The 72,089-nt window shown below is 33.4% G+C and overlaps 1 protein-coding gene and 1 long non-coding RNA gene across 2 annotated transcripts; both read left to right on the top strand.

Moving 5' to 3' along the window:
• The first annotated feature begins 18,965 nt into the window (after positions 1–18,965).
• LOC127861041 (uncharacterized) lies at positions 18,966–23,884 on the top strand. The gene is made up of 3 exons (XR_008040051.1): positions 18,966–19,051; positions 23,114–23,245; positions 23,845–23,884. It is a non-coding gene; the product is annotated as an uncharacterized LOC127861041 (long non-coding RNA).
• Positions 23,885–25,149: 1,265 nt separating this feature from the next.
• On the top strand, positions 25,150–69,758 carry LOC127859725 (transient receptor potential cation channel subfamily M member 8-like). Its single transcript, XM_052397232.1, has 11 exons — positions 25,150–25,158; positions 25,514–25,580; positions 40,466–40,626; positions 54,911–55,011; positions 56,329–56,548; positions 57,319–57,408; positions 62,300–62,428; positions 65,474–65,758; positions 67,012–67,186; positions 67,497–67,653; positions 69,395–69,758. Exons 1-11 carry the CDS (start codon positions 25,150–25,152, stop codon positions 69,756–69,758), a joined length of 1,758 nt encoding a protein of 585 aa, XP_052253192.1.
• Positions 69,759–72,089: the final 2,331 nt, after the last annotated feature.

The following is a 72,089-nucleotide window of genomic DNA, read 5'->3' as shown; positions in this document are numbered from 1 at the left end:
GCACATCCACTTCGAGCCTGGGTTGGCACCCAAACATCACGAAGTAAGGTGAGTACCCAGAACTATTGTGCATACTCGAGTTATATGCGTGCACTAATGTACTAAACATTTTTATTACGGTTTGGTTAAATCTCTCGACCATTCCATTACCCATGGCATGATGCGAAGAAGTCCGGGATCGATATACGCCTGCAAGTTGACAAATCTCTTGAGTGAAGCTGGACATAAAATTGGCTCCTTTATCACTATGAATCCTTGCCGTAAATCCGTAGTGAACGAAAAAAAATTCAAAAATGACACGGGCGGTGGTATAAGCCGTCGTCTGGTTGTTGGTAGGAAAAGCTTGGGCATATCTGCCTAAATGGTCAAGGATAACGAGAATATTCACCTTTGGATTTATCGAGACGGAGAAAATGTAAACACACAATTTTCATAGAAGCTGATTTCTGAATACTGACAAATGGGGCTGCTTCTGCATGTTTCTTTAGCCGAATGCACCTAGAACAACTGACTGATGACAGTGTCCATACCAGGCCAGTAATATCTCTGTTTAACTAACTAATGGCGTAGTGCTGTCCCGAGTCTGATTGTTGAGATCATCGTGAAGAGCACGGAACACTTCATTCCGTAAATGTTCCGGTAGTATACGTTGTTAATACAACTGGTTCCCATTATTGGCTATCAGATAATAAACGCCGTCTCTCAGTACCAATGTGCTCAGTATCTTTTGTACTTATGTACAGCTGAAATATTCTCGATGCTCGCGGAGCTGTCGTCCTGGTGATTTGCTTGATATAGTTAATGAGTTCGTCAATAACTTTATCAGACAGTTAAGATCGTCGCCAATCCTTTGAACTTAAAGCATGTGTTTGCATGACGGCATCTGGAACAATTGTTTCTTGTTTAAGTTCGGCTATCTTTGAGGGATCAGGGTCCGTGTACATACCGTCTTATCGTTTTTTCTTTTTGCATTCGACAACACGAAACACGAAAATAAACGCATATTAGTTCATATTCTGATTTTCTTATAACCGAAACAAAAACAAAAAACAAAGAAGAAATCGACTTATTTATATCGTTTTTCGTTTTACTAATTTCAAAACAAAACACGAAACGTGTATGTCTGTTCCTATTTCGTTTCAATTTAAATTAAAAAAAACAACAACAATATTTGAAAATTGAAACAAAGCGCCTGCTCTCATTTATCGTTCTTGATTTGATAAAACGATACACGGAAAACGGAAAACGAGGGGCGCTGCGCAGCTTTATTTGGATGATAACTCATGATTAATCTTAGTGCGCAGTTTCCTCCCTTTGAAACTATTATTTTGAATAATAAAATGTTCACTATTACATGTATTATAGAGGAATAATAGACAAGTCTTGACACAGCTCTTTTTGCCTAGTCTAATGGAATAATGAATAAATCAACAGTAAAGTTATATACCAATATACATGCCTGCTTTTGTTTCAAGTTATTGGATTTGATTTAATGTATAACATGCATTACAATAATCATTGCACATAAAAATATCTTTGTTCGGCGTAGCCTGTCCCTTCAAGTAATAAACAAAAATTGAATTATTTACTACACTGTATTCATATCTGTTTAAGAAATGAAATAAAAATCCACATTATTGCTAAACATATACACATGTACATTCAATTAGTATGGTGAATTATTCCTATGAGCATGCACGGCCTCATAAAGCCCTGTTATGGCACGTCGTGTGCCGTCCTGGGGACCGTTTCAATAAGCTCTCGTAAGTATGTTACGACTCGTAAACCAGTTGCGATTATCGCAACTTGCCATTTTGCGTTTCAATAAACTTTCGCAACTTACGATATCGTAGAATTCTCTCGTAAGTCTACGAGACGTAAGTAGCAGTCGTAGTTACGTCGAAACCAAAATGGACGCCGCGTATGTTGTGCATATAGACGCCGAATAAGAAGCTTTTGGCTCCGTCTTTTTTATCGACGACAATACAGAGGAAGTAAACATGTTGTTTTTTATCCCTTGATTACTTTCTGCAAAATATTTAACGTTGGAATCAATATGTCAGTTACTGCCCTTTGTTTATTTTCTATAAGAATAAATAAATCAAAATAAATTGTAATTTATCATACGTGAAAACCCTTAAGTGTATATTACGTGTGTGATTCAATTATATTGTTCAACAGCAGTTGAGGTATATGCGCTTTCCGCCGCTCGAATTATTGTGCAATGAATAATTTTGCTGTAAGCTTTTATCTCCATTGCAATGTGCATGTGATTTCGGAAGTTTTTTTGTTCGGATAAGTACTCAATGGAGCCTTGTTTTTTATTGGTTAATGTTTGTTATCAACGCTATACAACTCGTTACAATTTATTCCTTTTCTTTGTATTATGTTTATTTAATATTCTGTCAGAACGATACATGTATTGCTAAATTATGTTGGATTAGAAAATGTGCCGAGTTAGGCAACTGTAAGCCTACATGTGTATCAAACCTACAACCACAGAACACCAAAGTGATGATCATCATGAAATAACAAATCAGTTACTGAGTTATCAAAATATCTTGTTGTTCTTGAACACACATACACAACAGTAACATATTATAGTATTTTCATTACATTAGAATTATTATTCACTTTTTCATTTTGTACTACACCAACAGGTACTCATCACTGACATAAAATAAAGATTTTTGGCCAAAGGAAACATCTATTCCAAGCTGGCAGATCTTCATGGAATCAGCAGACAATCTTTCGTTATTTGACATGCCTTCACGAGTTCAATCAGAAAACATCTGATCGGTAAATGTCTGTATTTCTATAATCAATTACTCAATCATGATTTTAAACTGTTGTAGAAAATATGTTATTTATTTAAATACATCATGTCTTACATATAGGATCTGGCACGAGTTGTCTCATCGTACCATATTTTATTAAACGAGTTAAGGAATTTTGTAAGTAAGCCTTTTGCGAGCTTACTGATGAATTTCTAGACGAGTTTAATAAAATATGGTACATGTATGATATGACAACGTGTGTGAGATCTTTTTTATCACATGCTTTTAAATGAGCAAATTAAATAAATATTTACGCAAACATAATGATAAATCCCAAATGTTTACATTTCGTGGAATCATTTGACGTTGCAACGCCATTTCGGTGAAATAACAAAAGAAAATGCTTAAAAGGTATATTACACATGTGTAACAGGGTATAGCATGTGATAAAATCTTATATAGATATTGGGTCAAATAACTAAAGTTTAAATCATTTTTCATTTTACAGGGATGGTACAATCATAATTTATTTACTTTTCATCTTTATTTATTCCTCATTTGTTTTTTTATTTGATACATGTACATAAACAATATGTGAATAAAAATCAATAGATGATAAAAACTTGAGCACAGTAAATAAATGAAAATTTAAACACAGTTAATTAAATCATGTATATAAATGCTGTATCATGTACTGTTAATTTTAAACGCATGATACATTCAATAGGTTTCCAGTCCGTGTACAACAACAAACTTGCGTGAAGGTTGGATTCTGCCACAAGGCCTGGGAGCAGTGGATGGGACTCTCATACCCATAATACTGAATACGTTATATTACACACATGCAGTTGAACACAGCAGGAACTCTTGAAGAAAAAAATGTGTATTTTTTTATTTGAACTTAAATGTAAAATATATATTTAATTTTAGCTCGACTATACCTTGAATGATAAGCTGTGTATAAAATTATAGCAACATCCTTATATCACTGTTTCTATTACATATTTTCATTAAAAGCACTTATGTATTCAGGGTCATTATGTCATTGTGAGGTCACTGACGCGTCATTGGTCATCGTCGGCTTGGGTACTACTTACATGTCGTAACGCGCTACCAATTATCTTAAACAAACTTCTCTTTATAAAACAACTGTATCAACATGCATTTTGAGTATGAGTTTCGTTAATTTAGAGGCCATTTTATAGAAAATTGACATAAAAAAAATAGCCGGCAACGACCGATTTAGTGTTAAATTTCCCTGGTACGTTTTAGTATATTTACCGTTCCCGGGGTACATGTAAGCAAACTTAAGAGTACCCGGGGTAAGTAGTGCCCGATCCGACAATGACCAATCGAGCTTCACTGACCAAGTTGCTTATCTCTGACCTGCATTTAGCTTAATAATGCCCCTTTTGTACTTAAAATGTTCCACTTAAATTGTGGGTACAGCTACTCCATATCCCTATATTTTCCACAGATATTGAAATAATCCTTCACATATGTAGTCAGATTTTTTTTAAATCATATAAATAATATTTCCTTGGGTCATTGTTATAACCACTACAAATATTTACTGTTGTTGCGAATAAAGTTGTTAAAACTGTTTAAACTGGATGTTGTGTTAGTGAATCTTTAAGAGAAGAAGCTTCTTGAATCATGTCACTTTAGCTTCTTACTTCACAAACTTTTTGTTCAACATGTAATTAAATACACTTTAGGTTATAAAGTGGATTGCAATACAGAAGTACTTAAAAAGAATGATGTTTGAAGTTGTCAGCATTATAATGGTGAACATTTTGATTGTATGGCCCCAATGGAAAAAATACTTTGTTACTAATTTAATATTTAGCAAACACCTAATAATGCTTTAAAGAATGAGTTATTTTGTTTCTAAAGTAAAAATATGTCCTAACCTAGAAAAGATACACTTTAAACATTTTATATATTAAAAAGATGTACTTGAAACTCCACTGTCTAAGAAAAAGTGGATTATTTATAAAAAAAAGAAAAATACACTTCCGCATTTAAAGAACATGAAAAAAGCTTCATCTGATTCTAATTAATAAATGCAATAAAATGTATTCTTTAGAAAATGAAGACAATTTGCTTAAACAAGTGCAGAAAAAATGCAATTTTTTAAGTGCATTTTGGTAAAAAGCACATTTCATTTTCTGAAGGGTTACTGCTGATGCAGATATTAGAAACAATGATATGACACAATTTGAGATTCCAGTATTTCTTCATTATTCTAGGAACACACTGTTATGTGAAGTTGGAATAAGACATCACTTTGGGAATAAACAGTTTTTTTTTCAACACTGCAGTATATGCAGTTTAACCTGTTATTAATTTGTACAAAATATAAGTAAAATAGACACGATTGCATATATAATTGTATCATTTTAATTGATTTCACTGGGTGTTTAATTTGATTTTTTCTTAAATCCTAAAAAATGAAACCCTGTGGATGTGTGCCTGCACACAGTTTAAAAATTCAATGAAAATAATAAAAATACCATCACTGTTAAACATTAGAAAAGTACTAATAATACAAAAAGTATACACAGAATTAAAAAAAATTACATTCAGAGCATGAAATGAATTTATATATGCAAGTATCTATTTTACTTATAATTTTGTCAAATAAATAAACACAATAGGAAAAAAAGCACATTATAATTGTTGAAAATATGTTATATTATAACTTCACATAGTGTCACTGTGTATAATTTAACATTACAGTTGTATATTGAACTGGATGGGTAGCTATATTTTGAAATAATAGCAATAATAAATGCATTTTTTCAACCATAAGTAAACCATTTTAGGACTACTGTTCATAAATAGGCTTTGGTAAATGTATGTATATGAAAATGTAATTAATGCAAATTTAATACACTTGTGTGTACTTTTTCAGTTTTGTTTATTCCAAAAAGTTAATTAAATTATTTGAAAATAAACTAAAAACACAATTAAAATGCACTTATGGTTACCTACTTATTTTCTGATGATGTGCATTTTTCACAAGGAAAATAATTTTTTTAATACACAAAAATGAATGTATGCAGGAAACAAGCAGGAAAAACAAGAAATGTGTTTGTCGGAAACTCTATGTCCCCTTCTGCGCCACTTTGATTTTTTATGCTCCCCCAACAAATTTTTGGGGGAGCATATAGTCGCCGCTTCGTCTGTCCATCCGTTCGTCAGTCCGTCCGTCTGTCCGTCCGACGAGCTGGCTATGACAATACCTCGGGTAAAAAGGTTGCCCTGGAATATTACATAATTATAATGTCTGTCTAGCTACTTTTGTCAGAAGGTCCCACTTTGATCCTCACTGGCAATGAGGGAATTAGAGAGAGTCCTCAAGATCATCTCTGATGACACAAAGTATTGGTTCTACTCGGGAAATAGACTCCAGTGTCTTGATAAGCATCATACTTTTTCAGGAATCAAGCTTTAATACAAAGAGTTAAATAGATATTTATATGTGATAGTGTATGATATTAATGTGAAAATACTGATCAAAAGCCGGGAATTGAACCCGCGACCTCCAGAGTGGTAGTCAGACGCTAACCGCGTCGCTAAAGAGCTAGCCCAACAGCCTTAGTGACCTTATTTCACTACACTCCTCCCCCTTTTAATGTTTCAAGGCCCAGACACGCTCGCTACAGCATGTCTTGCATCCACATGGCCCTCCCAGAAACCATTAAACAGCTCAGACCCATTCCCGCATTTACAGTTCGTTTTTTGCCTCGTCGCAATTAATGTGAAAATACTGAGCTCAAGCCGGGCATTGAACCCATGACCTCCAGAGTGTTAGTCAGACACTTTAACTGCGTCGCTAAAGAGCTAGCCCAACAGCAAGGCTGTTGGAAGTGACCTTATTTCGCTACAATATGTTAGTAAAATAAACACTGCACAATTATTTATTTTACCTGTATACAAGTACCATTCCAATCTTGGCAGATAGTGAACTATTTTAAAAGCACCATAACTATGAAACACTTATATAAGGCATATCGCAGTGTTCCACAGAAATGATGCTTTTGATAATTCAGCATGATGATTAGACATTTCTAAATTCCATTTCCACTAACGACGTTAGTAACAATTCCAGTGAGTTCATGGACACAGTGAAACACAACACTATTTCACTGTAACACGGTACGAAAGATTGATTAATGCAATAAATCGTCTATTGATCCCGTGTGAACCATCTCGCTCTCTGTTCAATGTTTGTTATATGTGCTTTTTCTCAAATTTCCGCAACACATTACGAAAACAACACGGTGTAAACAACCTACCGGATGTTGACAGTTTTAATATAACCCCAAAGAAAACCGAATGTACAATAAAGAAATCGTAGATTGCGAGAGCGATTTACGAGGACATTTACGAGGGGGTTATTGAAACGGTTTACGAGAATCGTAAATCCAATCGCAACTACCCGAGTTACGATATCGTTATATTTACGATACGATATCTTATTGAAACGGTCCCCAGGCTCATACACTTCGGGTAACTGGCTGGCGGTGGGCTCTCATACCAGGTGTCCATGCAGTTCTTGCATCCAACCAGTGATTTGCAAATGTAGGCTGCGACACTAGTCCTAAATGTATTAATTTATGTTGTTATAAAACTATCGGTTCACGCACTGAGTTCTTTTTAAATTTTATCAGCATGATTATATTTGGTGCTCCCTTTATAGAATTAAGAAAATTTGCTTATAACAATTATAAAATTATTGGAAACTCTTTGCGAGAACACATAATTCAAATAACAGAAAAATCAACGCTAAGTATAGTACATTACTTCAATGGATTTTATTTTATAAGTTACAACTCTGACGTTGTTACAAATTTATTGATTTGTTTTTAATAACGTTTCTGTTTGGTGTACAGATTTTGTCCAATTTTTGAAGGACTGTTAAAATGAACTGGATGGGTATGAAACGAATAAAATAATACCCTTTTCGACTAATAAATGTACTTAAACAGATCATGCAAGCGAACGCTTGATGGCGCGCTCCTCATATATATCATTGACTCAGCAAATCATACACGTATTGTTACAAATGTAAACACTTTTCTATAATGGCATTCGAGTTTCATTTTAGGAGACAACCGAGGTCTTAAACGGAACATTACAACGAGTGCAAGTAGATTCTATAGGCGTGACGCATGATATTCGCCTTCTTTAAGTAACGTAACGTTTATAGGAAAAAATATTAAGCGGCGTTATAATATCATTGGAATGTGTATATTTTGTTAGCATTAACTATACTTTAGGCGCTCTTTCAGGAACATTAAATATGTTGTTTAATAAGTTATTGAAATTGGCACATTTATTAATTATATTTAAGTTAATTTCATTTTCTTCAAGTGCAAAGCGGTTTCATATAAGGTGTTTGGTTATAACTCTTGTTTTAGAGCTAAAATCCCAAGACATATCACAACTCAGTTGTTAAATGCAACATGTATTTGTTATTAATCGAACGAATTGGGAATTATATATAAGACACCTTCCACTTTACCGTTCCATAAGATTAAAACATTTTTTTATTTATTCTATTATGCAAGGTGACGTTATAAGTAAAACATAGGGACATTTTAGCAGCCGCCGCCGATTATTGTGTCCTTAAATTGTCATGCGGGCCTAACGGGTAATACAAGTAAGAATACGGGACTCAGTGGATGGGGTATTGCAGCTCTTAAAATGTAAGGAACTCCCCAATGATAATAGGATTAAAACATATTGGTTTTTTTTTTTAAATAATTTGTGCGAACAATAAAATATGTACTGAATTTACATAGCATAGGGGCAAAGAACAAGAAGTGTCATAAGAGGCTAATTATAGCCCTATCTAATCGGCTGGATCGGCATGGAATACAGGTACGTTAGAAAACCGTACGATGTCAAGATTATGATCATTTCAAATTGGAAAAATACAATACCTGGAAAAACAACTGAAAATATTCACGTCTCTGCCCCTTACGGGCGTGTCTTTACCTCCACGAAAGAAGCACGTAGAAGTCATGCTGATGGAAATAAGTTATTAACTCTTATGTAAGGGAGAAAAATACGCGCAAAAAGCCACTAAAGAGTTACCTCCCCAAGACAGCAGCACATCCCGAAAACGCCACTCGTTTTTCGTATACCGTTTTTTTCAAACCAAGAACGGTAAACAAGATCAAACAATCCGTTCCAATTTTCAAACATTTATTTTTGTCATATGAATTGAAACAAAATATGAACAGGGCAATCAATTTCGTTTTTTGTTTTGTAATAAGTACAACGAAAAACGATATAAAAAAGTTAATTTTGTTTTCGTATGTTGTTTAAGTTTCGGTTATTAGAAAATCGGAATATGAACTTATATGCGTTGATTTTCGTGTTTCGTTGTTTCGAATGTTAAATGAAAAAGGAAAAGACGGTATATACACGGACCGATCAGCTATACTAAAACATAGAGGTTCTTCTTCGACGGTAGCCATCAGGACTGTAGTGAACGCAGTTACAGTATTGTCATCCACGGTTATTCTGTTGAGTCCATCTGCATCAGAATTCTGACGTCCGAAGGGAAAGCATTGTTCATTCATAATTAGCTAATACGGACATCCAACGCGTCTAATGTGGCTGTAGTTGTGACATTAGTGAGAGGGTTAACGTCTGTCACCACTTCTAACTTAGTTCCATGCGTGTAATCGTAAAATGTTTACAATATCGCCCACTTTAACTCGAGGAATTCTCGTTATCAAAAGCCAATTGTTGCGTATCAGTCCACACAAACGGAACTTTCTTGGACAAGGCATATGGTTTTTGTTTCTCCTAATGTTTGTTAGTGTGACTTATGATCAGGTTGTTGAAAGGTCTTGAGAAAAGTGTGTAATGCAACTCCTGTGATATCCAACAAACCCTATGAATTTCCGGGCTTTCTTCATATTACAAGAAACGGGCTGTACTTATTCCCTCCTCGGACAGAACATGACCGAGATAAGTTATTTTCATTTTTAAAATTGCACATTTTGATGGCTTAGTTGTAAGATTGTAGGATGCAAATCTGGAGAAAACCAGTCGTCTAAGTAGATGAGGCAGTCTTTGAAATCGAAGCAAAAGCAAATTGTACCTTTTTTCTGACAATTACACAGTTGGCAGACCAAGGACTTGTTGATTCTTTAATTGCTGCCATATCCAGCATGTCTTTCATTTGTTCTCTTACTTCATTAAAAACTTCAGATGATATTGGTCGATAAGGTTCTTTAAACGGTTCTTTATTGTGTAGTTTGATATAGTGCTTTACTTTAGAAGTGTGTCCAAGATCCAGGGGATGTTTTGGAAAGATTGCATGATATTTTGGGAACAAATTTAAGACTTGTTTTTTTCTCGTCATATGTCAGATCGGTCTGTTATAGAACGACTCCATATTGTTACTTAATTGTTTAACATTAGCTTTTCTCTTCTTTTCATGCGCTGTTTCAGCCTGTATCGCTGCAGTCAATGGTTCGAGAACGGGTGCTTCTCGTAAAACTTCCACTTCGCTTAATTTGCATAGGCTTTGTCTTGCCTTGATCTTGATTGGACTTGCTGTCACATTATAGATTATTACAGGTATTGTTGCGTTTCGATCTGCGTAATTTACAGTGACGACGGTTGGACGAACAAAAGCGTTATGAAACTGTTCATCATCCAATGTTTCTGTTATTGCTGCATCGTTAGTTTTCATCTTCCTTACAAATCCAGTAAGAGTTCTCGTTCCCAATTGATATAAAGTTATGGGTTAGATTGCTGTAACACTACAGATACAATGATTGATGGACATAAAGGCTGCTTCCCACTCAGCAGGAAAGATATATGTATTTCTACGTTGTTGTTTATTACGAATTACATTCGTTCCTATAAGGACTGGAGCTACACCATGATACTGTGAAACCGGGATAACTAATAAATTGGTAAGTATATGTGAAGATGTAATTTCTGTTTTTATAGATGCTTGGATGTATCCGGTTTATGGGACCTTAATGCCATTTGCCCCTTTGAGATCTACTTAAAAATCATCCATATAATTTAATTCAGGATTGTGATCCAATTTCGTATAAAAGTATTAAGTTATTGAGCTGTTCTGTGAGCCCCTGTCAACCAAAGCTTTCATAGGAATTCCATTGATGTTGATGTCTGTCATATTAGGTTCTCCGATCATCCTATGCAGTATTGCTTCTTAATCATGATGTTTATCTTGATATTTGTCGGTAAATTGTTACTCCTGACGTTCTCATCAGCCGCAGCGATCAGTGCGTTTGTTGGTTAAAATGTTGTGTGTTAGGTGGTCCAGATCGTTGTTCTGTTGTATCTTGTCATAGTACCCACGATTTGGATATTGACCTCTATAACTTCTATATCCTCGTCCTCTCATCATGTTCACATAACGGCCTATATGACCTCTTCTGTAGTTTGGTTGGTCGGATGTTCGATGTTCCCTACGTGATTCGGTTGCATCTAGTAATGGTTTCTCTTTTAACATTTAATTCAACTTCTTCTCCGTCAGATTCATTTTTTTCTGTGAGATTTTTTTTAAATTTTGTATATGTTCATAAATGAAATGTACGTTACTTTTTTTAGACTGTTCCGGACCCTTATAAATAGTAATCTCATGATATTCTCTTTTGACGTTCACTTTCAACTCTTCGAACTTTAAGACCGTTTCAAAGAAAAGCCTGGTTGCTTTTCGCAATTTAGTATCTTTCTCCATGCCTCCAGAATCTCGTTCTCAGGATTGCGATGAATCTTGATAAGTGTCTCTAACCGTATTGCCCATGTCGATATATTCTTGTCCTTTTCTTTTATTGGCATTATAAAATTGTTCCATTACACTTTGGCCTGTCTTGATATCACCATAATATGTATACAATATTTTGAGTATTTCTTGCAGGCATGCATTAGGCTTTAAAGTTTTAAGTACTTTTCTTAGCTGAACACAACGCAAACGGTTTAAAATACGCGATGTAAACAACGCGCGACCTTGCAAGTATTTTTTCGCAAAATTCGCTAATTTAAAGTTAAACATGTGTTGCATTTATCATTGAAACAGGTGGATCAGACCTCAATCAATGCTTAATAATTAATTCAACGTTCAGCACAACCCTTTTAAGATTACGCATGAATTACACAAAGTCACAAGTATCTCATTTTTAATCATTCAAGTACCCTTCACTGGAATTATTATGATTATAATTTCACGAAAGTTCACCTGTACAATGCCACTAGAATTCAAGTGTACATAACTTCGCTACCTGAACGATACTCTATTGTATACGGATTAGTTTATCATTGAAACACAGTTAAAGGAAACGTTAGTAGCCATGTCGTGCAGTGACCAATTTTCACGTACAGTTAAACAATTCTAATAAATAATAAAAACATATATAATATCATACACTGGAATGATAATAATATGCATGTAATTAAGGAAAATAGTACTAGATTGAAGCTAATTACACAAACGAGTTTATAAAATATAATTCACAAATGGGTGTCAAATCTCTTAAAGCAGTAATATTACACTGTCCGGTCTTCAATCCATCGACGAAAAGCGTGATCCTCGGGCTAGTATACTATAGCGTAGTGGTATCGATAATCAGCGATAATTATATGTATTGAGCTCAATTTTAAAGCATGTTATTTGTTTACGTAATCTATTCACAGCCCGGTGTTTAATTTAATGGTGGGTCCATGGACAATTCAAACGTGGCCATATAGAATGCCGCCTTCATCGTAGAAGTCTATATTTTTTCTTAGAGTGCCCTGAAAACGCTCGCTGTCATGTTGCTCGGGGAACTCACGTTGAATACACGTTGGGCGCCATTGTTGCCGGCCTCGGCAGCCGCATTGGGTGGAGAATAACTACCAACAACGGTTGAGGTTTATGTGTGTTATTATCCGTGCAGACAATATATATGAAATTAATCTTTAACAATAGCATTACATTATTTAATACAGATACATGGATTAATGTTAAGGAATAGATGACAAAGCATTTCAATAACAAACATATAACAATACAAACAATGCAACCGCAACGACATGTTTAACAAGACAATAGTGTTCCAATATAATAATAATAATATTTATAATAACAATAATAATAATAATAATGAAACATGAAAAACCTGCAGATATATGTATATATAGCTGATAAATGCTGAGCAAATAGAAATTGCGTCTAGCTATCTGACTGCGGCTGTCGTGTTTGAAAAGTTGCGCGATTGATTAACAATCACGTGCTTGTGCGCATAAAACAGTGTTAGGATGAACTATAACAATCATGGTTAATCACTACCAATACTACAACTACAATACTAATACGATTTGACTATGCATAATTAAAGATATAGGCTTGGTACTTAGACGAATTATAAGAAAGCACTTAAAATATATAATTGTTTTTATTCATCCTATAACATTTTACTTTGTTTAGATCGCTGATTAAAATTCATAAGCTTTTGTTTGAATGTCAAAACATCCGTACTATTTGTAATGTTTAGTCAATCAATTAAAAAACACTTACATTTTTTGGCATTTCTTTTTTAGTCAGAAAAATATCTAAACTTAATTTTACATTCCATTCAATAACAAAGAAATGCTTTTGTAAAACAAAAAAATCAACAACTTTAATAGGAGCTAATTTGGTTCCTCCTATATCAAATTCTAAATACATTCATCTGTTGATCAATGTTGTTGTTGTTGTAGATTCAACTTTCAGTAGTACGTGAAGTACAAGAGTTTGTTTTGCATTAAAAAAGACGTAAATAAAACTTGCCGATAAATGACTTGAATTGCTACAATGCAATTATACAGTATTAATAGCTGTTGGATTGCGGAGAACTAATTTATGAAAATTGTTACCGTACCTTTAGGCATTTACGCCTCTCCTATCCATATAGTTCTGCTTTACATAGATTCCCAAATGTTTTCATTAAGTCCAATAAATGTTGCCGCCGCCACCACTACCACAACCATATCCACCACAACCACCACCATCATCATCACCACCACCACCGCCACCACCACCGCCACCGCAATCGCCGCCATCGCCTCGGCCTCGGCCTCCGCCACCACTACCACAACCACCACAACCACCACTGCCTCCGCCGCCACCGCCGCCACAGCCGACACCACCACCACCACCATCACCGCCACAATGACGATGATATGCCGATGTAGCATGTATGTCGGCAATCATTTTCATTTTTGAGGTCTTGTCGAATTGCTGAACCGTTTTAATTTATATCTGGAGAGTTTTCTGCTGAAAAGAGCGTTTGACAAATAGACACAAAACATCTTCAACTCCAAGCTTGTTGTCTCCACATTAGTCTTCACTGGGCGTTTACATTCTCGGAGTAGGGACTACGATACGTCAAATACAAATAGTATAAAGTTAAAAAAATCATTTTAAACCATAATTAAACAATTTATACGCCTAAATTAATCACACAACACTCAACGAGACGTGTACAAAAACAAAGTGTTAAGGTTTCACAAATTTCGCCTGAGTAATGCAAATGTGCCTGCGTTTAAATGTTTCTGGATATTTTGGGCCGAATGATCCATATTTTTTAACGATATATTTGTGAACTTGATAATTGTGACAAAGTTGTGCGATTAATTTGTATATTTATTGTATCGCTGATAGAGGTCTGGTATAGTCGTTCTATGCTTGACTTTTTTGTTTTAACTTTTTAACATGTCATTTCAATAAAACAAATGAATTATATGATATATAAAGTTACTGAAAATGGTTTTTCTTTTCGCGTACGTAGATAAATTACACTTATTTTGTGAAGCTTACTAGATCAAGAACATGGTTTTGAAAATATGGTATTAATATTAGTATATTGCCTGCGTTTAAATGCTTCTGGATATTTTGGGCCGAATGATCCATATTTTTTAACGATTAACTTGTGAACTTGATAATCGTGGAAAAGTTGTGCAATTAATGTGTACATTTATTGTATCGCTGATAGAGGTCTATTATCGTCGTTTTATGCTTGACTTTTTCGTTTTAATTTTTTTTAAATTTCATTTCAATAAAACAAATAAATTACATGATATATAAAGTTACTGAAAATGGTTTTTCTTTTCGCGTACGTAGATAAATTACACTTATTTTGTGAAGCTTACTAGATCAAGAACATGGTTTTGAAAATATGGTATTAATATTAGTAGATCGCAAACGAACAACTTCACACTATAATTTGCGATATAATGACGCGTTCCCGTCAACTACACTATCATACAACACTATGTTAACACAAGTATAAGTACAATGACACAAACATACACATTTTACAATAGTTGTATCAATTTTATCAGGTTACAAAATTAACATAAAGTAAATGTTTACCGCTAATACGGTCTTTGTTTCCTTCTTAGATTATGGCCGTGAGCAGCCATATCGCAATTTCAACATGGACATTTCACAAATCTAGCAAGGCAACAATACTTGACAAACAACTGCTATATTTAACTGTGAAATCGGACTTTTGGTGCTTAAAACTGTCCAAAATGGCCATTTCACAGTTCAAAATTACAATTTGATTGAATGTTTGACATAAACGAAACAACATATTAACACGGGTTAGGCTTTTCTATGGTTTTAAATAGAATTTACCAATCAGAATATTTTGTATCTAAATGTAAGTAGTTATTTGGTGAAAGAAAGTGTCAAGACAATGCAAATATGATTTTTCTGCATTATGTGAAGACATGTTAATATCATGCAAGTACTAAACATGCTATTTTGTACTTATTCTTAACCAACTGAATTTCACAAGCTCGCGACTCGTTTTTTCACAATTTTCAGAAGTTCGCGACTTTTTTTTCACAATTTGTTAAAATTCGCGCCTCATCTTTTTACAAAGTGAGGAAACCAGGGCACCTTTTACAAAATCAGGAAGAAAAGCCCCGCTAATATCAAACAGTATTATGAACATGTTTAAACCCATGTTTTTTAATTAACATTTATAAGCGAAAGTTTCTTTTTCTACACGTGTGTAGTCCATACAACATCAATCGCTGGAGAGCGTCACCAATAAATGATATAATTTATAAAAGCACCGCTACATAATTATATTTGGTATATTCAACAAGAAATAACGTCAAAAGAACACAAGCAACTCTTCAAAAGTAGTCCAACCAATTTGCCTTTGTACATTTAGATCATCACTGACGTGTGTAACTTTCAGGGGAAATATACCACGACCAATCAGTTATACAAGTCCCACACGTCAAACTCGTTCTGAACAATGACCAATACACATTGGAAACTGTAAAATCTGCTATGGAAAAAGGCATACCTTCCGTGGTGGTAATCACTACCGACTCGGATACTCACAAACGGTAATATTTCTTGAAATATCAACATTATGTGAACTCGATTTAAACATGTACACAGCAAATGGTAAGTATGCTTTATGAAATCTCATTAACACAGTTCTTGTTGGTTATTAGACAAGAAAGTGCCATTGTGGACAGCAAGAATGAAATCAAAATGAAAATGCTTCGAAACAGTAATATTCCAAATGACGCAATCAACAGATTTCAAGAAACTTACCAGGAAAAGCTAAACCTTTTGACGGTCATAAATCTAAGCGACATGCCCAAACTGCTTGCGGAGATGACATTGGATGTTTGTTGGGAAGGTGCGTAATAGCTCGTATTGAACATTTTCTTCGAACGTCGCTATGTATTGAACATTGATTTAGTCTTCCCTAAAACGAAAATAATATTATCTTTGTTTTTACTTTTTAATGATTATAATGATTTTTTTTATAATTTATAGCGTTTGTTCACCTCCGTACAATACACAATCTATTGTTAGTTTGCATGTTAATATGTTAATATACAATAGCGTTTTTTTAACAATTCAAATAGGTTGATACTTTTTAATGATACTTTCGGTCGTTAATAGACGGTTACATCTGGTGTCAAAAATGTCTGATTAAAATACATATAAATGTATTTTATCTAATGGTGTTAAACGTGTACATGTGTAATAGTGTATCTGCAGTTCTTTAGAATGTACTCGCTATTAGCATAGTCTATGAATAATATCAAATATGACGATTGCCTTTATTGTTGTTAAACGATACAATAGACAATTGTCCATGAGTATACAGCATACAAATGTTTTGTATTCAACAAACGAATGATCAAGTTACTAGTAAGTTGTATACAAGTATAGTACATTTTCATATACAAACATACACCTCTGACGCATTATGCAAAATGGGCAATGGGAGCCTATTAAATAAGTCAAGTTTACATTTATCAGATATTGTAGGGTTTTTTCACATACAAGCGTTTATATTATAAGTGCGCTTTGATGTCTGACTTGACAGAATTTCAAAGGTTGATTTCATCGATCCTCAGGTTGTAAAAACAAGACCCACATAACTGAGTTACTGACAATCTGAATTACTGTGAATTTCCGATAGTTCATCTAAAGGAATTGTATTTTTTTCTTAATTAACCACCTTTCTTAAAAATCATTATTTTCGTCTTCGATGATCTTGCATTTAGTTGCCATCTATCACAGTATTGTTCTAAAAACAAACCCTTTTTTCAACTTATCTTCAATTTCTGCCATTATACCAATATCATCCGCATAAAGTATTAAAATAATTTCAGCATACCTAAATATATGCCATTAAAGCCGTGCATCATATATTGCCCATATTTACCCTTAATTTTCCATTTCTATACAAAGCTTTAATTATGTTAAGCATGTGTCCTCTTAACCCAAGGTTGATTAGTTTCTACAAAATGATATCTCTTATCAACAAAATCGAACGCTTAAGTGTAGTCCACATATTCAACATATTACGTTTTATAATTCTGTGACAAATGGTTAATTACAAAATGGTGGATACAATTAGTGTCTACAGTACCCATGTTTTTCTCAAACCAGCATGATCTTCAATAAATACATAATATGTATCAGTCCAAATATCTAATCAACTATTTATCAGTTTTGTCAACAAAAGTACTAAGCAGCGTAATGTCCTTATAATAATTGACATAGTCTTTTTCTACATTTTTATGTAAAGGAACAATCTATCCATCCGATCAATAATCAGGAAAGTGCTCCTTCAAAAGGAGACTGTTAAACAAGTCATATACCGCTCTTAAAACGTATCAGAGTAAGTTCCATACTAAAACAAATACTGAACTTATACATAAGTCCCGCTGCCTTACCTTTGTTTAATGGTGTACATGTAAATGGCAAATTTAAATTTTCAAACATACGATCTATATCCCCTTTCATTTATCTGTCATTAAAATCCAAAATGTATTTGTCTTGCTTATAATAATGCAAATCAGGGTATTTAACAGATTTAAAATAATCTAAAAAATCTTTGCACGATTGATAATTTTCACTGTTGTTGACAGCATTTCCCTTTTACATTTTTCGATATAGAACTAACTAGCATTTGACAACCTCGCACTTTCTAAATTGAGACATTATTAATCATCATATAAACTTTTTTTTTCTTTACAAGTCCTTTGTAAAAACTGTTTGGTGTTTTAAATGTTTATTTTCATTGGAATCACATTAATCAAATTTTATTTCTTTAACATAGCACATAACACATATCGGTCACCGCTTTAGGATACGCTGTTTAATGCCGAATAAGTGATAAGTGCTCCAGAACCATGAAAATGACCCATACTCATTCAGAATTACCAATGTGTAGCTGCAAAATAACCTCACAATTTATAACCTATAAAACATGTCATAAGTTTAACTGTATGTATTCAATGGTATAAAATTATAGTGACAGTTTTCACAAGTTTTTTGCTTATTAATGAACATGTGCGCACTGAAGCCATTAAACCCGTATTGTTTATAAAGATCCCTGTGAGTTACCAGTATACAACGATATCCCACACATAATATTCATGTACCTAACTCAATAATCATTAGCATTTCTAAATTATTATTGAATTTCTAGAATGAAGCGAACACATTTTTATAAACATAATCAATGTCTAGTAAGCATGTACATATCCAATATCCCGATGCATTTGCTATGTTTTATTTGGAAATGTTCGCAATTTTGAGTGAAATGATGTAACGAATGTTAATCGAATTATGTGATTCTTTATTGATAGCTAGTTCAGTTAAAGTTAAAACGAATATCTTGGAATGGGCTATTTACGATCATGAAGAAGCTGTCATTCTCAAGCGACTGGTCTGTGCAGATGGAAATCGAATGGATGTAAGTATAATATTTACGGATGCTAGTATAATGTACCCTTGTGAAAAGGATATACAGGTTTAAGATATAATTTTACGCTTTAAGTTTAAAACAATGCGTTGAAGAAACCGTCCAAACACACGAGAGAAAATTCACTGAATGCACTGATTCTGAGGATATATAACCGATCGAAATACAAACACGATTATGTAAAAATGTAACTGATAATGAAGTTTGGCGAGTGTGACTAATAATGTTTCTATACATACGTTAGCTCATGATTCCTTGGGAATAAATTGACTAGGTACCCACGTATATTCGCAATTTCAATCCATTCTTATTTTATTCCAAACAATTCCTGTCTTACATAGACATCATTTGTCAACAAGATAGTGTTCACTTAAATTGAATATTTTTCTTTCATTAGAACTGATGCTATGTGAGCATATATTAATTGTTTTCGTCAAAGACAGAGACTTTAATAATGCATTTCTTGTAACTTGCACGGGTACGTTAGCATTTATGATACATAAAAAGATAAACATTTTATAATAATCAAGTTCTATTGGATGAAGAATATTCATAAATCAAAGTGAATATTTAAATGGAATACATTATATTGACAATAGCTAGTAACGCCGCTTAAAACTATATGATGATTTCTCCCATCAGATGGGTAGATAATATCCATATGCCATATATGTCCGTAGGTAAGTCCGCAGTTACACTTAGTTTTTATCAGAATATTCATACCTTGTCATTGTTAAGCTTTCATTTTTGATTTGTTCAGACCCATTTTGACTTTAGGTTTAGTATGTTAAAGGTCACTTTTACAAAGATAACTTATGCAACTCGATTCTTGATGTTAATAGTCAGTTTGAGAATTACAAGTACTAATTTTTAATCTTTATATACCTACGTGTTTTGAACTTTTACTTTGGGTTAACGCTGTCTGAAAATTGCATTATGAGTAGTAACGTAAAATGTCGCACCGACTTTTAATGTCGCATGGTTAAAGCTAAATGTCGGTAGCAATACTCAATGTCGCATAACCTTCGTACGCTGTATGTCGCATCTTTAACGCAATAAATTGAAGTGGCGCTTTATTTTGCAACAACAACGGTTAATAACGCACGCGTTCACAACCCCAATGTTGTAGTATAGTTTCATTGTGATATCTAGAGGAATCGAAAACTTGAAATTCGAAACGAAGTTATTGTCAACCGCAGTTTTACAATTACCTTTAGTAATATTAACTTCTCCTGCGATTGAATGTTCCGCGAGCATAAAGCATACACACGTTTTACTTTGTAAATCGAGTTTGAGTATAATAGTCATTATTATTAAATTTAACAGATTTCATAAGCTCTTTTCATTTGATATATACTAATACAAATGAACTGCGTAGTGTATTGTTACATTCAGCATTGAACGTGAGTATCTACGTTCGAAAATCCCCAAAAAGTTTGTATATTACTCTTCGTTTATAGCTGAATGACCTTACTTTCTACATGAATGAATAGAAATACATTGTGTATGCGACCATCGTTGGTACAATTATGGCCCTTTTTCATTACATGAAATTTAGTTGTAGAAAGTATTGTTTTCAATTCAGCTTCAAATATTGTGTAAATGTTGTTCAAACAATACGTGCTGTATAACTTTGGTAAGAAGGTTGTCGCAAATAAAATAGTTTTGAAAAACTATGGCCCTTTGTCAATTTTGTTATACGATACATTATTACAAAATGTTTGTGTACTCGTCTGTTATTTGCAAATTTCGATCAAAACGTCATTGAACCCGGATGTGAAGATGATTATTATAGTGAGAAGTATTAACTGCGACAAGCTTTGGCATAATCCTAGACATGACAGGTTAAATGTAGGCTTCAAGCGTCCGATTTCGATCATTTTAACAGCCGGTGGTATCTTATGTACGTGTCCAATTCTGGTAATGCATCATTTACTATATGCCCGTCATGTATTAATTTCGCCGGATACACTATTTGAACCTATGATCTTGGATTTTGCTCTTTCATAAATTTATATTTAGACCAAAGATGCCATCTAGTATCTTGAATTTCAGGGGAAAATCGATTGATAAATTGGTGTTCCTAAGACTTTTATCAGTGTTCATGATTGCTTCAACGGTACCGTTATTATTAAAATACACTTAATTTTGTCTGTTGAGATGGGTATGGCGCGGATGTTTGTGACAGTGTTCAGTGCACGAGCAAAGTTAACATAACTAGGGTCAATACAATGGGTTATTCAATAAGTCTGAAATTGTAATTATCATTTTTCTTCAAAAAGTCTAAGCTTATTTAGGCGCAGTTTTCTCCATAGTCCTAAATAAACCCCCTTAATAATATATTTTTTTCCGTCTTGATCTGGCTTTGATATCGATCGATGTATATGCAAGAGTCTATAAAATCAGACTGAGCATTTGTGGTAAATGCATCTTCAGTAAGCTGTTCATTGATGTTGACGCGTGCTTTTTGCAATTTGCATATGTACAACAATTAAACTGTTATTCACTTTCTCGTCCCGGATGAAGCTCAGTTCATAAAATTTGTGGTTCAATATATCATATAATGCACTTTTATTAAAATCTTGCTTTAACATGCTCTGATCTGACGAACCGCTTTGTTGTTTGTTTTCCCGGCCCTCAGTGGCGCTAAACCGGTTTTCCGCGGGCATAGACAATCGTCCATTTATATGTTTCTTTCCTGTTTGGTCAACTACACACACATATGCAATACAGTTACCGCTTAGGTCCATAAACATTCATCATTAAGGTGTGGTTTTTAATCTCAGAATAGAAATAAATAATTAATTGACGTGCGTGACTTTGTATTGCTATTATATATAAATATTATTTACAGGGGTAATACACACTGTTATAAAGATAACTCTGGATGTTGGTGAAACTACCGAAGATATACCCGTCTGAGCACAGACTTAAAAAACACCACATTTTTAATCCACTTACATGCATACATAACCAGTATACATACTACATTGGAGTTGAGTCCATTAAACGTCAATTTAATGATGGTATTAATATCGGTCATCTTCAGCAACAACGTTATGTTATGAATAAACATGAATACAGCTAGTTCCCATATTTCACATTGGATAACGAACTTAGAAGACAAAGCTACCTTATCTACGTACATGAGAATTAAACTTTATAATTATTATTTCGTGGAAAAATAATAGGTATCCAATGTTAGATATCAATTATATGGATATGTTTTTCATATCTTAGTTGGTAATAGTTAAGTTACATGACACTTGTTATTGCAAAAAAAACACGGAGTGAGAAGCAATGCGTTAATGAGATAAATTATATCTCAGCTGTGTAGAGGAATTTATGTGCGCACATCTAACAGCTATGTATTGATATCAATATTTATTATGAAATATTTTAAAAGCCTATTGTTCAGTATATTAGTCATTATAGATGTTAAGGTCATTGATAAAACATCAACTCAATTTGCAACAATACATATCGGTGTCATACCAATGCATAGTTGAATCGTTAGTTAACAAATAAACACAACAATCGATATAACCTGTGAAGGGATGACACTTGCACACAAGGTATGACTAAATAGGTTGAAAACGAGTAAATACACAAAAACCTACACAAATTGAAGCTCTTGCAGCATCAGAATATACAGCTTTATACTTCATGCGACGTATTTTTATGCCTAGTAACATTTGTTTCTAAAAACAATACAAAACATAAACTTAAATACCGATCCGGTGAACCATCGTGATTCTCACCCTTGACACAGTTACATTTTTCTGTACTCATAGACCCATTCTGCTCAATCCAAATAATAGTCAGTTATTTGATAGGAATCACATACCTTTATATATAGTTTACAGTAAAAGTATAATTGCTCAGAACATTAATAAAGTTTTAATCCTAAAATGACAACATCACACATTAATTGGATGTGTGTAACAAAATATCTACGTTTGCTTTGAGTTGATTGACTGGAAACTCAGGAACATATATTTGTACGTTTTGGTTACAAAACTTAAACACTCGTTTTTATTTTGTGTTTTACAGAGTTATGATATCGCATTCACCTTAAATTATTTTTTGAGTCGCAATGATGTAGAAGTTGTCGAAGCGTTAGTTCAACTGAATGTCGACATGGATTCAGCCTGGATAGATGCTCGGCAATACGAAACATTCTGTGTAAGTTGAACTTAAATTCAATGGCTGATAGTTATGCGTACTTTTTATTTTTAATTTATTTTATATTCGCTTTCGTGATACTTTATTATACTACAACAAACGTATGCATCAATTGAAATTAGCCTGTATTGTTTATCAATGCCATACATTCACCACTAAATAAGGAATACAATTTTATGGCAGACCAATATATGTTGTATATTATTTAAAATTTGCCAGTGCTAAGTGAACACGTGTTTTTTTTTTCTTGCGTCTGACACTTTAATTCTCTTGTTAGAACCTGGAAAAGCAAAAACGAACTAGAACACATAAAATCGAATTTTTATACTTAAGATTCTGGTAGTGAAACAGCATTAGCCAAATGTAAAAACTTATATCCAATCTATGTGCAGGTCACGTGAATGTAGAATCTCTACTATCATGACATTGTGAACATCGCCGGTTGCCTATTCAAATTCCAACTTCTATATCGCACTTTCTAAACATCTCATCTTTATCCAGCAAAACTTAAGGTTTAAGAAGGCTAAAGTTATATAAAAGCCAGTGAAACAATATTAAATCTTGAAAAGGTTATGTACGTTTTTATTTTGCTATTTCAGAATGCTAGTGATGGGTTGCCGAAACTTTTTGAGTCAAAGGTAAAGTTATTTATATGTGTAATTTTTACTCGTCCATGCTAAACAAAGATTCATTTCCGCAGTACACATTTTAAAATACCGTATTATTGCCAGTGAATTTCAAATCATGATGTTCTGTTTGCATTTTTCAGTCATTACGTTATTTCGCAAACAATGGACGAACAAATAGAGTACATTATATTAATTTTCGTAGAAGAAGAAAATATGAATTTTCGGAGTTGTTCATCATACACACACTTACCGATTAATTACTATTGCTATTTTACTCGCTTAAAAGTGCACCACTAACAACTACTAAAACTGTTTTCGCTCGACATCAACTCTAACTTCAATATCAATACAAATAAAGCATAGCATTATAGCATTATACACACGTGCTACATCAAGCTGAACTGCGTACTGTGATATAGAAACATACATGAAATTTAACTAGATCGCATGTGATTGTTGTGATGCACGATACTTCTATAAGTATTTCGTGTCTTTTCGATATTCTACCAAATTAGTATACGTGTTTTCCGTTAAAGTATTAGGCCATAACATAAAATGATACATACGATTTTAAGTCAGGTTTTGTTTCGAATGTACATATAGGTAAATCACCAGCGCTGGCGAATCACGAAGAGTTCTATTTTATACATGCATCCATTCTATTTTCTTACATATAACCTTTTAAAATCGTCGCAGGCGTTATTTCTTCTTGAATATTTTACGTTTAATATCAGAAAATCAGCCTATACAATTGAACGATACTTGCATAATTTCTATTGGCCTAAAACACGGGTCGATGGTACCCGTATCTAGATGCTAGAAATAAAGTTTGCACAAAAGCAGCAGGAAGCCATTAATTGACGTAGCGTAGTGCATCTGATATTGATATATTTCATTGACATTTGTTAACAGTAATGTTAGCTTGGGTCATGTTTGTAACAATACCATGTATGTTTCTTCGCGCGACCTAATGTGCAGTGTGTGTGTGGATGAGGGCAATATATCAAACCAAAACCACCAAACATTACAAAATACTGCCCATTTGTTTTAACAAAGTGCTTAAGTTGGTAACACAAATTTATACAGTAAATTAGGTTATGACTGATCATTATCAATAATTATTGTGGTTTAGTATTTTGTTGTTTTCTTTTTGGATCTATAAATGTTAACAATTGTTACACATCATTTTCAACTATTCAATACTATAAACCGTTGTTGCTAGTAGCGTTTGATGTTTCAATATGAAGCTAGTGATTGAAATTATTGTTTATGGCAATGATAACGGTTGGTCGGCTGCTGTATTAATCACCTTGCTAGTATAATTATCAATATAGATCGGCAGCAGTAAGAGGCTCCTTTTTCATTTAATATATTGATACAAATATATAGTTTGTATTCATCATAGTGCGTTAGTCGTTTATATAAATTATTTAAATATCAAACAGAAAAGAAAAGTAGGAAACATATTATAGTTCAACTATTGAAAGGTCAGTCAAAGTTAATAATACAGTAATTGTGGTAAGTCGTTAATCATGTAAGAAGCTCTAGGTTATACTACGTACCGTTTGCTTTTGATGTCGTACCATATCATGACACAGTAAACCCATTATCATTGGCCTCAATCAAATTGTATTTGCAGGCCAAACACACGGTTTTGTGGGTCATGCAGAGAGTGAAGGAGCGCCCAGTGCGAGGCACATACAATGGTAATATGATATTGAAAATATTAAACCCAATTTGTATCATTCCACTAAGATGATATCCTCCTGGTATAAAACTGCCTCTTGTTTTTATTTTTTATATCACGTCAACACGGTCTATAACAGTCAATGTTGGAAGGTAGGCCAAACTGTTCGGAATCAACAATTAAGTCATACGTTAGGTTAACTAAAATCAGATTCAGCAAAACAAACAGGTCGAAACCAGTATGTTATATTTGTGAGGAAAAAATCAACATTAACAGAAAAATATGTCTAAACAATATTTAGCACAAGTGCACATAACGTCATGATTCTCACCTCAAACGTCATACATCAGATTAATTCCCGATAAAATTTAAGAGTCGTGTCGATAATATTATATTATTCCTTTTAACATATTTACGTAGAGGCCTGATAAACATTAAATAGAATACCACCCCATAGTTTCGCAATATATTAGGCTCCGTTTTAATACAACAACGGCTCGGCAAACGGTAAACGCCTAAGCTCCAATTATGACTAACCTAGAAACAGTAAAGACACGTGCAAGTGTCTTCACTGAAAACATTACCTGGGAGAGAGTCCTTGTGGAGTTAGCCACTGCAACAGAACTAGTCTTATTTGGCTTCAGACATGCACTGATCATGAGCTGCTGTTATAAAACACGATCGTCCGCCTACCTCCCCGTAACCGAACGTCATGGATGTATCCTCGCTCAAATCACTTTTATCTTGACTTTGTTTTCGTAAGAAAAAGGGACAAGCAGGGTGTACGAGTGACCAAGTCCATGCCGAATGATTAGATGATCGCCGCCTAATCATCACCAAGCTAACTATGCACATTCAGCCAAAAACGACGCCCACAAGGGAAGAAGGCCCCAAACGCTTGAACATTTCCAAGCTTTAGAAAGAGCGCCATCTGTAAGCAGACCAACGTGAAGTCAGATTGTGGAGGCAGATATGGCATCTGTCAGAGAGCTGATTTATAGTATAACCACGAACAACATTGAGCCCCAAACAACTAAAGATAAGGATTGGTTTGAGGACAACTTCGAAGAACCTCGAGGAAATAATGCATTTATTTGATGAGGCACACCAAGTTCACCAAGCTTACCTCAGTTACCCCAAGTTCAAAGCAATGAAACATACGTTCAAAAGCATACACATGTTTTTCAATACAAACTTTGTCAGATGATGGTTGCTTTGCTCAGCAAAAAAGCCGACGTTGCCCAAAGTTATAACAAGAAGCGCGATTATTCAAAATTCTAAAACGAACTGAAAGAAGTGTACGGCCGCAGATCTTCAGGATGAAACCCACCTCCTTAGTTCAGCGGAAACATTCTCATCGCAGATAAAGAGAAAATCGTGGAAAGGTTGGCCAACACTTTGAAAACATACTGAATATCTCTTTCAGCATCAATCATACGGCAATAAATCGTCTCTCCAAGTGCCCATCCACAAAAGACAGGATGACCATGCCAGCATGCTTGAGAGCCAAAAAGCTTTACGCCTATCGTCCAATGGCAGTCCGTTGTATACTGTCGCCATCCCAGATGGAGGGACAATGAGGGAGGGACAGCAATTACTGCCAGGCTCCAACAGATGTTTCTTGTTATGTGGGAGAAAGATACGTTTTTCCAAGCATTCAAAGACGCTTCCATCATGCATTTCTACAAGCGAAAAGGAAACACACAGGTAAGCGACAACCACAAAGGCATATCCCTGATCCCTGTTGCACGGGAAATCCTTGCCAGTATCTTGCTTAATCGCCTGATTGCTCACCTTGATTTTTAAATCCTACCTAAAAGTCATTGTGGACTCCGCAAGAAACGAGGAACCATCGACATGTAGTTGTCATGAACAAAACAGTGACCTGTTCTCCACCTATGTCGACCTGACAAACGTTTTTAAAATCGTAAGCAGAGAGGGTCAGTTGAAGATCATGGCCAAGAACGGATGCCACAGGATATGCATTGCCTTGTAGCAATAGGTCCACGAAGACCAGAGTCCAGGACAGCGGAGGGTCATCTTAACCATTTCCTGTTACACAAGGCTGCGTCCTGGCCCCTACAGTGTTCAGAATTATGTTTTTCCCATGCTCACAAACGCGTTCAGAGACCAGGATTTTGGTGTCACTCTGAGATACCGCATAGATTGTTCAACTGTTGAACATTTGTTTACTCTTGAACGAAAGTTCAAATGTAACCATGGTTGAAATTATAGTGCAAATTGTGATCTAAAATAATAACGGTATTCAGTATAAACTAGTTCTGCAAAAGATTGATTCATTTGTTAGACGGACAGGATTTATCTAAAAACATCGAAGTATGTAATGTATCTTCAAAAAGTTAAAATGCATATCCATTCAAACCGTATCGCAAAGCGTCTTGTTTATCACACAACTTATTAAGATTAAATAAAAACCTTAAGTGAGCATGCATACTTAATACAACATATATACACTTAAATGAACATTACAACATTATTTTTTTTTTATTTTATAATTCGCACTGCCATTTAATGTAACGAATCGACACGTTTTGCTTTATGGTATTGTATTTTTAATGAACGTTTGTTCTAAACATAATCTATTTAAACTATTGATATTATAAAAAATTTCAAAAACCATCACAGTATCTTAGTTAATCGGCAACAATCAACACGGTTTGATGAGATACTGATGCCAACCGCATATTCGGCTATTTAAATAATATCTAAATATTTGGCATTTATAACGTTTTGCGATTGAAAGTTTCATTCTTTCGTGTTAGCAACGAAGCAAAACTAGACAATGCGCTTTGTAATATTTATTACTACTGACTAAACAACGCGTTACCGCCACACCGGGTCTGAGTTAAATAATGGTTCTATAGAGCGTACGTTCCCACCACCACCAACGACAGCAAGTGGATGTTATGTTATTACAAAATGAAGAGACACAGAGTATTGGTTTGGATAACCTCATATTTTCGATTGGTCTTTCCTATTAATGTTTACTTATCATAAACCGAATGTGTTAATGAAATTAGCACGGATTTGGTTATACTAAGAGAAATCAATGTTAGTTGATCATAAACTATACTTCGTTATTTAGTTAAAACACAGCTTGTTGTAGTTTGAAAATTTTGTTTAAAGGCAACATATGTGTAAAGCAAAAACAGTTTAAACTTGAAGAATATTTATAGGCGTTTATTTCAACTAGCATTTTGGCATAAAACAGCTACTGAAATAGATATTATTGAGACAAAAGACACTGAAAATGCAAATCAATTTAGACCATTTGAAGAGTGTCGGATGGTTTTGGGAAAGGATCTTTAGTTTAGGCGTTAAGCATGGGCGTTAATTTGACAATATCGACAAACGTCAGTCTCTACTTAATGACCACAATTGAAACTTCCGGGAAATCTAAAAAACGGTGTATAGACGAAGAGTTTAAACAAGATACAATTTAATCTATTTTGGGTCGGATTTGGTTCTATATTTAATAACATTTTGACATACTGGTACCGTTTATTTGTATATTTCTCCACATCAATAGTGCCAAATAAATTGATGCGCATTGTTCAATGAACATGGATACTACAAATATAGACACATTTTAGGAAATACTTAAAAAACACACTTGGTCTATTTTATGCGACAAGTAGGCAGGTGTCTATAGAATACAGGAAAACACATACAACATCACAAAAAACATTAAAATGATTTAGGCTGGGGTCACCACCTTTGAACGTTCAATCCATTAGTTGTTTAGGCCAGTTTGAGACATGACTAGCCTCGCATTTAGCTCAGTTATGTAAACGTAACAGGATCACGTTTTGATTCATTCTTACAATACAAAAGTTAAAGCATTTTAAACTGCCGCTTATCTTAGGCCCCACCATCGCTGAAATCGCGTTTGTATTCTTTGTTACCCAATATTGTCACAATCGTGCGAATGCTCAATTCAGCGAGAGATCGAGATGACTCTTTAGACGCAAAGTATGATGAAGAAGCGCAGTTAGTATAAGGACACATTTAAAAAAAATTCTCATCGATTTATAAAACGCATAAACTTTTGCCTCAACAATTAAAAAGATCAGTTTGTTTAAATTGGATTTCAAATAAAACTTGATGAATGAAGCCCTTTTATATTCTGTATTGATTGTTGAAAATTGACGTTAAATACTTGATCTATCTGTACGTTGCTTCTCATTAACGGGAGAACAACTATAATATTCCTAGAAATAATTGCGGGTAGTAATTTCGGAGAATATAAACCAAAGTGCAGTGTTTTGTTAGTTTATGAACGCGTTCTTATGGGGTGTTGCGGCCTTTTTTTAACCGAGAATATATTTATAGCAACACCGATGAGGCTATTATCACAACTCAAAATTTTTGTCATCAGTATTATCAGAAATGACCGAGTTGGTTCATAATTCAATTGTCAGTGGTTCGATCCCAGTTGGGGTTAACTTTTTTTTATTTTTTTTTTTATTTCTTTAATTTCATTCTTGTTTAATACTGGAGCGTTTAGTCATGTCGTTTAAATTTATCAATTTAAAGCATGTAATCACAAACTTCAAAACAAACCGAAATCTCTGAACAAGTACATGTAAGTTAATAATGATAATGGTCGAGTTTGATACTGTATGGTATTATGTTTGTGATTAAATATTGTTTTCAATTAATGTCTTTTGGTAAGCTGTTGTGATTCAAGTTAAGATTGTAAACAATTTCTAATGTTTATGCATATTTCTTACAATCTTTGTACCGGTACTTGGGTTTTGCCTAATTGATGTATTTTTATAAAATTTGACGTAGACGGTAGGGATAGTTAAAACAAAAAATCTCGGTTAAAAGTGCGGTGACTCCCTTTTTTATTTGTGATTTATAATGACAAACCTTAGATGAACATATTTGAGCAGTTTTGCAGAATTCTATTTGACAGAATTTTTTCAATTACATTTTAGTAATAAAAATAGTAAAAAAATTAAGTTTTTTGTGGTGACATAAACATTAAAAAACATTGTTTTTACATTTAACCTGTGTTCTCCATTTATTTTGGCATTGGTTGTTTAATTTAATGGTATTTTATGTATCTCAGCTTATATAATATCGATATGTTGTATATTTCATAGGTTATTAATTGGTTTGAGGCAATAAGAGATTTTCCAGTTTAAATGAATAAGTACATGTTATAAAATGGTGAATAAAATCAAAACAAGGCCGATGACCCTATATTTTAATCTCATTTTCCATACAGTATTTGCATAAAGTACTTGCATATATATTTTGAACAAAATCAATTTGGTGGAAAAAAAATCAGCAAAACTGCAGCAACACCCCTTAACGCATAATCTTGATAAACAACAGTTAAAAAAACATAAGTGTGTGAATCATCTAAGAAACAAGCGTCTATACGTGATGCAATGCTGCTTATTACAACCATGGTTCATAGTGTCCAAAAAATTGATGACCTCGTACGTCATCTCATCAATCGTGGACGAGACGTCCGGTTCAGTCAGCCTATCATAACACTCCAAACGTTTTTAAATTATATCCGGACCTAATTTGAAACGTTTGGAGTTTCAAGATATGGGCAAAAAAATATTTTGCCTCTATACCAAAGCCATAAACATACCCCATGATCCACATGTGAGAAAAAGTATCACTCTTAGTGGCAAACCCGAACAAGCCACACATTAGACTAAGAGATGTCGCCAACAATTGCGAAGAATATAAACCAAAGTGCAGTTTTTTGCTAGTTTATGCACACGTTCTTAATGCATTAGGTACAACTCAAATATATATTTGCCCAGATCTTGACCGTGATAGGATACAGCAAGACTCAACTTTGATCTGTAAAAACACGTTGTTCCAGTAGAAGCAATTGTACTATTAACAAAATAGTTGAACCTTTGAAGGTACAACTTTGCCCACTTCAAGCTATGAAGCTCGGTAATCATGAGTAACATTTTAACTTTTCCTCCATGTAAGTTCATTTATAAAGTAATCTTCTGTTCTGAGTGAACATACTTGCAGACCATACGAATTGAACAAGATCAACATGAGATGAATCCAAAGTTAAGTAATTAGTCAGTGGCATTTAAGTTGTATCTACCTTTCTTGTTAAATAACCAATTACTGTACATTTTATATTAACGGCAATGCTAAGCGCATCATCAGGAAATTATTTTTAATATTGTATAGGGATGCTTTACTTATCATTTCGGAGTGATATACATATATGTTCTTGTCTTTTGGAGAATTTTGATCCTGAAAGACAAAATAAAATCCTTATTTTACACGATCATACAAAGCAGGGAACGTTAATTATTATCGGAGGCATCCGTCATTGCGACCTTCTTGAACAAAATAAATATCTGCACATTTCTGTGGTCTTTATATTATAACTATTTGACAGATTAAAACATGCATAATCAGAAGAGTTCACAACTCCAACGACAAATATATGTCACTTTTTATTTTAAACATGACAAGTAACATTAGTTAGTTACATTATATTCTTTAATTTTGAAACTTTATAACACATTCTAATTAGTCAATGCATCACGATCATTCAACTGTCAACAAATAATTCATAGACTCTACCGCTTCACTTTTTAAGGGACTTTTTAATGGATTGGCGAAGCGTTTAAGTCAGGTTAAAATTATATATAAAAAACATGTACATGGCGAAGACATATAACCTTATTTCAATACACATATAATACAGATACGTTTGAAAATTGTAAAATTGTAAAAAGAAACAACCGCAAAACGATTAAATAATTTAAGTTTTTTGTTGTTGTTGTAAACGTTTGTTCAAACACGTGGATTTTTTTGCGATTAAAATATCACAACCTCTGAGAAAAGCTACTGTGGCCATGTTAACTTTCGTTTTCAGTTATTGATAGATCTATGTTGTTGTTTTTTATTATTTTAACATTTAACCACAAAAAGGTAAAGTTGATTAACATAATTGCACTTACCTTGTTCAAAGACATGTTAAATCCATATAATATTATAAGCATAAATCTAAAATCGATATCAAATTGTGTTGAAGTATTGTGTGTGGCTATAAATAAGCAATCATTCTCATACACTGTGGATCATTACATTCACCTCTGCCGTGGGCTCACGGACTACTTTCCAACGCACGTTGCTCTTAGTCACATGATCATAGCCGCAGAATCAAAATGGCCGCGCCCATCGGCTTTGCTTTAACTGCTAGTATTTGAAGTTTACAACTTGGCGCGTGCTATTTAATTTTATTTCATGCACATATTTAATTAAATAATCATATTGCAAATTTTAACAATGAGAGAAAGCTTTACATCTTTATAAGACAATAATATAAAATTATCAAGAAGCAGCAATAATAAGTTGCTGTTTTGACAAGATTTTGAGTGAAGAATAGCTACATAATTATTGCACTGATAAATGTAAACATTGATTGCAGATAAAGTTTTTGTTTTAAATAATAACTATGACAATTTACTTATTAAGAAAATAAATGTTGTAAAGACTGAAAATGCATGTTTGTATTTTTTTTTTAAAAACATTAATTTATATTGTGAATAATTTGTATATAGGGCCGATTGAACCACAATCTGTTTCAGAATATCAACTTGGTTGGAAACATAAAACTTAAAAAAATCTCATGATACATGTATATTACATTAAGAATGTATCTAAATTTAATCTTAGTTATTTATCAAAATTGAAGATAACACATGTATCTCATTAAACCTGTTTAAAGACAAATGTAAGAAAATTAGACTATTTCATGTAAAATTATTACTGGTAAGAGATCAGGATGAAAATAAACACCAGATATTGAATAAAATCTATGTTTTTCTTTAGACTTAAGATGCACATTTATTTGCCTTGTAACTCAGGGCTTTTTTCAGCTGATTTTATAACCGTTATTTGGTCATATACCCATTTAAAAACATATTTGTTTCCCAATTCCAGTAAACAAATCACAAAGGATATTATAGTTTTAATTTTAAAAATTTAGAAAACTTATAGAATTTTCTCAATTTGGATGAATTAACGCTTGAATTCCCGATGTCATGGGTAAAACAGCAGTATTTTTTTTTCTTATGGTTTATTTTGTTGATATTTTCACAAACTTAAGTTGTTTTGACTGGTGTATATACTGGTAATGGGAAGTTGATACTGATATTGACATCATCAAATGAAATATCCAGGATAATTGCTTTATTTACAATAAAATCTTTGAATTCAGGCATATTTGATATTTTTAAACTATTCAATGCAATTTGAAACCATTGCAATGATTGTATTGGAATGAAAGTACCAATTGAATATTATCATTAAATGTTTTGTTGCCATTACATCATCTTTTAGAGCCCCTGATGGGATTTGAACCCAGACCTCTTTCCAATTGGGTTGACTGGAAAGTATTCTCTCTTGAAATACAGGGGCAGGAATGAAGAATTCAGTATCGTTAAGCATTTCATTTATTATATTTATTATATCTTTAAGTGGCAATAAGACCTAGAACTGCAATATATAGATTTATAGTTTAAAGCATTGTGAACAGAAACAAACATTTACTATTCTACATGTAGGTTAATCGATATGTTCAGAACTTGGTATAAATGACCAATATACATTATGACCCACAATGGGGGCAGCTCAAATTAGCAGGTTACCGGTAACCATTAATAGTGATCAAGTAATTAACTACATGTTTTATTGTACACATGTTTCTAACAGCTTGATTATTTTCACTGTACCTGATAGCGAGCGGTAAAATATTCGAGTTACGGATTGGCTGTACAATTTTCCCATCCTGCAACATTTGGTGCCCAATGTGGGACCATGGCACAATCAATTCTCAACAAAATTTGTTCGTGGTTTGCATGGATCAGGTTAACGATGATCCCTGTGACTTAAATTATCGCACAAATTCTAGCTTGGCAGAGGAGAAAGTCAGTGCAAGAACTTAATGATTGTCATTTAAGGGGAGATGTTTTGTGGCGCCTTAATTTAGCTCAATCAGAAGAGCAAGGGGTCCCAGGTATAAATCCTGGACTGACTGCACAATTTTCTCCTCCTGTGTCATCTAAATGTATAATACTATAGTATATTTACAATGCACACTATTCATTGTGTAAACGTTTTACTGTAAAGCATTAAAAGCAATATAATGAACAAGCACAGAAGTAGCATTTCTAAAGTAATTTAAAGTGCTTGGTAAGTATTAAACCACAGTAAATATAGTTGACAAGCAATATTTCAGCAATACGCATGCAAATTTGTAAATGTGATAATAATCTACATACAATGATACAGTTTAGCATATCAAAAATAATTATTATCTAATTTGTTTTTTTTTGCAAAAGATAATGCTTTTCCAACATGCAGACTTACGATATATTCCCATAGTCAGCTATGTCATTTGATTACAAATTTATCATAGACATACACGATATGAAACTGTTTGTAGATAAACACAAGCTTTTCCTCACCATATCGGCCTTTGTTTACATTTTAGCGGAGTGATGCTGCGTAAATGGGCATGAAAATAGTTCTCATAATTGTTATTAAATATGTCGATAAAATAACAATATATACAGTTTTTAAAGGTAATTACATTAAAATATTATGCCTGGGGTCCTAGATATTTCTATAAAAGAGCGTACAATTACTTGATGTATTTTGCAAAGATTCCTGGTATTGAGCCCGTTTCAGAGATGTATGTTGAGGCACGAACGACAACTCTGCTAGGAGAATGATAAGCCATGGTAAACTTTGGTAAAAGTCAGCTCATTGAACGTTCAAGGTCAAAATCAAGTATTTGTTTGATAGAAAAAACTTTGAATGACCAGTCAGTGCCAATTTTATATTTTTAGCTACGATAGACGGAAAAATTAACAGAAAACATTAATCAATGTGAACAAAAATTTAGCGCAAGTTTAGCGACGTCATTCCGAATGAATTTTCTCATTGCTGAATTAGCACCGAAAGTCTCAGAACACACAACTTATATTAAATATAGTAAACCTGTGAGATATTTTGTTTTAAATTACAACTCTATCACAAACGATGTCAAGCATAAGACAAATTTCCATTTACATTATAATGTGCTAATTTCAAATTTGTTATGAAATTATGAATTCTTCCGATGTTCTTTGAAACGTTGAAGCAGACAAGTAAAAAGCATCGCACTTGAGGATTGAACGCTTTAAAAAAAATAATTAAGATAAATATAAAACGCTCATCGAAAACACAAAAAACAAAATTGCCTTTTTTGCCGTTATTTACAAAACAGAATTTTTTACCATAAAGTTTTACAATCCTATACAGGTTAGACGAGTTTAGGCTGTTGTCATTTTCTTAATTTTTTTAGACAATTTATTGTAATCAACGACTATATTTGTAAGCAAAGTATATGGTTGTTTATGTATTATTGCATAAACTCTATCTATGATGCCCTCTGGCGGGATGCAGAAACTTGGCAAAAGCAGGGCTTGAACGGGAAAAAATCGTGTATTAACAAAGCGATTCACGCGCCGTTCAAGCCCTGTTATGTGTTTTTCATATCCATAATCTGGTCCACGCGCAGTTACTTCCCTGCTCCAGCCTTCGACGACTTTCCAAGCATAAATGGTGAACTGAATAAGCACCAGTTTCCTCATGCATGCAGGCATAATGGCAGTGACTATTTCAATCCACTTTTAAAATTATACCTTCTGCACTCTCTTGACAACAGCTTTATTTTATTGGCAACGTCAATGAAGTTAATGTTATTTACTCAATATTGTCAAAGACTATACTGTAAATGTAAGTGTTTATGAACATTGAACGTTCCTATTTTAAATTCCAAAATAATTCCTCGCTTCTTACTTTGCGCGGCTGCATTTCAACTTTGCATTAATCCACTGTTTAAACACATTTTAAATCGAAAACTGCCTATCCGAAGGTAAAGCCTCGTCATTTCGGATGATGACCGAGTGAGGCATATGTAAAACACAAACTTGAACTGTATTGAAATAATCGAATTATTTTGTCGATGTCGAATGAACAAGATATATTGTTTTCAATGTTATTTAAGTTTATTTTGGTATGTGTGATTTGTTTATGCAATTATAGCGAAAAAAACACATTTTCTCGGATATTATCCCTATAAAGTGATTGTAAAATCAACTTTTAATAAGTCCAATGGTCTAATCAGCATAAAAGTTGAGGGATTGTTCGGTATATTATTCATTTGTTTTCCGGGTCACCTACATGTGGTTATGACACAAACTAACGTGAATTTTTTATATTTAATTTTTTTAAACTATGAAATCGCAAGACACGAATTACTGCAAAAGCCCTTAATGAGTCCTCATTTATGTTTAAAAAATGCAAGCAATACATATATTATCGTACGTTAGCCCATTCTAGTAATGAATTATTCTTTGATAATTAGCCAAATGTGCGCTTTCGCATGGACAGTCGGCATGATATTTTGCGAATTTTACAATAGTTAGTATGTCCACTGATTGCACTCAAAGTTTGTGATCATATGTTTTAACTTAACGATCTTCAAAATTACTTTAGAAATTATAATATATATTAATTTCAGGGTTATTTCCTTTTTTAGCAGGGGCCTTATATTTTCCCCTACTCCAAGTGAAAGTCCAAGTCCCCTGTGAGATTGTTTTACATGGTGCAAGTTGCCGTTTTTTCAAGCCGCTCGGGTCAAAACTGACTACTTCCCAGAGTTCACAAAATTCATTTAATTTTAAATAGCATTTTCCTTTTAACATCTACTTTTCTGAAACCAAAAACGTAAACTGTTCAATAGTTGGTTGTAACATCATGTAGAAGTCCTTTGCACAATAAGTTAACCCAATGCCATTGGTATTAAAACTTTGCCACGCCCCAGGACCACCTTATTTATAAATGCTTATATAGCGAATAACCTTTAAATATCTTATCCTTTGAAACTATAAAGATTCACGGGTTAAATATGTGTTTTTAAACATCGTATAGAAGTCGTTTACTAAGTATTTTCGAAACATGTCCGTGGAGTAACCACTGACCACACCCCATGGGTCAAACAGCTTATAGAACCAGTCCAGTTTAAAGCAAAAATAAAACGAAAGAAACAAAAAAGCAGTCCACACTTGGGCTCGAACCACTGACCCTCGGAGTAAAATACTACATGTAGCGCTTAACCGACACGACAATCCGTGCTTTCACATCACTAAACGTTTGTACACTGTATATAAGCAATCGTCGTTTTATAAAAAAAATATAACGATAACAACTAAAATTTCAAAACTACACACTCGCTTTGTGTTATTAACACTTTATACTTACAACGTTTTTAAATGGTCAAAATATGCATATAATGCATATTTAAGAGCATTTTAAATACGCAGTTTTACTTTTTCCTTTAAAAACATAGCTATAACGAAAATGTGAACATCTTAAACATTTTTTTTATAATTTTTTCAATTTATCATACCGTTCAAATGTCATTTTAATAAAGTGCTGTATGTATTGCATTATATCTAACCTCCTACACACATTATCCGATTGTCTTAGAGCGTTTACGCGCACGGGGTGTAATTTCCATAAACCCTAGTAATTTCACCTATAAACTTAAAAAAGGCGTATGTTCGATAAACTGCTCGACAAGTCTTGTTATTACACACTGACATTAACATTGTATTCTCTTTATTCTACAACATTAAAAAAATACTGTTAAATTGCTAAAAACAGTAGCAAAAAAACAGATTAAATTAACTGAAACTATCTCTGTGTAGTAATATCAGAAGAATTTCCAAGGTGCAAAATGTGTTCATCAGGCATAATGCAGCATTAAATCTCGTCGATATTGTTCAATTTTGTCGATAAACAACTCTTCTTTGTACACATTTTTTTACTAATTTAAATATTAGTAATAAAAGTTAAATTTCTACTCGCTTTTTTTTCTACTCACCAAAGTTGCTGCATGGATTAAAATCACCATGTTTATATTCGTATTGTTTTATTTGCTCTATCGCCATCCTCCTTTTCATAATAAAATCAGTTTGTGTAAGCAGGCAATACTTTGTGTATATACATTATTTGATCAACTAACTTACACACAAACTAATCACCAAAGGAATTACAATTTAAGTTTCACGTCAATTTCCAATGAAAAGTAAAAGATCAATGCACCGAAATTAAAATATTTAATACTCTGTTAAGTCACCGACACTGTTCTTAATCCGTCCATTGTTAAAAACAGGCACTGAATTATTATCATCGCGTTTTTCGAGTACATTCAACATTATTAAAGAAATCGACCATGCAAACTCACCGGTTTCATTCGAGACAAATATTCCAACACTTTAGTTCGCATTTTATTTAAATAACCCATCCAGAAATGCAAAACACACACACACACGTCGAATGCAAGTGCGTTTTAAATATGCTTAATATTTTGGGGTTAAACTTGTATGTTTCGACACAGAAATGACGTAAAACGAGATACGTCATATATTTCGTTATCGAGTGAAAGAAAATTATCATGATATTGAAAGCTGGTTATGTGGTATATTTAAGAAAGGAATATATTTAATATAAACGCTAACACACGTCTACGTATGAATATACATTAAACACAACAAGGAAAAGGTCGTGGGTGAGATAAACGGTTAGTAGCTGATCGTGTATGGGATATACACCCTTAGTAATTTTATACCCCATACACAATCAGTAACTTACAGTGTACTGTTAGTCATAGTATTAAATACAATTGGTCACTTGCTTAACATAATAGACAAGCGATCGGTTATAAGAATTGCTAGTCTGATAATGTGTGAAGATTTTAATTATTCACATATATTTGACACATATAAAGTAAACGTAGCGAAGTATTCTATAATAAAAATAAATTCAATATTATCTGTACATAAAAACCCATGTTGGTTGGATGTTTAGTAAATGACAAAAGATTGTCTAACTTTCGTTTTAAATATGTCATAATAATTGTAATATCAAGTGTGCATAAATACGACCATTACCTCAGCAATAACAACTTATGAAAACACACGGGATGTTATGTTGTTTATTTTTTTTTTATTTGATCTTTTGAAAACAAATTTGTACTAACATGTTGTATTTCTTGCAATTGCAATCACAACATCTGCCTGACATTTAAATCGTTGGTTCTCTCTGATAACGTTCCAAAATATGTATATGAATCCCTAAAAGGACTATTTTTTCATTATCAACAAGCATTTAACAAAGATTCCGTTAACCTAGTTTTAAGTTTGTTCTGTTGTTAATCGTTATCCAAAATGACAGATATGTGTATTACAAAGAAAGAGCGAGTACACTTATAGCTAATTGATTTGATTGATTGTCCGGTAAGCATAACACAGCAGGAAGGCGTTAATATTGATTTACGCTATACTATGAATAACTATACAAACTATTTTACAAACTAAAATTTATATTTAGTTTTGTTAGTCGACTAGTAGATCAGTTTTTAAGATTTTGATACGTTGCAGCCATACCTCGATGTAATATTTATGTTTAGATTTTTTAGAGGCAATATATCTGTTACTGGGACGAAATTTATTAACAAAAAACATGTGACCTTGTATCAATCAGCAAAACAAAGCGTTAACTGCAAACTTTCATCTGTGTGTGTTGTAATTTAAAATTCTTACATCATCATATCGTCATTAACCAACTCAGAAACAGTTTCTATTACACTACTAAGTGTCATGTTGTAGCAAATGTTTGGTGTCGAAAACTTATATATTTTATTAATATATCACATCAAATTGACTGCATACGATAATAATTTTATTAGTATAGTTATAAATTCAGATCTTCTAACATTTTATTTATGTCAGTACCAGTTGATTCTCTGAAATTTGTTTTAAGGCAGCGAAGACCTACGACCTGCGACCTACGCACCTGGTAAACAGGTGAACCAAATTGTATTTGGTCCACCTTCTGTATTGCCATACTGGGACTACATGTTTCTTTGGGCGTTATTGTTGCGCAAACACGACATAGCGAAAATACTCTGGACAAAAACGGAGGTAAATAATTGTCATTGCATTACTGTAGAATACTATTAGTTACATACACATGACAGAAGTGCTCGCCAGATCGAGCTTAATTGATTGCAATTACGAAATGTATTTTATTAATTATTGAATACATACGATTGTGTGTGTCTTTGTTAAAGATGATCGCTTGTTCTAATTCGTGTGTTGACCGTCGCATCAACGGAATATTGAAGTGTCAACCCACTTTCACCTGTCTATATACTTAATACTATTTAAGTTTAAGTTCCAGTGTGTAGGACCCCAAAGTGATAAAGAGCACCGACTAAGTGGGGTTTCCAATTTTGAACCATGTACTTTATAAACTTTTACTTACTTTGGAATGTTCCCTTTCTTTTCAAACATAGTAAGAGCAGACATTTCAAAGTTCGCCGATTATTACATTTATTAATATCGAAAGTGGCGATTACATGTTCTGGGGCATTTTGAAAAGGTGCACAGGTCAGATCCCATTTACAATTATCGTTATTATTGTTCACTCGTTTTATTAATTGAGAACATGATACAAAAACCATGGAGCGTAAATTGGTTACTTTTCCATTGTTTTTTATTCTTTTTCGAAAACGGAATAAGGAACAGTTCCGTATTCCTTATCCAAACTTAACATATTTAATACAACGTTTTACAGAAAATAAGTCATACAATTCTTAATTAAATAAAACTAACTAATTGTAATATCTTTACTTTATGTATAACGTTACATATTCACGAATTTCTTCGCGTGAAATCTTGTTAAAACTGATGTGTAATTTTCTGCGTTTCTACTTCACATTAACAAAATCTAAAGCCTTTAACATTGTTTTATGTCCCCCACCACTATAGTTGGGGACATATTGTTTTTGCCCTGTATGTTGGTGTATGTGTGTGTTTGTTTGTGTGTTTGCGTCAAACTTTAATTTTTGCAATAACTTTTTCAATATTGAAGATAGCAACTTGATATTTGGAATGCATGTGTATCTCATGGCGCTGCACATTTTGAGTGGTAAAATTTCAAGATAAAATCATCCTTTAATGTCTAGGGTCGAAAATACAAATCCAAGGGAAGTAATATGCTTTAAATGGTGATAATTATCTGATCTTCCAACTTATATATATTCTTAAAATAAATCAAAGCGTCGCAGTAGAGGGCATTGTGTTTCTGCCAAACACATCGTGGTAAAAGGTCATGGTCAAGTTCATCCTTCAAGGTCTAAGGTCGAAAATACAAATTCAAGGGGAGTAATAAGCTTAAAAGGGAGATAATTATTATATATAATTATATGAAACCATACAACTGAAGCATAATCAAAATGACATTTTATGTTGAAGGTCGCCGGGTGTACTGTTTGCATCTAATAGCAAAAAAACGCTATCGAAGATAAAATATCATATAAAAATAAAAACACTCAATTACAGCGTTATACGATTTGATTTTTTAATTAAAAAACATAATACAGTGGCATCTTGAAGAAAATTTCTTTTCTTCTAACGGAGCCTTAGCCGCTCTTTCCTTTACTGTCTCGCTTTTATGGTGACGTCTGTGACGTCGCACTGACAACAGCACTGGTTCCTTATTCCTTATTCGAATCTAATAAGGATTTTGCATTTTGTTACGAAAAAATAAATTTATATCAACCACAGGTACCAATCAATTAATGAAAACCATTTTAAATATAGGGTGAGTACTAAAATGTTTATTGCAGTACATATCTACTTAGTTTATTAAAATGATAAACTAGTTCCCTTTTTCTACTGAATAAAGTAAAAGTAACCAGTTGCTTTAACTTCGTACAAAAGACAACATGTTATCAAATAGACCAACGCAATTTCTTCGATTCCCGCGACATTTTATCGTGCGACGATGTTGAAAGTCGCCGGCAGATCATTGGCATCCAAGATCGAGAACACGCGTGTTCGATGATAGAAAATCTATTTTTATGGAAAAACTCAATTTCAGCTTTTACGCATTTTGTTTAAATTCACATTCGAAATACAAAAGCATCTCGATGAAACTTTCCAGTTCACTAGAGGCATCCGGGCCGCTGCTAACTGTGCAGTCTCGCCTTTATTGTGACGTAAATGATGTCGTACTGACGATAATTTTGTCCGAAATATATCTTATGGTATTCTAATGTATCGTTGTCTGCACGAGCGAGATTTATTAGTTAGCTGTCGAAATGGTTAATACAGTAAAAACAAATTATTTTTTAAAGCCAGTACCTTATTTTACCACACCAAAGCGATTACACTCATTCCTCTGTTTTATTATATTTGTAAATGTCACACCTCTTTTATTCTATCTCGTCCAATTACACACTAACTCGAGGGAACGACTTACTATCACGTGGGGACGAGTACGCTTTTTCGTGGGAACGACTTACTAAGTCGAAGGAAGGACATAGAAAAAATAAAAGTACAAAACTAAATAAAAAAGGATTGCAATGCATTTAAGAGCGGTGCTGTAAATAAATTTTACCTTACACTAGGGAACGATTTACTTGCTGCTTGGAGTGACCTAGCTAACACGTTCTCTTCTCTCGAGTTGTGCCTATCAAAGCGATTTTTATTTTCTGGATAGATGCGTCGAAGATACCACTTATGGCTTTTACTGAGCGGTTTAAGGCTCTCGAGTCAGTTTTCTGAGTAGAACCAGTAATTGGTGTCTCTGGGGAGAACTAAGGAATGCTCCCTCAGTGGAACGGACACCATATCCACTAAGCTAAGTGTTTCTTAAATATACAATCCAGATGTCGTTGAGTCACTGACACATAATCTTAATGCAAAATCGCATATGCATGAGTCTCCCCCATGGAATTTTGTTAATTAAGACCTCTTCAGAAACTTTGGAGAAGGGTGCATTATATTCTTGAACAGGTCTGGACAATTTGGTACAGCGAATATATTTCTCAAATTGCTCTTAGACAAAAGTGGCATGAACGAAGTCGAAGCATACACGTGTATGATATTGTGTGGGTTAAATACATCGATTTTCCGGGAATCCTGGGGCCACGTGCGATAGTTGTAGAAGCCACTGTTGACATTGACGGACTGGTGCGAAGAACAAGATTTAATTTTATACACCGATGGTCTTCGCCAACAAATATTTTGTAACGCAGTGGTCATGAACTATTATTGCTGTCAGATAAATGCACATCTGTCAATTAAATGAATTTATATTGTTTTTGGCAAAGTTTGTATCATGTGTTGAAGGTGTCATGATCGACATTTGAGTCAATTTGGTTCAATATATGTGTGTGTGTGAGTGTAAGAAAATGGCAATTCCTTATTCAATTTGAGTAGCCTGGAAATTTTATTCGAGATGCCACTGTTTTTAAATAAACAAGCAAATGAGTATTCACGCTTTAATTGAGTTCTTATATAAAAATATATTTTATATCGCCGTTAACGCGTCTTCTCGATCTTGGATGCCAACGGTACATCCGGGGACCTTAACAAAATGGTTATCATTACACACAAGAAAACTATTTAGAAATGTATTACTATACATATGTTTGATACCCAGCCTAATTTACAATGATTGTCATTGATTTATCGTTCTCTTTAGTTAACTTTATTTTTTTTGTGTTTGTAAGAAAATGGTAGGTCCTTATTAGATTTGAATAAAGAATAGGGAACTAGTTCCTTATCACTTTTCAAACCGAGATAGGAACTAGATTATCATTTAATTAATCTTAATAGAGATGTACTGCATGTAATATGTTTGGTACCCGACCTACATTTACAATGATTTTTATTGACTTATTGGCTTTGATGTCCATGTCAATAAATTTTGAGTAAGAAAATGTCAGTTCCTTTTTAGATTCATACCGAATGCCATGTATGATCACAACATATAACTAAGAAAAAATGTACTACACTTATGTATGTTTAATTCCAAACCTACGTTTACAAGGATATCTTTGATATGAGTCTCTGTATTCATGTTTATGTATTTGTTGATTAAGAAAATGTCAGATATTTTTTTATTTGAGTAAGGAATAAGGACCCAGTTCCTTATTCAACCCGAAAAAGGAACAATGTTATCATTAAATTAATAAATGTATAAATGTATTGCAATTAATATTTTTATACCCGACCTACATTAACAAAAAATTTCGTTCATTTATATCTCTCGTTGGTTTATTTTGAATTATAATGTATAGAAACAACATTCCATCTGTTTATTTTATTTTAACATGGATAAGGAACAGTTTCTTATTCCTTATTGAAAATGAATAAGGAACCGGATTATCATTACTTAAAACTAAGTACAAAGGTATTGCAAGAAGTATTTTAAATACTGAACCTATAATATATATATATATATATATATATATATATATATATATATATATATATATATATATATATATATATATATATCATGATGCTCGTTTACATGTGGTTCAATTTGGATCAATTTAATGGATGTTGAAGTACAAAACTGCCAGTTCCTTATTTGGCTTGAATAAGGAATAAGGAATTGTTTTGGCTTGAATAAGGAATAAGGAATTGTTTCCTTTTCCCATATTTAGCCTCGAAAAGGGAACTGGATTATTAATAAAAAACAAACAGGTTGATATGTACTAGAATGCACTTTTATATCACATACATGTAAAATAACGTTATATTCTTGAGGTTTTGTTTATGTGAAGTTAGTATTCAAATTAGAAAATGCCGTTTCTTTTTAAACAATAAATCATATGCAAGCTCGAAGAAGAAACATGATTATATGCAACGTAAGACATAAAGTAAATGTATTCGGTTTATTTTGTTTTGATTAAATTAAGAATTGCATGCAGTTTTTTTTCTGTTAATCCATATATCAAATATTTTGAGCTTGAATAAGGAATAACGAACTGTTCCTTATTCCTTATTGGAAAAAGGTATAAGGAACTAGAAAAAAAACAACTTTCTCTCTATTTAAAAACCTGTTATTAAATTATAGCATTCCTATTATATAAATATTCATTGGTAGGCGGTATTAGCAACGTATGTGTTAAGGATGTTCGATCGTTTCCACTTTACGGTAATTGATTCACTATATCGTGAAAATTAAAAACCTTTATATATTTTCACGGTTTCAAAATATTAGGTTGGAATAAACGAGTGTAAATTCTAGTTTTACTGTTTTGATTATGCGCCTTTAAATTTTCGGCATTTACATATTTTCGAGATTTACTGCATTGAAACCAAGCGTTCGATTGCTTGACGTCACTTCGTGATCGACATCGATGAAACGCTTGCTTACGCTGTAGATGTTATTTTCTGTGCAAATACAAGCGTCTATTGATAACAAAACGATAATTTGTCAACAATGAGAATCAGATACTTGGCTTAATAATTTTCATTTAAAATGTCTAATTTGGATATAATTCGGAATACAAAACGAAACTTAAAAGGTATTGAAAACAACAACGTTCAAAAGAACAATGTGGATTTCAATAGAAAGACTATTTCCACCGACAATCAGGATTTCCGGTATGACCACTGTTATTTTGGTTTACGGAGGTTTCGTCACACTGCAGTTTCGTCACACTGAATTTACTGTAGAAAACGGGTAGAGGGTTCGTCACAATGGTAATATATAGGTGTGAATAATACCGTGGAAACTTTAGCACCTTTGATTGACACCTTTCTTCTGTTATCAAGCAACATGTTTCATGTTTTTCATCATTTTGCGATACTGTCTTAGACTGATACCAGTGTCACAAGACAGGTGTTGCCATTTTTCGCATTGATCACACGATATTGCGCGATCATCGTCATTCACGTTCTGTTCGCAGAGTATTCATGGATATTCTGAAGCCATGATTGGATTTTGTGGTTGCAATGAAACAACTCCCCTATTATATACTCTTGTTTAACAAACGCTATTTACTCTATATGTATAAATACACACAGTTTGTATAATCAACGCTGCCAATTTAAGCCAACGTCTTTAATTGCCAATTAAAGGCGTGTGTCGCTATTTGATTGTTTGCAATGCGCTAATTAATATGTTTGCACTATCAAGCAGTCAATAATTGAAATATCTTAAAATCGTAGATTGGTAGTCGATAGGGTGTGGGCGTATTTTCATGCGTTCCACAAATATGTGTTTTATTCATATATTACTTGCACAGAAAAAGTTGATATTATGGTAGAAAAAAGGATAATATGCAAAGCGTAATGCACGTGTTACATTTTTTGGATAAAATCAACAGAAAAGTTACTTTTTAAATCATTTTTATTAAAATCATTTGACATTAATTATTGCCTGTTACATGTGAATATATTTCTATTTAAATATAAAATAACACTGACAAAATTTTACAGTTTTAGCTGGTACTACAACTACTTAAATATATACGCTTCATTATAACAAACAGTACGCTGTTTAACCTAAGTCAAACATAAATCATTTAAATAATATATACAATTAAAACCATCATTTGTTACAAAACTCAACGCAATAACGCTAAAAAATAATATAAAGAAGCATATATACCAATATATTTATTAGCAACATTTTATTCCATTGCAATATCATTTTATTCTATACAATATATCAGTGTGACGAAACCTCCACTGCCCTCCTTCATAATATCAGTGTGACGAAACTGCATTGTGACGAAACCTCCATCACCCGTTATTTTGACGATTTTTCTATCGGTTTGTCGGTAAGCGTGACCACATGTGACAACAGCGATGCTAGTTGGATATAAAATTGGTAGACGTGTCGTTGAACTCGACACATTGACCGAATCGCTTTTAGCATGCAGTGCTTGTCAAGTGCCCATGAATTTACTTAACACTGTAGAAAGCAGGGATTTCGGACAGACATGTGTTTTGGACATACAGTTTAGCAATTGTGGTGCAGTAAATAATGTGGCTACTGGACGGAAACATGGAAGAGTTTATGACATGATCACAAAGCTTGCATTTGGGTAAGACTTCTTTGTCTTTTTGGTACATTGGTGCATTATATCATGATTTATTGTCTAAATTACTGATACTTTTGAATACATTCAGATAGTTATCTCTAAGTAATTCGCGTGTAGTCTACATGCATACATTTTTTATATTGTACTTGCTATATTTTTCCTTCATATTTTGTCTGATTTACTGCCAGTTAACACAATTACAGTAGAATGTGAATAGTTGTCCTTAGTTAAACATATATATTTTAAAGTGACATAAGTTTATTTTCTTCCTGCAGTCCTAGTTATTAATACCGGTAATAAATATGAAATTTTACAAGTTTACAAAACATAAATATTCATAATTTGTCAAATACGTATTGGTTTTGAAAATAAAGGGCTTGAATTAATTCTTATTTGTGTGTATGTAGATCACTAGGTCTTATAAAATGTTGTAACTTTTGTAAATTAGTGACATTATTTCATATTATTTTATTCCGCATAAGCATATTCTAGCATTGTGCATTGTCAACTGTTCTGTCATTTACTGCAATCTGTTTCAGGTAAATCAAAAACTGGGTGTTTCACCTGGGACTTTCACATCGAAACTGGCCCTTCTCCATGACCTTCAGCACAAAAAAAGAAAGGCTATAGCTGTTACTCGTGCAGCAAAACAGTGACGCATAAGACTTAAAACTCAAACGGTATTTTTAATTATGGGCATTTTATATTTAAAACACAGTATTCTTCATTTGTATGCCCCCAATTGGCGACATAGTTTTCGCACTGTCCGTGGGTCGGTCAGTCCCTCACACTTGTCGTGCCTTCTCTCTAATTCAAGTAGTTTTCATCCGATCTTCACCAAACTGGGTTTCTTACAATTGTATGGATTATTGTTTTATATAGTTACAAAGTTGGAGTTTGGGGCATCCGTGTCGTGTGGACACATTTCTTGTTGTAGATTGTATCAATAGATCCATCAATTATATATGCAAAGTAGTAGTAACATTTAAAAGCATATGCTAATGTTTGTAAATTGATTATTGTAAAAGCATTAATGTGCTGTGTAATCATTTCTTTAAATAAAAATTTGAGATAACCCATGAAGGTGCAAGCAAATGTTCCAATTTGAAATTCTGTTTTTCTGTTCAGGCATTCAAAGGACAGTGCAAGAAGTACGAGTGGGACCAACATACAGTTCAAACATAGAGGACCAAGACGTTGAAGTTACAACTATACCCCCACCTATACCCAAGCCTGGTCAAGCAGGGCTAGACACTACTGGGAAGGAATTTGTTTTCTTTGATTTGGAAACAAGAGGGTTAGGTAAAGTTTATTTTTAACATATTCCTTATTCACAGTGTTGCACATACAGAAGTTTATCTTGGTCCAATTCAGGTATTTAGGTACTCTAAATCTCCAAAGTTGAACTTCTATTAAAAAATATACATATTTACTTACATGTATAACATAATTCAACCTGCTACTGCTGAGTAACTCAATGTGTCAGATATATCGTGTGAATTGTTGGTCAACCTAGCATATGATTGAATTGCAACAAGAGTTATGTTCAGACTAATTTCTCATTTTGCTTTCATATAATACATCATTCTTAATCTTTATTGATAAAATGATAGTAAATACCACTTAGATGATGCAATGTTACATTACCCACAACTGGCTTTAGTATATTATTGTGCATCATTTAAGAATTTAAACACTCTTCTCTTCGCTTCTTCAGATTTATGAATACATAAGATCATTAGATGCCAACAACTTACTTTGATATATCCATGAATGGAAGAAAAGAGCGTTTCAATTTTCATAATAACAGTTATTATGCCCCCCTTGGAAGAGAGAGTTAATATTGTTTTGCTGGATGTTTGTCTGTGGGTAGATCATTAAGTTTCCGATCAATAATTTGTCAACTTTTTCACTGATTGGCTTTTTACTCTCCATGTGCATAGGGATTGGACAGTATATAACCCCCATTTAAATTATGGTCACTTAGTCAAAGGTCACAATAAGTGTGAAAATTGTTTCCGATCAATAACCCTTCAACTGAAAATTCTCTTAAATCACAATGCATAGAGAATGAATGTGAAGGAACCTCTTCTACGATTGTTCACATTAAGCTTCAAAAAAAGTCCTGTCCTGGTGGGGGGCAATGTTTTTCCCTTTTATATTTATTGTAAACACTTCAAATGTATTTTAAGAAGTTTACATTGTACTTGGGGGAGCGACCCAGGGCTCTGTGATTAACGGGGCTAAAATGGATTTTGTGCAATTTCTATTTAAAATTTTTTTTTTTTTTTCAGAGCACACTTCTCACATAATGCAGTGCATTCAACTGGTCAATTTTAAACATATGTGATGCATGAGAAGAAGATTTCCTTGCAAGCGTCAGAAATAACTGGAGTGACAGTTGTTACTGACTCTATGCTTGTCAAGAGACAAACAGTAACAGCTGTCCCCATCAAATCTGCATTGACAAGTTTTATAACATTCTTACAGAAATGTTCACCAATTATTTTAGTTGGGCATAATATAGAGTCTTTTGATTGTAAAGTGTTGCTCCATGCTATCCATACTTGTTGAAAAATGTTTGAGTTTCAGCAAAATATTTGTGGCTTTTTAGATACTTAAAAATGTTAAAGGAAATATTACCAAATATGAAATCATATAAGCGGGAACATTTAGTTAAAGACGTCATTGGTGAATTATACATGGCACATGGCGCTATACAGGATATTTTAGCTTTACAAAAGTTAGTGAACTCTGTTCCTCTTGACCAAAAATTGTTAACAAATATTCATTCAGCTTTTACCGAGCAGTGTTAACATACAATGTGTAACTAAATGTTGCTTCCAACATCAAATCTTTACAAACCATAATTGATACAAAATTTATAAGTCAAGGTGTTGCAAGGAAAGTTGCAGGAAGTGGATTTCAACTTAAACATTTGAGTCCTGTATCAAAAAGAAACGGACTGAGTGGTTTGAGGAGCCCCCTGTCAGAGGTTACAAACGGACAAATCAGAGTAACAAAATCAAAGAAAATAATATGAACAATAGCGAGTTATTTGTTGCCTGACATCTAACCAATTGTAATTTGCATCTTGTATATAGATAAGCTATGAAATCTAATAGCTGTTACATAATTGTTTTTCCTTCTCGATGACGAACATAGTTGTGATTCTTATGTCAGTTGTATTTCTCATGTTTCACCTAAGTTGTAAGATATTTTTGGCAGTGCATTAAACCACAGATGGTGTGTGAAACATAATTGCCCAGCTTATTGTATTCTTTGTTGTTTTAAGCTTCACTGGCCAAAGGCCAGCGGGGCTTATGTTATGATTCTGTGTCCGTCGTGCGTGCGTGCCTGAACGTTTCCTATAAACATCTTCTTCTCCTAAACTACTGGTCCAATTGTGATGAAATTTCTCAGGAATGTTCCTCTTTCAACGTTGTTCAAATTATGCCCCTGGGGTCAAATTTGACCCTGCCCCGGGGTCACAAAATTGAACATATGCTTATATAGGGTCTATTTTGTGAAAACTTCACATATTTTTTCGTCCATAACCAATGGGCCTTGGGCTTCCAAATTTGGTATGTAGTGGCATCTTATAGTCCTCTACCAAGTTTGTTCAAATTATGCCCCTAGGGTCAAGTTTGACCCTGCCCTGAGGTTCACAAAATTGAACATATGCTTATATTAGGCATTTTTTGTGAAAACTTTAAAAATCTTCTTGTTCATATTTGTATGGCATAGGGCTACCAAATTTGGTATGTAGTGACATGTAATAGTTCTCTACCAAGTTTGTTCAAATTATGCCCCTTGGGTTAAATTTGAAACTGTCCCGGGGGTTACAAAACTGAACATATGCTTATAAAGTGCTTAATTTGTGAAAACTTAAAAAAAATTGTCCATATCTATTGGGCCCAGGGCTACCAAATTTGGTATGTAGTGACATCTTATAAACCTCTACCAAATTTGTTCAAATAATGCCTCTGGGGTCAACTTTGACCCTGCCGCGGGGGGTCACAAAATTTAATAAACGCTTATAAAGCGCCTATTTTGTGAAATCTTAAAAAATCTTGTCGAAAACCATTCTGACTATGGCTACCAAATTTGGTATGCAGGAACATCTTAAAGTCATCTACCAAGTTTGTTACTTTGGGTCAAATTTGACCCTGACCCGTGGGTCACAAAATTGAACATTATATACGCTTGTATCTTGCTTATTTTGTGAAAACTTTAAAAATATTCTTGTCCTTAACTCTACAGCTAAGACTTAGGGCCACCACATTTTGTATGGAGTGAGATATAGTAGTCCTCTACAAAGTTTGCTCAAATTATGCCCCTGGGGTTAAATTTGACCCAGCCCAGGTGGTCACAAAATTGTACATGTGCTTAAATAGGGCCTATATTTAAGTATCTGCACATGCGGAGAATATTTGTTTCAGTCTTTTTTTCAGCAGTGGAGCGATACAGGGCCATCATGGCCTCTTGTCTTTAAATACACATCACACAGTTCTAAAAATAATTTTAAAATACCTAATACATATGTTCAATTTACAACCAACAACATGGGTAACAGGTAGGTGGGGTAATTTAAGATGTTTATATGAACATCAACATTGTTTTTCAGTTGTTACATCTGAAATATTTTCATAACAATATACATTATAAATATTTCTACGTGTATCACATTTCAGTTGATAATTTGATTGTTATGGAGCAGTTATTATATAGATATGTTTTAATTACTATTACAATGTTAGTCATTGTATTTTTGAAATTAAGTCCATATTAAAATGTCTATAGCAAAAAAAAAATCCACGGTGACCTATCAATTTCTTTACTTCATTTTAATGCTTAGCTAGTTTCCTTTAATTATTGAGAACTTCAAATGAATATGAATATTACATCAACGGAAATATGTATCTGTATTGCATGTTATCTATTTTGAACTGTGCAATAAAAAATTCAAAACAAACAAAAAACTATTCATACTTATTTCTCATTATTTTTTACGATTTCCATAATTTTTGGTTTTAAAACTGTTCACTATGATAATACACATGTTACAGTTGCTAATCTAATGCAATCTCAATACTATTATGCCATTTTAAATGTATTACACAAAAACATTTTACCGTACCCCCAAATTTATGCCCCGCAAAAATGACCTTTTTTCAAACGCACATGGCATTTCAAAACCTTCGTTATCTCAAAATTATTCACGGTGACCTCTCTTTTTTATTTTATATTAATTTCAGATACAGATTCATTAATCACCATACAAAAAATGATAGCATTCCGGATATTTTGAAAATTATCACAAAACGATCGAACATCCTTAAGAGCAAAACCAAATATAAAACAAACTGGTACAAAAAGCATTTCTTTTCGTAGCCTTGATATATTGCTGTCTTTATTCTTTATGCGACAAAGGCACATTCTCTGTTGTCCTTTATTAAACTATGCATGCATATGTGTCGGACAAGTGTGACGGACCAGTAAGCTTTGTATGTACTTATAACCTTTATCTACCTTTAAAATTGTTGAATAAACGGATTTATTACACAACAAGTATTCTTAGAATAACCATTATGTTTAAAAAAACAGAACCTCGTGATGTAATGGAGGATATAAACCAATTAATCGGATTGCCTTGTGATTTTCAATGGTGTAAAAAATATGATTTGTGGACGTTAATTGAGTGCCTTGTCTGTGGTAATGTATATATTAGATTTTATTACGATAATTATTCGGTATTAACAGGCCCAATTTGAACAAGCTCATCATACACACTGACATGTTTGTACATATATGTTTTATTTATTTAATGCTAAGTGTTATCATATATAACAATATAAAAAAAAACAATATAAAAAAGAAAGTTTGACGCATGTAAATATCTGACGTGCAGTGTAGAAATTGCAAGTTTTACTTCCACTTCGTTTTGAAATGTTCGCTCTGAAAGCCACGTTCTCATTGATGCTGATATTGATATGCCTTGCATTAAACCGGAAATCATACATCTTACGTGATGTATTCAATGTCATGGTCAGTGTTTTGTGTTTTACTCTAGGTCCTTTAAGTTGGCAAGGTAATGTTTTTTTTGCGGGTTGGGATTGGAATTCCAAGCGAAAGTTAAATTCCTTGCTCTGTATTGGGTATTTAAACTTGGGAAGTATTAATCTTAGGTTGAATACCCAGCTTGGTATCGGGCTTTCATACTATTGCGAATTAAGGGACAGGTTCGAATACCAAGATGTGTACTAGGTATTCTAAATTTTGCGAATATCAAGAAAGGGTCGAATACGTATATATGTTTGCGAATTCGAGTCAATTTTCAAATGTATATTGGATATACGGGCTAATTCAAACATATAGCCATCGTAAAATATCGTGTAGCCGAGCTAAATGGAATACCGAGCTTAGATCGATTATCGAGCAAAAACGTGAAAAGAAAATCATTAAAAAATAATGATAATATAAAGTGTATATTCTAAACAGACATTTGATTAGACTGTGTTATTCAGGAATTTTACAAAGTGGTGCTGGCCTATATCCGTGGTTGTTTTGTGTTGCGGCTAATTCCAATATGTTGATGATATATTTTAACTAGCATGTCCACTGCGTGCAGGTAAATATTTGAGTTCGTTTTATGGACAGGAATTACATGTATGATCCTTTAAAGAAGTATTTAAACATATGTTTACTTGTTTCGCACCTCAAGCTAAACATTTATCTGCTGCTACTACCAGAGTGATGAAATTTTACAAACTTTATAGCCAGCATGCGATCTTTCGCAGCTCAATATTTTAGGTTTTCGTTTTTATAAAATCGAAGTAAAAGCCCTTCGTGTACTCAATGTTGTACTTTCTCTATAATGTCACTCCTAACCTAAAATTTGTTGCGGCCTTAGGTATGAAACTTTAAAACATATTTACATGCATGGGAACTTGGGCACCTGGGTAGTTAGAGTACTGAGAAAAATGTTGGTTGTGGCGGCATCCATATACTGAGGACACTTTTCGGTTTCGAAGTGCCGTTCATGTACCGAGTTGATATGCGAAACGATTTTATATTTCATTGGTAGAGTAAGATATCAACAAATTCAATTATTTGTATTATAATAACTTTAATAGTATTTCTATTTAACATAGAAAATAGTTTAATTTGTTAAAAATTGCGCTCAAAAGCTTTGCTTATTTTTTCTGTATGCGTAAATATCACAACCAACTATCTGTTAAATTAAATGTGCCTCAAAATGGTAATATATTAGTCATATTATCAAGTGTAGTGCTTGTCAATATGTTGATTGGTATTTCACTGTTTTGTTTTCCTTTTTATTTTATCGTCAGAATCCGCTCTTCATGGCCCTCATTGCACACAATTTCTTCGAGGCGGTGAAAATGCAAACAAACGATAAAGTTCTTATTGCCGAAATGAAAAAATATTTGAGGTAAGGCGTGCACATGAATAACGTTAATAAGATACAAGTGAAGAAATTTAAACATATCCATAATGAATAAAAGCAAATGCAAAGCAAATAGTTATAATATTACATTTGTATAGAAAAACAATTTAAATCCAGATGAAGATTTCAAAAGTCAGAACGTTCAGTATCTATTTTGACTTAAGTTTATACAGATATGTTCATAAATTGTGGCGCTTCTGGTCTGTCATGAATATCGTTGTTTATAATGCCTAACATACCCGAGAAATCCACTCTGAGCTTTAAATGACTTGGAGAGGGAATCAGCAGGACAAGTACGTGTCAAATTGTAAACAAATTATCTCGCTAGAATTATCAAGACACGGTTTTACACAAAGCAGGACGAACGTTTAACAGAAAGTCGAAATGATTGGCGAACTTAGCGTGCTATACGTGCTACCGGTATATCTTATTAAGCAATTATTTTAAGATTCGTCGCTTATTGCGTCAATGGTAGTGGTCGAGTACAGACTAAACGAAAACCCTATATGTTTCATTCGTAGCCAGATAAAAATAAAAACAATGCCGTGGCATAGTTTTCTGATGTTAGTGGTACTGACAATATATCGAAATCAGATGATATTAAATCTGAACAACATGCTTTCAAGCAATTTCAGCTTAACTATTAATTATTGACTATAGTGTCATTTTAGATACTGCAACAACATACTTTTCAAATGTTTTTGTAGAAAAATATCTTTTAAGGGCCTGACTGCAAATATAAACTAAATAAAGTTTACTTCACTTCTGTTGTTTATTGACAAGTAGTTTCTGCTTGACATGTACTGTTATGTTAACGAAATAAAACAGATCAAGTTTGAACATATCATCAACGATCTGACAGCGTTACTTAAAGAAAGCTTATTCGTGTTTGTTGATGTATTGTGATGAAAAGATCAATCTTTAAAATGTGTGACCTACAATAAGATTAGCTTGCAAAAGCATGAAACATTTAACGAAGAAAAAGAGCAAAGGTTTAGGATGTCGCAAAGTCGCAAAAAATACGTTACGTGCCGATTGTTGGTATTCGGATGTGATTTGTCTCGCTTTTCTTATACATAATATAATACTGAATGTGCGTTGATTGTGCCTAAGTTTCAAATCTCTTGTTGATTTTTAAAGGTATCGATGACCATATTTATGTATTTGCAAAATATTCGTTTCAACTGTTTTTTAACTTATATTGCATTAAAGATGGTATATGATGATAGTTATTTTATCGATGCTTACATTGTCAAGAGTAGATATCATGTATTCGTATATTTGATACACTTTTTCATGAAGCGAGTGGTCTACTGTGGCTATAGATTGTCTATACGAATGCTACCAGAAAAGTGAAGAAGCCACATACTCCTATCTGACAATGACCATGCCTTTTTGGAATGAGAAATCATGCCTAGATTTGGCTTTTGAATCGAACAACATGGAGTTCCTGGCCCAACAAGCGTGTCGAAATATAGTAGGAGATATCTGGAATGGGCGTATGAAAGACAAGTTAAAAGAGGTTATTTACTAAATACAGAGTAATGTTTAATTCATTAACCGAAATAAATCCAAACTCTTTTTTCATTTGTATCACGTTTTGAATATCGTCGAATCGTGTTTGATATTTTAACGGAATTTATTAAGGTACAATATGTATTTATTTGCTATACCTATTTTACTTCTTTGCGTTTATAAAACGCTGTATATATAAGTGTATATATTATTCAATAAGGATAGTTAATTGACAACTTTATATTAAATGTCGCCTTCATGATCGCCAAAGCAATGCATGGAACATTAATTCAACTGTACACCTACCACGCATGTGTACTAAAATATTTGCCTTGCTATTTCTAATGACACATTATAAGTATTAGGGACTGTGCAACAATACTCATATATAGTGCATATAATCCTATAAATAATCACTGTCAATTTAGATGAAGTTGCCCTAATGCGTTATTAAGTAGCAAAAAAGATGTTATGTATGAAATTTTACGATCGAAACGACATGCTTCTTCTCTTTTTTCTCAAAATTGGATATACAAACAAAATATTGAAACATGTATTCAGGCTTCATGTGGTCTGCAACAAAGCCTGTGTTCAAATACACATAAAACCTCTTTATTTGCCATGTACTTTAAAATTGTTTGTTTTAAACACAGTGGTGGTCGGAGTGGATGTTTTTTTAAACAAAGTACCGTTATTTCAGTCTCTAAATTCATCTGATTAATCCTTACGTTGCTTATTTGCAATATATCTTCTTAGTGAACAATTTTCCTGTTTCAGATTAGCAGATATGGATATTCAGGCACAAACAAGATCAAGCGCTTCTTGGACAAAATGCAGTCTCCAAAAACGAAATTCGCCAACAATATGGTATATGTTATGAACCATCTAGTTTACGCAAAATAGGCACAGTGTTGCCTTTGAGAGAAAATGCATTTATACATATATTTGTATTAACAGACAGACGGCATATGTACAATTTAAATCAATTTGCAATGCAAAATGGCTTTCGCCGGACTTGAAGGTTACGATTCATTTTGTATATAACTTATTTATGGTCTAAAGATTTACTTTTCTTCGCATATTTGGGCAAACCAAGCAGTTCAAAATCTGTAACGGTCATTTCAATTCTACAAAAGTATTTTTTGCGAACAATTTTTAACACGGAATTGAAAACAATCCACATCGTGTAAAATGCAAACACAAATAGAAACACTAAATAATCACGTGAAACTGAGAATCTACATATACGCAAAACGACTTTGAAGTACGATCTCTGTGTCATATGATGCGTTTGCTTTGTTGGAAGATATTAACATTTACGGAGACCTCTTGCGAACGTACAAAAGAATATATTGGAACTTTCTGAAAAACAAATAATTTCGTCTCTAAATGCGTAATACATGCAATTGATGTAAACATGATGTTGATGTATTGAAGAGCGCTCATTCCTATACTTAAACCTGTGCGAATTAGAAAAGAAGATTTCAACATCGATAACACATTCTTGCATACAATAACATTTTTAAAATAACAATAAATAGAAAATCTGTGTTATCAATTTCGTTGATCATACGCAAAATGTACGTAATGTAGAACGTACAAAATTCCATACAAAGTTGATGATTCGGATCTAGTATAATACATTCAATATATATTGGCGTAGTATGTATTATTTTTATATTTATTTATTTATTTATTTATTCGCATAGTCAGCATTACATGCTTTTGGCAAAATAAATGATGTGATAAATTCATATACACAGTGAGATGAAGTTTGGCTATACAGGGAGTTATTGTATGCAATATTGGTTTTTATTAGTATTATTATAACACACAAATAGGAAAGTAATCGTAACATACAACTAATGTCGATAGATAAACAAATATAAAAAACAAACAAAAACACACACACAAGAAACAGGAAAATGTAGCAAAAAACACACAATGTTTATGATTGGAAGGAATTTAGACAACTAGATAGCAACAGTAGGATCAATGATATCTTTTCGTTTTAATATTGCAAAATATATAAATTTCGATACTTTACGGATACGTTTTACAGATTTTGTAGACATAATTGTTTCGAAATATTTCAATGTGTTAAATGACAGCCTTATGTTGTACTTTAACCTTTACTCTCTAAAATATATGGACAAATACAAAGAAAATGAAATTCAGATTCAATCATATCAGATGTACACACTTTACACTTACGATCATTAGTGTCAAACTTATTAAATCTTCCTCTTTCTATTTCTAAATGATGTGAACACAATCGGAATCTACTCATTGCATTTCTATGCTTTTCATTATCTATACAATTCAAGTAGGTTTCAAAACAAATTTTTTTTTTTTAAATGATATAGTATTTTAGCTTATTTTGAGACTGTATACATTCAAATCAGTTTGAATGTAAACATCACGGACTCTTTGTTTTAGCATACAAATATAATCGATTGCGTGATACGGGTGCAACCATAAATTACTATAACCAAGATCATCAAGTGTAGTTTTAACAGCATTTGGCCAGCACAGTTTTGTATCAATATTCATGCATGCATCGTCAGTAGTTAATGTATTAAAAACTCTATATATCAAAGTAGTCTGTGATCTCATGATTTTACACCAATAGTTAAGGGCTCGTTCTTTGCAAATGATAGACAATGGGAAGCGACCAAATTCACCTAGTACAGCAGCATTAGATGTTTGTTGACGAACCCCAAGTATTTGTTAACAGAATTTTAAATGCAATTTATCAACCTCTGGCAGATCGTAAATTCCCCAGACTTCGCAGCCATACGTGATAATTGGTGCTACCATTGAGTCAAACAGTAACAATTTAGTTTTATATCTAATTTGATTGTACTTAATATACTAAATCTACTATTTCAATTTTGTCGCCGTTGAGTTCCCATTCGTGAATATTTCTATATTTATACTTTTGAAAAATGCATACCTAAGTTTTCCCGACATTTACCTTAAGACCCCACTTCTTAGAATATTCATTTATACAATTTAATTGGTGTTGTAGACTATGGGGATCAGTTGAAAAAATTGCAATGTCACCGGCAAACATTAACATAAAAATAGATAACATATCAACATCATTAGTACATAGGTTTGTAGAACTCAAATGCTCACCAATATCATTGATAAACATAAAAAACGATAGAGGTGACAAAGGCTCACCTTGTTTGACTCATAATGATACATCAAAGAATTCTGAGTATGACATTGCACTTGAGCACTTTATACAAGATTTCACATTTGCATATATGGATTTTAGCATATTAAGCAGCTGATACCAGAGTTTACAAGTTTAATCCATAGGGCATCATGAATGACAGTATCAAATGCCTTTTCATAGTCTACAAAGGCACAATATAGTTTAAAATTATTTTCTAAAACCTTCTGAATAGTACTTTGTAGAATAAAAATACAGACTGACGTGCTATGATTATTTCCAAAACCAAATTGACATTCATTTTAAATTGATTCGTTCTCGCACCAACTATTTAAACGGTTACGCAGCGTTAAAGTAAATAATGTAGCCAGAATATTGACTAAAGTTATCCCTCTATAATTTGTCGGATTGGATTTATCACCCTTTTTGAACATGGGAAAATTAAGCCTTTAGTCCAGGATACACGCAGTTATCAAATAAGTTATTGAATATTTTAACTAGGAATGGGCCATTAACTCTTTACAATCAATGAAAATGTCCGCAACGTTACCGTCCAAATCAGCGCTTTTATTTTGGGACATCGAAGATATCGTTTGAATAATTTAAACGGTCGTAAATGCATCATCGAGCGAGTCAATATTTATACCGTCAGCTAAATCTGAATAATTGAAATTTCTAAAACAGTTTTCGTTCGGCGTTGCAGACATTTGTTTAAAGTGATTTAAAAAATCATTTACATTTTTATAGAGGCTTAATTTTTTTACCGCCTTTGAATGTCTTAATGTATTTCCAAAATTTTCGGGAATTGTATCTACTCATATCTTTAAGACGATGTTGCTCTATGTTATTGTAATTATATTTAGCTTTTCTCTTGCAAACACAGTATGACCGCCTAGCTTCTAAAAAAATTAAACGCGTTGTATCGTTTGGCTGGTTATAAAATAATTGTTTAATTAATAATCCATTCGGGTCATTTGCTCTAAACTGTTCTTTTCATCTTGTGAAACTATACTCAAAAGGGTACACTGAATAATAAGAAAATGATAGCCTTCACGTTGTGTTTAATGTTTGAAATGAGTTAACGATTGCAAGTTTACAATAGTTATTAACTGGCCAATAGCAAACTTCAATTCTATCAATATCATATATCAATATTTCGTTTATTTAAGAAATGAAATGTTGTTGTTTTTAATATTTTTTGTAAGAAGTCAATTTATTAATATTGAAATTTATCGCTTCGATTTCCTCGTCGTCTGCTTGTACAGTGAGGGCGAAATATCGAATATGTAAACAGGGTGATAAAATCGGATTATTGATTACCGGTACTAAGTTATGAAATTGACCTTTATTTTTTAAGTGCATATATATGCAAAGATATATGAAGGATATTTGTTAAATGCAGTGCAAGATCGTATTATTTTTTCATTATCTGTCATATAGATCTTTCTTTGCGAGTGGTGGATAATATCGAAATAACAAAAAGAGGTTTTATTCAATGCGTATGTACCATGAATCTATAAAATGTGAAAATCTTGTTCCAGCGTACTTACATTTGGTGCAAGTTGATATCATTAATACGACGTATATGACCACAAACTGATAACACCGCTAATGTAGGAAATAAGTGCTCTAGTTACTGAACTCTTAAAGATAAGTTGTACTCGTATTTTTACAGAATTTCAATTATTTAATAGGTCGATATGGTTATTTCGGTATTGTTTTGGACTATTTACATATTGTTTCAAAATCATTCAAAAATTAGTTAAACTAAAATCAAATTAGCAATAAGCTGAAGTGAAATGATAACAACGTATTAGTTTGCTCGAGCAAGAAATAAATAAATACGTTATAATTGATATGTATTTTTTTTACTCATTCACCGTCTAGCATGAACCATTAATTTAACAAACCGCGCGTACAGTTTCCAGAAATTAAAATTTGAAAGCATCATTCAATAAGGTGTTCTAAAAAAAGGCCGGAATGAAATCCAAATATGCCTGTTTGCACCTGCGCGTATTTTAATGATAACAAAGTTTTCTTGTGTATACGGAATATTTTGTGAAACGCATTTTAAAGAGTATTATGCAATAAGAAAACTGAATGCCAGGCTTTTAAATTAGTTAAGTGTTGTTGAAATCAACGTTTTTGAGACTTAACCGTATTGTGCGGTCGTTTCTAACTTACGGAAACGCAGATTCATGGTGTTACCATATACATGTTTTTTAAAGGGTGATCGTCTTAACTCACCCACACATTGTAGCTGATGTAACTACTGTAGCTGATTTAAAAAAATATTATTGGTTCATAGTTATTTTATCATGCGGTTCTTGAATATACTTATTTACATAGCTCGTTTCTCTGTCTTTACCTCTTTACGGATATCGCTTAAACCTTCAATGATGAAGAAACTTATTGTCTACTAAAATAATTGACCAACTGTTAAACGTTTTAATATCTAAATTCATATACTACTTGTGGTACGGCGTCGTTGTATCGATACAACACGCATATATAGTATTTACAATGAATGCATACAAGCGAGTAATGTATTTTTGTTCTTTTGTTTACCAACAGATCTCGTATTTGGTGTTTCTGAGCCTGTTCGCGTATGTGCTGTTGTTTGAACTCACGAACACTGTATCGACAAAGGAATTCGTGTTAGTAACATGGGTACTAACCATATTGGTTGAAGAAATTACACAGGTATTTCATAAAATTATCATAAGACTATGAAACATTGACAACAATGCAAATAGGATATGTAAACAATTAACTTACATACACTCATAATAATGATCTAATATTAGTAATAATCACATACATTGCTGTTCTTCTTGCAGCACACTTTAACAATGTTTTATCATAACACACGTGCATTCAGGGTGGTTAAAAATAGTCTTTAGTTAAAAGCCATCATAACATCAAATTGTTTCAAAACACTCGTATTAATTGTTTTTTAATATGAATAATTCAACAAAATAGAATGTACAATTTATTGCAATCGAAATACATTATGTATATTGACCTCATACTTAATTTTTTATATGAGGAAAAAAACACACAAATATATAAAGAACTTATATTCTCCTTAAAACAATGTTAATTACTTTATCTATCTCACTGACATGAATTCGACTTGATTTATATCACTGCAGAGGAAAACAGGCGCAAAACTCATACCTTAATAATAACTTTCAAGGACTTAAAAATATGTGATATTCTCCACTAAAACTATTAAACAAGATATTATTTCGTAAGGTTTAATTGTTACACATTATACACACACTTATTGAAAAACGAAACATATGCATACTCAATATGCAATTACATCACTTCTTAAATACTCGAACATCGTGTCGTTATTAGGCTTCGTATTTTTACTTGGTTGAGAAGAACAAAGTGAAATCGCAGATTGGTATTGCAAAACCATTTCGTTTTCCCTAGTGTAAAACAGAATGAGGCTGTCATACTATATCGGATTGTAAAACTTATCCGGGTAACACACATGGACTTTATAGACCGCATTGTTACACAGGCTAGTGTTACATAAGCTTTGGACGGGCTGTTACACTGGCTTGGGATTGCATGCACTATTGACGGACTGTTGAAAAGGCTCAAGGGGCATAAGCTATTAACGTACTGTTAAACCGGCTTAATGTGGCATTCGCTATGGACGGACTGTAACAAAGGCTTAAGATGGCAAACGCTATGCACGGACTGTTACACAGGCTCAATGTGGCATACGCTATGGATGAACAAATACACAGACTCGAAGTGGCATAAGCTTTAAGCGGATTGTAACACAGACTGAAAGCGGCATACGCTTTTGACGGACTGTTACACAGGTCTAGGTTTGCATACGCTATGGACGGACTGTTACATATGCTGCAGTAGAAACCGTTGTAGATGTACTGAGCGTGCGGCACATTCAGTGCGATGCAAATTAGCTCTATGATTTACACTAGCTCGAGTGCTTAACAGGCGGATAGAGCTACATATGCGCATAGGGTCTCACTGGATCTAAGTGAGCGCTTCTAAAAACTAATATGCTTTACACAGTGCTTTATATGCTTCACATTGCCATTGGAAAGTCAGAATGAGTTGCACAGGCTCCTGGAATGATAATGGTAATATGTGTTGTATCGCCTCTATGTGCTACCTAGGGCAATGAAGCCTACAAATTGTTTAAGATATTGCAAAGGTTCTATATGATATGTGTGCTATTGGTGATACATGTTCTATATTTTGCACATGCTTTGCGTTTTACATAGGCTCTACTAGTTACACAGCGTATCAGTACAACATAGTATTACACAGGAGGTATGTTTTACATAGACTCTCTAACATGTTTAACATGTATAATTTGTTTTATTACTGTAGGCTTTATGACATATATTGACTCGTGGTTGTCACATAGTTGGTGGACTTCACTAACACATATGTTCATTCAGTTTTTATTGCGATTTATTTTTGTTGAATAAACTCTAACACAATGTTTTTCGATGTTCGTAATGTATAAGATCAAAGCAAAGCCCGGTTGACTAACGTGTTTGCTGATTTTTCTACAGAAGTGAATATATAAATATACATTGAAACGCTCAGTGGTGACATGTGCAATTTTAACGGAAACATGTGCACAGGCGCGTTTTCAAAGGTAACGACGTAATATGACGTATGCAACGGACGTATGTGGATGTTAGCTTGTCCTTTACATGAAATTATCCAACAATTAATAGGCTACATGTGCTTACCCAAGACATGACAAATTAGTGAAACAATTGATGGGATATAACTTGGTGAATTCTCCCCGTCTAGTTTGACGTTAACATATGATGTATATTTGTATATCCATTAAGGTAGACACGATATTGAAATTTATGCAAAACAAGCTAAAATTTATACTATCCTTAGTAATCTATCTTATGCACTGTGTGACAAGGTCTTTCATAGGATTTCGTGGTACAAATGGTATATATTGTTCAAAGGTTCTTTTTGTTTCACACGAGATAGTTCTCTTTCAAAAGCTCGTGGATCTTACATTGGCTTTTATTTTTTTAAAAACACACTTATTATTAAATAATCGGGAGTATACACACCATTTTGTGGTCGCAAAAAGTGCGCATATAATTTGAGCTCAATCACTTGTTTGTGAGACTATCTATAGCCACACTTCAAATACTTCTATTCGTCCTCTCACATTGCTTTAGCGGTCTTCATGTTTATTGCATGCGATGTAAATCTATATCAGTGGTATAAAACACAAAAGTGCCACTTATGGTGCATACAACACAAAAACAAACGAACAGCACTGTATTTTACTCTTCAAGTACCATGTTGCATACAGACGCAACTACTACATTAATAGCATTTATTTATATTTATTGCATTATATTTGTAACTCAAAACGAGAAACTCAATTAAAAGTTCTGACCATATATCTAATGGTACCTTTCATGAAGTTATCACGAGCTTCTTTTGTTTAAAATATTTGTAAATATATACGTATTTGTTTGAACTCATAACGTTACAATATCGCAAAAATAGTGTGTTTTATAAATCCTTTTAATTTTAAACATGTAAACATTTATTTGTATGCTCTTGCTATACACGATATTATTACCAAAACAACCCGGATTTTATGGATTCAAACACTTTGATACACGTCTTTTATTGCAAGTAATAGGTCGTTGATACTCCCCGGCGATCAAACATAGTCACATACAATGAATATCCGTGTGTTTGTTGTAGATGCATCAGATATATCACATGCCTAGTTTTGAGAAGGCTAGTTCATGTGTTCAGCGGATCAGAAAATTGAAGAATTACTTTTCGGAAGGATGGAACTGGATCGATATGTTTACGATCGTCATGTTTTTACTTGGATTTGGACTGCGATTCAAACAATCTCGAGACACGTTTGATTGGCCAAGAGTCGTGCTTGCTGTCGATTTTGTCGCGTTCGTCTTCAGACTCATGCACATATTCTCTGTTGAGAAAACCCTTGGCCCTAAACTTATTATAATTCAACGGATGGTAAGTGTATAATGTTTTGACGTTGTGTATACAAATATCATGTGGCAATATTAAATAAATACTCATTATGTGATTTCATGTAATACACGTTTTGAATCTAAATATCTCAAATCAATTCAGTTGATTTAGTTAGAAAACTATTGGCGATGAGAGTTCCTCGACAATAATGAATGTGATATATATTGAAGTATCATTTAGAGACCAGATAATTGCAGAATACACAGAGTGACAGGTGGTTTAATATATGAAGATGTATTGTTTTATTTTGTTAAATAAAGATTATTCTTTAACGGGTCAAAAGCTTACAAAAGAAGTGGTATGTAAAGGAAATTCCAAATACGATATGAAATTTATCGGTGTTTGCTAAATTAACAAATTCGTACCAATTTGTGTTCGTCAAATTTTATAACGTTCTTGCTCAATATAATTTCTCTATCCTGAATTTGTGTCGATCCTTAAAATAGATTTATACATGGTATACATAAGAAGCGACAAATGTGTATCTTATTTATGCATCCAAAAAAGAAAAACAAATGCAATAATGTTCAAGAAAATTTAAAATGGCGTTGACTTGTTGACGTTTTGGCAGATAGTGGAGGGTTTTGGTTTACCGCCTTGCTGTCATACTAAACGAGTTTCACGAGTGGCGGAGCCATACGTGAAAATATGTGTTCTTTTTTACCACATAGTAAATAATAGTACGATCTGACAATGCATTAAAGAAATGTTATTTTGAGTACATGTGCTGTTGTTTGCGTAAAAGAAAATAACACGCGATATTTGATTAAATATGATAGCAAGTCGTGCATGTTGACACAATATCACGTAATTTGATCACAAACATATCACATATCTGAGGTCTAATTTATGCATCTTTATTGCTTAAGTATATGCTTTTATTGTTGTTATTATGTTTTCTTTTGTTTAAGAAAGCGAATTTTACTCAATTTAAAAATAGGTTTACAACACTTGAAGCTGTTCCGGTTGACATTATCAAACCTGATCATTTTGCTCGATCTAGAGTAATATAAACTGTTCATAATTCGACTAATGTACCGCATTTTCTTAAATAAATTAGTATATTCTGCATCAATGTTGGATGACTTTGTCAGATATATGCAACTCCTTACCATGCTGTCAACAATTCAATATTTCTGTTTCTTATTGTGTCACTTTATTTTCTTAAAGTCTTACATGACGAAATAGCAAAATCAAATGCGCGATTATCCCTTATATGATTGTTTTACTTTAAGGTAAAGGACCTTTTGTATTTCTTGGTTATTATGGCTGTGTTTGTATTGGCTTACGCCATTGCCTCGCACTCCATTCTCTATCCCGGTGCTCCAGTTACTTGGGAAACTGCCAGACAAATAATTAGGAAGCCTTACTTTCATCTTTATGGAGAACTTTTTCTAGACGAGACTGAAGGTACTTATAAATTTAAATAAAACACTGTATGTAATAAACGTATTTCGTATGTTTTACCTGAGTACATTAATTCCTTACATATAGATGATGGTGTATTGTATTTAGATTCAAAACAAATATATTTAGAACCATGCAGATAAATGTCGTGCATATATGGTATGTGCAAAAAACAACAAATTATAATATGTTTAGGAATGCCATATAATGTTATATGATTAAGAGCATAAACCGATCAATCTTTTATATGCTGGTTGAAAATAATCAGACCAAGCTTCCTTGCAAATCGATTTATAAACATTTCTTCTAAAAGATTCAACGGATTGTACAAATGACGCTAGCCTATGGACGAACGGAACAACTCCACGCTGCCCAAGTGAGGCCGGCAAGATTGTGGTTCCCATCATGATGGGAGTTTACCTGCTGTTTTCCAATATCCTGCTTCTTAACCTTCTTATTGCAATGTTTAGGTATGGACATTTACTTCTAAGAACTAACGCTTAAAGGAATAGTTGTGTGAAATTACACACTTTTAAAAGCGTGGGGATATTGTTTTGATCTCCGCGTTCTGTCCGTTTGTCCTGGCCACTATCTCCTCCTACACTATTAGCACTAGAACCTTGAAACTTACACACATGGTAGCTATAAGCATATGTGCGACGGTGCATTATTTGGAATTTTGATCTGACCCCTAGGTTAAAGTTATAGGGGTAAAATGGGGTAAAAGGACGACATTTTCACTCAATTTACTAACAACAGCGACGCATATGATTATAACTTTTGACCCAGGGGTAAGATCAAAAGTCCAAATAATACAACATATAAACTCATAGCTACCATGTGTGTAAGTTTCAAGGTTCTACTGCTAATAATGTAGGAGGAGATAGTGGCCGACCACGCCCACCCAAAATTTTGTTTAACATAACTTCTTCATTAATTTACCAATTGACTTCAAATTAATACTGAATATCTCTTATGACAACACGGTCTATCTGGACCATCCATGTACACATTACCCACCCCAGGTTGATAAAGGTAAAGGCAGCTTGGATTCCGTCCTCTTTCAAATTCATCGAAAGGTCCACGGGTACTACTTCCCCGTACCTCAATTTCCCAGTACACCAACATTTTTTTTATCGTACCCAAAATTTGTTGTATTAAATTGTTTTGTACCCATTTTTTTTTCGTACCTAATTGTTTTTTCCTACCGAATTTTTTTTTCGTACCCAAATTTGTTTTCGTTCCCAAATTTTTTTCGTACCCAAATTCTTTGTTCATATCCACATTTGTTTTTTGGCATAATTCTTTCGTACCCAAAATTTTCGTAGCCAAATTTTTGTTTGTACCCAAAATGTTCGTACCCACATACATAATTGTGTTGATATATAGATACACTTAAATTGATGCTTTTATATCCAGCCTCTTCAAAAGCATCGTCACACCAGTACTGTCAGTACTTAGATTGTTATTTTTCATTGATTATCCCCACGCTCCAAATTGGAGCGGGGCATTATATGGTTATCTCTGCCGTCTGTCCGTCCGTCCGTTCGTCCTGGCCACTATCTCCTCCTACACTATTAGCACTAGAACCTTGAAACTTAAAGACATGGTAGCTATGAGCATATGTGCGACAGTGCACTTTTTGGAATTTTGATCTGACCCCTCGCTCAAAAGTTATGGGGGGGGGGTGGGGCCGGGTCAGAAGTGTTCACCTTTTTTTAGGTTATTCAATTAATTTTACATTAACTTCTTCATTTCTACACCAATTAACTTCAAATTGATACTGAACATCTCTTATGACAATAAGGTCAATCTCATTATGCATGGCCCCATTACCAAACCTGGGGCGCCCCGCTCACATAGACCACGCCCACCCAAAATTTTGTTTTAATATAACGTCTTCATTTATTCAGCAATTGAATTCAAATTAATACTGAACTTCTCTTATGACAACACGGTCTATCGACACCATCTATGTCCACATTACCCATCCCGGGGCCCCACCAAAATAGACCTTGCCCACCCAAAATTTGCCTTCTAATATAACGTCAATGCGTCGTGGGGATACGTGTCGGCCTGCGCCGCGCCACTTCTAGTTAATATTGGAATAACACAAAAGGCATTTTGTGCCATGATATGGGTGTAGTACGTACGTCGATTTCCGATCATTAATAGATTAAATAAATAATAATTAAATTGATTTTTTTCCAGTTACACATTTACAACAATCCATGAGCAATCAGACAAGATTTGGTGTTTCCAGAGATACTTTATTATCAAGGATTACGCGCTACGGCCTGTATTATGTCCTCCTTTAAACGTAGTGTGGCACATATACCAGCTTTTCCGATGTTGTCTACATAAATGTAAAAGATCTCAGGAATCAGATGATGCTTTCCGTAAGTACCATGCGAATAAAGAAGTGTATTTTACTAAATTTGTGTATGTCCCTGATAATAACACATCATTGTTTTCTACAAGAACTCTCGCCATAGCAAACTATAGTAGAAATAAGAGGTGCATAGATGCTTCAAATTATATGGATGCCTATGAAAAGATATGTACACTTCCTTAAATGAGTGTCAAGTGTGAAGTTTATTTTTGAGAGAAATATTTTGTAAATGTCGCTTTAAAACAGAGCCACACAGTTTTGTAAATTAAAATAAAATATCAGGAAAATTTATATTACCAACCCGTTATCATTCGTATGGGGAGCTAAAGATTTCTAATGATTAACAATAACACGATTACGCCAAATATGACTATAGGCCACGGAGGTTATTTCCGAATTTTGTTTTTAATGCACACGTTCGGTTTTCGCGTGCGCATTTACATGTCTTCATTTTCGCCCGCCGTGGTCTTTTTCCCTGTGTTCGCTATTGTCTTCATATGCACAAATACACGTTTTTTTGTGTGCGCATGTGCAGGGTTTAGCATTAGCACGAACACGTCATTACGTGCGAATGTACAGTTCCTCCAGTGCGCACGTGCAAATCTGATATATCTGGGTTGCATTGAAATATTATCAAGCATCTAAAATACATTGAGTTACTGTTATTTCAAAATATATATTTCATAATGAATGTTAATGTTGTAAATAATACTTTATTGCGAAGTACATTCAATAATGTACATTCAATTAAAGGACGCCGTGGTGAAATGAATATGGTGTCCGCCTAGCGACCGGGAGGTCACGGGTTCGATCTCCACCGTGGGAGCATTCTTTAGATCTCCCCCAAAGACACCAATTACTAGTTCTAGGCCCATGAAACGGACCCGACATCGTTTATATAAGCCTTAGACTTTCGATGCAATCGAGCTAAAATAAATAGGTTTAAACTAAACTAATAATATACAAGTTCAAAAACTACGATGAAAACCTATTAAGTCCTTAGCATACTAACCTAGTCGTTCTCGCGACCAACTTTGTTGATCCAACGACTTTATTAGTAACAACGAATAACTTTGTAGTTCCACCAACTTATCAAGCCATTATCACGACATACTATGTCGATTCCATAATGTTCTAAGTCGTTGGCACGGTTAAGTTAAATACTTGCATAACATGTATGTCATTCTATGAAACACTGTTACATTAAACATTAATTGAATAATTTATATGGTCGAAAACGGAGTCAACAACAAAGCACATGTCACTTTCGACATCTATCGCTTGTGTAAAAAATATACGGTCAAACTCAAGTTAGATGTATAATTATACCGATATCAATTCTCGTTTTTTGGTATCGATCACCAACTCCTAGCGCACGTGAAGCATATGCATTACTGTTCAATCATTATTTCCAGATCGTAAAAGTATTAATCATGGTTCAGATTGCTTGTACAGAAACGACCATTAACCTTACGTAATATACGGGAACTTCAACAAGGTCATGTCTAGACTGGATAAAGATTTCAACGGCCTTCATCACATACAAAATTATATACAATCAAACTTTTTAGTTTAAATGCAAAATACTAAGCAACCAGGATACTTAAGTTTTTATTAATGTGTAAATTATTATCCTTACTATCCGTCAATTAATTTGCGAAATTTTGTGAAGTGATATGCTCCCGAAAGGGGGAGCATAATGTCGCCACTTTGTCTGTCAGCTCGACTTCTTATTTTAAGGAATTGAGTTTACGTGGGTATGAAATAACACACCCGATAATCATTTCCGACCTTCTCTACTTTCGTCCCTTTCACTGTTCGTGTCCGAGCGACATGTGAGACATGTATAATCGGAATTTGATGAAGCTCGATATGCGGCATACCTATAGGGTGGTCATACCCGTCAGGTTGTTCCGGTCCAAATTATTTACCGACACCAGAAATAGTTTATCGTGATTAACAAACTCTGTGGTCATTTTAAACTTTTGTATGGTATATTGTTTCGAGTGACGTCATCAATATAAATTCCCTGGTAAGCACCAATAATGTGTATGGTTAGGGGAATTCCGAGCGATGAACACCCTTATATCATTTTGATGCATGTGTACACAATAATAACAATGCGTATTAAATACAATATTTAATAATCAAATAATTGTCATGACTATTGTCAATGCGGGTAATTACATGTAAATGTGTTAAAGGATACGCATTGCCGAATATTATTTTTATATGATGCTGACAAAAGATAGGTACAAATAAAACATTCGTCCTGATTGGCTTTTAATCCTTTATGTTTGGTCAGTCGGGTTACTGTTTTGTCGCACTACACATACATAAATGTGTTATACACTGAACGCGCAAAAATCCGATTCAAACAATATTAAGTCTGACTGCATTATCGGATCGAAATATTGTGGATCTGCAGTGTACAATTTCGATGATATCCTTGAGGACAACCTGAACACGTCCCTTTTTTACAGAGTTGTATTTGTTTAACAATGAACAAAGCGT

This window comes from Dreissena polymorpha, chromosome 15 (genome assembly GCF_020536995.1).
Source record: "Dreissena polymorpha isolate Duluth1 chromosome 15, UMN_Dpol_1.0, whole genome shotgun sequence".
NCBI classification, from domain to species: Eukaryota; Metazoa; Mollusca; class Bivalvia; order Myida; family Dreissenidae; genus Dreissena; species Dreissena polymorpha.
Note: the sequence above shows the minus strand (reverse complement) of the source record. Positions and strands in the feature narration are given on the sequence as shown.

Bases quoted from the DNA above. Each gene is read 5' to 3' on its own strand.
- LOC127859725 (XM_052397232.1), top strand. The intron at 40,627-54,910 runs GTAAATAATTGT...TTTTATCGTCAG, and splicing joins TACTCTGGACAAAAACGGAG to AATCCGCTCTTCATGGCCCT. The intron at 65,759-67,011 runs GTAAGTGTATAA...TTTTACTTTAAG, and splicing joins TTATTATAATTCAACGGATG to GTAAAGGACCTTTTGTATTT.